The following is a 72089-nucleotide window of genomic DNA, read 5'->3' as shown; positions in this document are numbered from 1 at the left end:
CCAAATCAATATCTTTCTGTATCACTTTGTTTTCCGACCAGATTCAGGAGGTGGTCGAGTTAAGAAAATCAGTCCGTCGTCAGAATTCGGGAAGAGGTTCTACACAGAAGAAGTCAAAGATGCTAGCATTCTATTACTGGCGGAGTACAACAATGACTAAAGAGCCAGAGGAGGATGAAAACGTCCCAGAGGGCTCTTCCAGCAGTTCATAAAGTGCTGCCCTGGGTCTATCAGGTGACTGAGACCTTGCTGTCTCTGTTGTCTCTCCAGAGAAAGCACTGGAGACATGGTCACCTGTGTAGAGACCAAATAAAAAAGCCCTCAGCTATTGATGTACAAGCTGTTGTAGAAAGATGTGTGTGTATCTCTGTCTGTTCTTCGGTGATGGGGACTGAAAGAAGGCAGGAAGGGGCAGGCGTGTGAGAAGGGAGGGAGGTAGTATCCTGCCAGTTTGGGGCCCAGACCAGCCAGTCCATAGTTAGCCAGACACCGGGAATAAGGACTGGGTGAGGACTGAGCTCTGAAGACAGATTTCTTCCTGAACACTTTATCCTGCTGGTGAGGAGGAAATGGACTTGGTGTTTCCGTGTGTGTTTGGGAGGTCCCAGATGGGGAGAGGGGTGCTGTATGGGTGGTGGCAGTGTGTGTCATCATCTGATTCCACTTTTGATGTTTGACAATGGACAGTTTTGAAGCCTCATTAATTCCCCTTCCCCTTCTGGCCCACATCTGGCCACACTTTATGTTCATCCACTCCCAGCCAGGGAGTAGGTGAACATAAAATAGAAACAGATATGCCTAACCTGAACCATCCAAATTATTTCCGTGCCTAACTTTTCCATAGCCAAGACATCCATTACCCTAAAATATCCTCTAGTGCACGTGGAGAACCTGACCCAATAAGTAATCAAGTTAAGTCTCTGGCCCTTATAATCAGCTTGAAAACTATGGGACCCTATGGACCTTTCCCCCTAGTTAAAATAATACCTTTCACTTCAGTGTTTAAGAAAAGGTTCAATCTAAATGAAAGCACGGTTTTCACAGATTGAAACCCATTATATAAGACCTATTTAGAGAAAGTGTGGTTATCCCCACTTCTGCTGCATTTAACAGCCAAGTTTTACTTGTTCTTAAACCCGGCAAAACAGGACCGGTGCCTCAGTGTGAATTCGTACCCTTGGCGTCATGGCCCCACCTATTGAAATGACTGATTCCACCCAATAATAAATAAGTAACTGGTAAATACTTTGCAGTTAGAGCAAAGTATTTGGCTAGCATGTTCTATTCAGTGCCTAGTTCAACAACCTCTCAGCTGCAGTTAACCTTCACCTTTAAAGGGACACAATACACCTTCACCTGGGTACTCAATGGGCTCAGTCTCCACGCCTGCCATCTCACATAGTCTTCACAGGCAATATTTTAACCAGCTCTAACTTTTTTCAGGTACACAGTTATGACATCACACTAATGACATCCTCCTTTGAGGAGATTCACATGAGACCCATAGTACAGGGCCCCACCACTTCAGTTAAGCTCCTGAAAATTATTTAGTAAGTTGAGGGCTGCTCCAGTCCTGACAGTGTCAAGAAACAGCTTTTAGTCTTCTTAGGACCCACATTGTTAAAACAAGCCCAACATGTTTTCGAAATGTTTAGATTCTGGAGGCAACACTCCTCATTTACAAAGCTTTTTTTTTGTTCTGTAACTTGCAAATAGGCCCAACTTGAATGAGACCCCCTGTAAATAGATACTAGAATCTGCCTGAATGTCCATAGAACAGGCATTCCTGTTACGGCCCCCCGGGATTCCTTCACTGTGGGAGCTTTAGCAACCTTCTCTCATATATCTTGGAGTCCCTCTACCATCAGTGATGGCCGTTAGTTGCATGGGCTTCTGATACAAGGAACTACCTTCCTTGGCCCAATGCTGTATGCCATTAGTGTAGCAATTGGTGGGTGCATACTGGACTTTCCTGGAAATATAGACTATCTCAGGTCCTGAACCTGTGACCCTCAGTATACAGCTGCCCGTTAGGCCTTTGATCATGGAAACAGCACCCTGCAAGCCCAGCACAGCTAGTGAGGCCTCCTTGCTACAGGATGGAGCTGAACCTGGGCTCTCTGCATACCCTACTTTCAGGAGAGGGTAACGTCCCCTGTGCTGGGTCCATTGCCGGATGCCTCAGTGCTAGAGGAGGTCATCTCTTAGAACACTTGCATACCTGGGGAGCCCCTTAGGCTCAACACAGTGAATACCAAAGGGGGTTCATTCACTTAACCAATGGCATTGCCACTGTCACACTTAATGGAGCTTGCTTGACTCTTGCTGCTTTTCATCTCTTCATCAGAATGTTCCTGATAAAGGACAGGACACAGGATCAGCTCAGTTGGCCAAACTTTAGCCAGTTATCTTAGCACTTGGCCATGTCTTAGCCAACAATTGGCCTCATCTTCACATTTTTATAGATCTTTGGGCCACTGCCAGCGGTCTGACCATCTGTTCTGGCCAATGAAAACAATTCCTTCTCCAAGGTTGCCTCATTTGGGGTAAAGAACTCATAGAATCTCTTGCCTCACGGATACCCAAAATATAAATCAAGGTCACACATCTCCTGCACATATTAAAGCCACAATACAGTGTCTCACCATAGCACTCTTTACCTTCTTTGAAGTTCTGCACATTGATAGAGAGACTAAGGCACTCATTTCACTTCTCAGAATATATAGTACTAGCTCTTGATAGTACTAGATATTCAATGGAACGTTCATCTTTCTTATTGGTCTCATGCTGCAGGTGCCATAATGGCTTACATAAACAAGTCCAAATTAAATTAAATAAACCATGCAATGTTTTAGTTATCAGACAAACACCATGGGTAAGTTGTCATTGACACTGAACCCATTTTTTTCAGTTTTATTGAGGTATAATGGATAAATAAAACTTGTATATTCTTAAGGTGAAGAACTTGATGTTTCGATTATTTCTATATCTATACCTATATCTATAGAATGAAAGAATCACAACCATCTAATTACCCATCACTTCACAGTTACCAGTTTTTTCTTTTTTCTTTTTTTGGTCTAACTGCATTTTTGATGCATAACTCATTATGTGAGTAATAATCCTTTTCATACCTTCTTGGTATATGTGTGGCATCATTAGTCTTGACATTCAAACCAAATTTTGGGTGAGGGATGTACATTCCACTTCTGTGAGGTGACAACAAGCTCACATATCCATAAATATATATATATATGTAGATATACTCATAGGCATATGAGTATGACACTTTAAAAAATATACCAGTATTTCAGGAAAGAAATATGTCCTGAGTGCCCAGTAGGTGTCAGATATTACTCTCGGTTCTGGAATTAGAGTGAAGAACATGAAATCAATAGTTCCTGTCCTCAAGTAACTTCTGTTTTCATGGGCAAAGGGGTCGTTCTTGTTGTTGGTGTGGGGAACCTTCTCTAAGAAGCTGATATTTGAATCAAGTATCTTCTGTTTTCATGGGCAAAGGGGTCGTTCTTGTTGTTGGTGTGGGGAACCTTCTCTAAGAAGCTGATATTTGAATCAAGATCTGAATAATGAGGTCGAGACAGCTGTGTGAAGACTTTGAAGAAGAGCATTTTAGGTAGACTAGCAAGTAGCAATGCCGTGAGGCCAGAACGAGAACAGTGTGTTGAGGAAGAGCAGAAGGGTGAGTGACTGGAGTGCAGTCAGAGAGGGGCAGAGCGGAGATTGATGACCGAGACTGGAGAGGCTGGCAGAGAAGTGGTCACATAGGGACCTGCAGGGTAAGAACTTGGATTTTATCTTACGTGCAGTGGAGGGCCACTGGATGGTTTGATAAAGGAAAGTGATGTCTTCTGATGTATGTTTTAGAAAGTTCACTGGATGTTGTGAACTGTGTAGGACCAGAGGGGTGACAGGCTGTTGGGACAATACAGGTGTGATATGATGATGGCTGGGACTAGGGTTTAGCAGGGGAAATATAACTTAGTGTCTAGTTGAGCAGTTGGGAGCATAGGATTTAAAGTCCGATCTCAATGTACAGCTTCACCACCTAAAAGCTATTTGACCTTGAGTACGTTTTTTAACTCCTGTAAGACTTAGTTTCCTCATCTGTAAAAAGGGAATGATAGGAACATGTATCTAGATCTTAGAGCCATGCTGGGATTAAATGAGGTAATTTATGTAAAACACCTGACATTATATTAGGCCAATAATAAGCATTTGATTAAATGGCTTCTGTTGTTATCATCTATGATATAAATACATACATGCATAATCCTTGCTTCTTTCTCCCCCACTCCCCAAAAGCTAGTGTGTCTTATGTTAACTGCTGCTAACCCATGAGTACTGAACCCTTGTGTTTTCCTTGAAGACACAGTATTTTGGGGCACCTTACCTCAATGGTCAAGCATTCTGGTACCTTGAGATACTTTATAATGTGTCTGTATATGGCTTATTATGAATTTATTCAGTAAGTGGCAGTAGTGTCTGATTTCTAACATTCTCTTCTTTCTACCTAATGAATCATTGCTTGAGTACCTATCCCGTTTTCTCCAACCTCTTCCACAGGTCCTAAATGAACAGCAACCCATATTTCTTCCCCAACTGCAAACCTAATGTACTGAACTTAGTCAGATTGCTTTGACAGTTGCTTCCTTTCATTAAATGCAGCTTAGAGTTCTTCTTCCCTCAGAAAAACCTGCTTGCATGTTTCAAAGCAGGCTCTCATTTTATTAGTTCCTGATCAGGACTCTTCCAAAGTCTCTTGTTCCATTTGCCCATCTTCCACACATTACCATCATTTGAGACTATAAATAATAAACTGTTTACTTCCTCCTCCACATTCTTGATGAATGAAATAGGACTAGATGTTGATTCCTTCCTCTTTGAAGGGATTGCTTTCCCTTCCCCACCTAAGGCTGGTGAGTGATGAAAGCATCCTCAGTCTTTAAGGCTAAGCTCAAATGGTTCTTTCCCTCTGAAGCCTCTCTACCACCAATGCCTGCAGAGTTCATTGCCCCTATGGTCCTACAAATTCTTATATTAAAGCAATAGCCATATTGTATTAGAATGGTTCATTTATATGTTTGTCTTGTTGTAATATACAACAAGAAGGAGCATATTTCATTCATCTCTGTAATCCCAACCACTTTAACACACCTGACACAATGTCACGGTTGCTGCTCAATGTAGTTTGATGAACTGCTGGAGGACTGAACAAACAAATCATTCTGTAGATACTGGGTCATTTCCTTAACCTGCTCTATAATGTTTGCTATAGAAAATGTTAAACTTAAAATCATGTAAAATTTTTATTTTGAAAAACTCAAAGTACAAGAAAGAAAGTTAAAAGAAAAGAACCCTAAACACAAAAAACTCAAAACACTCTCTATGATATGCACACTTTCAGCAACTATCTCTTTGTACATGGCTTTACACATATGTAATTTACATGTGCATTTACATAAAGCAATTATATATAAATGTTGAGAATTATATATATATATATTCATACATATACATAAATATTGAGAAAGCCTGTACATCAATAGGATTTTTACACTTCATTAGCCACTCCTCCACTGGATAAGCAGTGTTAAAAGCCTGGTGTGAATCTTTGCATATCTTTGTCTATGTTCATAAATAAGGTAACATACATATGTATGCATAAAAACATATAGGGGCACTATTTTACTCTTTACTGCACGTAGTTTTTCTCACTTAGAAACATTTCAGAGAAATGTTTTCCACATCGTCTGGTATAGACTTAACACACTTTTTAAACTAGTTATGTAAAATGCAATGGTTTGAGTGAAAGACAACTTATTAAACCATTCCTCTATTGAGGACATTCAAGTTGATTCCAGTTTTTTGGCTACTAGAAAAAACGTTGCAATTAATCTCAATATATACGTAAAATTTATCTTGTTCATATTCACTGTTATATACCCGTGCTTTTATCTTCTATGGAAGGGGGCCCTGGAAATGGAATTGCTAAGTTAAAGTTTATGTAAATTCTTAATTTTAATAGGGGTTGCCAGATTGACTTCCAAATGGCTTTAATATACTGCACATTTCCCTCGGCAAATGTATGAGATAACATATTAACCTCCACAAAACTCCAGCAATGTGTGATAACATGTTTAATGGTCTTAAAGTGATATTTCCTTGTTAATTTAATTTCAATACGCCTGATTGCTAGTAAAGTTGAGTAATTTCACTTGTTTATTGGCAAGGGGGTTTTCTGCCTCCTTGAACAGCCCTTTTTACCCTTTTTAACCACTTTCAATTAGGGTGTTTGTCTTTTCTTATTAATGTGTGGGAAATTTTTTATATGTTGGATATTGAACCCTTTATCTGTCATGTGTCTTACAAATATATGTTCCTGTATTATTTGTCTTCTGGTTTTATTTGCCTTTACGTTTGCCATATGATTACATTTTAAGTTTTAAGCACTCAAATATGTCACTCATTTCTCTAGAATGTCTAGGTTTTCCAGCTTGCACAGAAATTTTTCTTGACTCCTAGATTATGCATACGTTTTCCATAATATATATATTTTACTTCAACATTTTTATCTTTAGATCATACAGAACTTCATGTTGTGTGAGAGAGGAGTCCAAACTTATTTTATCCTTTTTAATACATATAAATAATAAATGTATGCAGTACTACTAAAAAGAAAATAGAGTCAAAAAACCAAACAAAGCCCACTTTATTTTGGATACAAATCCAGCCCTGAAACTTACTAGCTGTTGCCCTGAGAAAGTCATTTAATTTATGTGAACCTCTTTCCCCATTTGTAAAAGGGAGATAATAATGTCAACATGACAGAAGTTTTATGAGAATTAATATATGTCAAACACAGTGACTGGCATATAGATTCAGAGGTCAACAAAGATAGCTATAATGACTGTTGTTTAACTCCCTCTGAAATGCTTTCGCCTTGAACACGCTTAGGAATGCTGATAGGCCCCATCGTGTCTTGCTTCATGGCTCACTTTGGTTTTGCATCTTTAATGGAGTTTTTATTATGCAGTGCTCCTAAGGTAAAAAAAAGAAAAGAAAAAGAAAAACATTACAGGAAGTTGGCCTCAAAGATATTATCAACCAGGTAAAGTGCCACTGAGGTGAACATTAGAGGACAGACTAAGGCGGCCTTGATCCACCTCACACAGAAATACATCCTTTCACAAAGGGAAAAGATCTGCTAGAAGCTCCTGCTTCTAGAAAAATAAGACAAGGATGTTAATAAATATGATGACTTGGGGGAAGGTGGCAAACATATTTGAGGCTCCGAATTTCCAGAGAGTATTTGAGAGAACACTTTGCTCTATATGGCCCAGGGAAATTAACCAAAAGCTCCCTAACTTGGGTGCCCCTCATGCGCCAGATACCATCACTGACAGAACTGGAATTTATAGTCAATACTAAGTGCCCTTATACATCATTTTTCATTTCATAGGAAGGAGAAATAACTTTCCTAAGCAGTTAGGAAAGTTATTTATTTATTTATTTTGAACAAACACACTTTTTTTTTAACATCTTTACTGGAGTATGATTGCTTTACAATGGTGTAATAGTTTCTGCTCTATAACAAAGTGAATCAGCTATACATATATGTATATACCCATATCCCCTCCCTCTTGCATCTCCCTCCCTCCCACCCTCCCTATCCCACCCCTCTAGGTGGTCAAAAAGCACTGAGCTGATTTCCCTGTGCTATGTGGCTGCTTCCCACTAGCTATCTGTTTTACATTTGGTAGTGTATATATGTCCATGCCACTCTCTCACTTTGTCCCAGCTTACCCTTCCCCCTCCCCGTGTCCTCAAGTCCATTCTCTAGTAGGTCTGCGACATTTTTTTTTTTTTTCGGTACGCGGGCCACTCACTGTTGTGACCTCTCCAGTTGTGGAGCACAGGTTCCGGAAGCGCAGGCTCACTGGCCATGGCTCACGGGCCCAGCCTCTCCGTGGCATGTGGGATCCTCCCAGACCGGGGCACGAACCCGTGTCCCCTGCATCGGCAGGCGGATTCTCAACCAGTACACCACCAGGGAAGCCCAGGTCTGCGTCTTTTTTCCCGTCTTGCCCCTAGGTTCCTCATGACCATATTTTTTTAAAGATTCCATATATATGTGTTAGGATACGGTATTTGTTTTTCTCTTTCTGACTTACTTCACTCTGTATGACAGACTCTGTGTCCATCCACCTCACTACAAATAACTCAGTTTCGTTCCTTTTTATGGCTGAGTAATATTCCATTGTATACATGTGTCACATCTTCTTTATCCATTCATCTGTTGATGGACACTTAGGTTCCTTCCAAGTCCAGGCTATTGTAAATAGAGCTGCAATGAACATTGTGGTACATGACTCTTTTTGAATTATGGTTTTCTCAGGATATATGCCCCATAGTGGGATTGCTGGGTCGTATGATAGTTCTATTTTTAGTTTTTTAGGGAACCTCCATACTGTTCTCCTTAGTGACTGTATCAATTTACATTCCCATCAACAGTGTATGAGGGTTCCCTTTTCTCCACACCTTCTCTAAGAATTTGTCCATTTCTTCCAGGTTGTCCATTTATTGTTTGTAGATTTTTTGATGATGGCCATTCTGACCGGTGTGAGATGATACCGCATTGTAGTTTTGATTTGCATTTCTCTAATGATTAACGACGTTGAGCATTCTTTCATGTGTTTGTTGGCAATCTGTGTATCTTCTTTGGAAAAATGTCTATTTAGGTCTTCTGCCCATTTTTGGATTGGGTGGTTTGTGTTTTTGATATTGAGCTGCATGAGCTGCTTGTAAATTTTGGAGACTAATCCTTTGTCAGTTGCTTCGTTTGCAAATATTTTCTCCCATTCTGAGGGTTGTCTTTTCATCTTGTTTATGGTTTCCTTTGCTGTGCAAAAGCTTTTAAGTTTCACTCGGTCCCATTTGTTTATTTTTAGTTTTGTTTCCATTTCTTTAGGAGGTGGGTCAAACAAGATCTTACTGTGATTTATCTCAAAAGAGTGTTCTTCTTTTATTTCCTCTAAGAGTTTTAGTGTGTCTGGCCTTACATTAAGGTCTTTAATCCATTTTGAGTTTATTTTTGTGTATGGCATTAGGGAGTGTTCTAATTTCATTCTTTTCCATGTAGCTGTCCAGTTTTCCCAGCACCACTTATTGAAGAGGCTGTCTTTCCTCCATTGTATACTCTAGCCTCCTTTATCAAGATAAGGTGACCATGTGTACATGGGTTTATCTCTGGACGTTTTTGGATGGAATGTCCTATAAATATCAATTAAGTCCATATTGTTTAATGTATCATTTAAAGTTGTGTTTCCTTATTTTTTTTTTCATTTTGGATGATCTGTCCATTGTTGAAAGTGGGGTGTTAAAGTCGCCTACTATGATTGTGTTACTGTCGATTTCCCCTTTTATGGCTGTTAGCATTTGTCTTATGTATTGAGGTGCTCCTATGTTGGGTGCATAAATATTTACAAGTGTTATATCTTCTTCTTGGTTCGATCCCTTGATCATTATGTAGTGTCCTGCTTTGTCCCTTGTAAGTCATTATTTTAAAGTCTATTTTGTCTGATATGAGAATTGCTACTCCAGCTTTCTTTTGATTTTCATTTGCATGGAATATCTTTTTCCATCCTCTCACTTTCAGTCTGTATGTTTCCCTAGGTCTGCAGTGGGTCTCTTGTTGACAGCATATATACGGGTCTTGTTTTTGTATCCATTCAGCCAGTCTGTGTCTTTTGGTGGGAGCATTTAATCCATTTACATTTAAGGTAATTATCGATATGTATGCTCCTATTACCATTTTCTTAATTGTTTTGCATTTGTTATTGTAAGTCTTTTCCTTCTCTTGTGTTTCCTGCCTGGAGAAGTTGGTTTAACATTTGCTGTAAAGCTGGTTTGGTTCTGCTGAATTCTCTTAGCTTTTGCTTGTCTGTAAAGGTTTTAATTTCTCTGTCAAATCTGAATGAGATCCTTGCTGGGTAGAGTAATCTTGGTTGTAGGTCTTTCCCTTTCATCACGTTAAATATGTCCTGCCCCTCCTTTCTGGTTTGCAGAATTTCTGCTCAAAGATCAGCTGTTAACCTTATGGGGATTCCCTTCTACGTTATTTGTTGTTTTTCCCTTGCTGCTTTTAATATTTTTTCTTTGTATTTACTTTTTGATAGTTTGACTACTATGTGTCTTGGCGTGTTTCTCCTTGGATTTATCCTGTATGGGACTCTCTGTGCTTCCTGGACTTGATTAACTATTCCCTTTCCCATATTAGGGAAGTTTTCAACTATAATCTCTTCAAATATTTTCTCAGTCCCTTTCTTTTTCTCTTTTTCTTTGGGAACCCCTATAATTTGAATGTTGGTACGTTTAATCGTGTCCCAGAGGTCTCTGAGACTGTCCTCAATTCTTTTCATTCTTTTTTCTTTATTCTGCTCTCCAGTAGTTATTCCCACTATTTTATCTTCCAGGTCACTTATCCGTTCTTCTGCCTCATTTATTCTGCTATTGATCACTTCTAGAGGATATGTAATTTCATTTATTGTGTTGTTCATGATTGTTTGTTTGCTCTTTAGTTCTTCTAGGTCCTTGTGAAATTTTTCTTGTATTTTCTCCATTCTATTTCCAAGATTTTGGATCATCTTTACTATCATTATTCTGAATACTTTTTCAGGTAGACTGCCTATTTCCTCTTCATTTGTTAGGTCTGGTGCGTTTTTACCTTGCTCCTTCATCTGCTATGTGTTTTTCTGTCTTTTCATTTTGCTTATATTACTGTGTTTGGGGTCTCCTTTTCACAGGCTGCAGGTTCGTAGTTCCCGTTGTTTTTGGTGTCTGTCCCCAGTGGCTAAGGTTGGTTCAGTGGGTTGTGTAGGCTTCCTAGTGGAGGGGACTAGTGCCTGTGTTCTGGTCACTGAGGCTGGATCTTTTCTTTTTGGTAGGCAGGTCCAAGTCTGGTGGTGTGTTTTGGGGTGTCTGTGACCTTACTATGATTTTAGGCAGCCTCTCTTCTATTGGGTGGAGTTGTGTTCCTTTCTTGGTAGTTGTTTGGCATAAGGTATCCAGCACCGTAGCTTGCTGGTCATTTAGTGGAGCTGGGTCTTGGTGTTGAGATGGAGATCTCTGGGAGATTTTCACCGTTTGATATTACGTGGAGCTGGGAGGTCTGTGGTGGACCAATATCCTGAACTTGCCTCTGCCACGTCAGAGGAACAGCCCTGATGCTTGGCTGGAGCACCAAGAGTCTGTCACACACACGGCTCAGAATAAAAGGGAGAAATAAATAAATAAATAAATAAATAAAAATGTAGAATTAAATTAAATTAAATTATTAAAGAGTTATTAAAATAAAGAACAAAAATTTTTTATTAAAATTTTTTAAGTAATTAAAAAAACGAAAAAGAAGAGAAAAACCAGACGAATAAACCAATTCACCAATGATATCAAGCGCTGAAAAGTATACTAAAAAAAAACAAAAAACGGACAGACAGAACCCTAGGACAAACGGTAAGTGCCAAAATATACAGACAAAATCACACACAGAAGCATACGCATACACACTCACAAAAAGAGAAAAAGGGAAAAAATGTATAAATAGCGTTGCTCCCAAAGTCCACCTCCTCCATTTGGGATGATTCGTTGTCTATTCAGGTGTTCCACCGATGCCGGGTACATCAAGTTGATTGTGGAGATTTAATCCGCTGCTCCTGAGGCTGCTGGGCGAGATTTCCCTTTCTCTTCTTTGTTCGCACAGCTCCCGGGGTTCAGCTTTGGATTTGACCCCGCCTCTGCGTGTAGGTCTCCTGAGAGCGTCTGTTCTTCGCTCAGACAGGATGGGGTTATAGGAGCCGCTGCTTTGGGGGCTCTGGCTCGCTCAGGCCTGGAGGAGGGAGGGGTACGGAGGCAGGGTGAGCCTGCAGTGACAGAGGCCGGCGTGACGTTGCACCAGCCCGAGGCACGCCGTGCGTTCTCCCGGGGAAGTCGTCCCTGGATCACGGGACACTGGCAGTGGCGGGCTGCACAGGCTCCCTGAAGGGAGGTGTGGATAGTGACCTGTGCTCGCACACAGGGTTCTTGGTGGCGGCAGCAGCAGCCTTAGCATCTCATGCCCATCTCTGGTGTCTGCGCTCCTAGCTGCGCCTCGCGTCCATCGCTGGAGCTCCTTTAGGCGGCGCTCTGAATCCCCTCTGCTCGTGCACCAGGAATCACAGAGGGAAGAAAAAGTCTCTTGCCTTTGCGGCAGCTCCAGACTTTTCCTGGACTCCCTCCTGGCTAGACGTGGCGTACTAACCCCTTCAGGCTGTGTTCACACTGCCAGTCCTCTGCCTGCGCTCAGACCGAAGCCCAAGCCTCAGCTCCCAGCCCCCACCCGTCCCAGCAGGTGAGCAGACAAGCCTCGCGGGCTGGTGAGTACTGGTCGGCACCGATGCTCCGTGCTTGAACCTCTCCGCTTTGCCCTCCGCACCCCTGTTGCTGCGCTCTCCTCCGTGGCTCCGAAGCTGCCCCCGTCCGCCACCTGTAGTCTCCGCCAGTGAAGGGGCTTCTAGTGTGTGGAAACCTTTCCTCCTTCAGGCTCCCTCCCACTGGTGCAGGTCCCGTTCCTATTCCTTTGTCTCTACATTTTCTTTATTTCTTTTGCCCTACCCAGCTACCTGGGGAGTTTCTTGCCTTTTGGGAGGTCTGAAGTCTTCTGCCAGCGTTCAGTGGGTGTTCTATAGGAGCAGTTCCATGTGTAGATGTATTTCTGATGCTTCTGTGGGGAGGAAGGTGATCTCCACGTCTTAATCTTCCGACGTCTTGAAGTTCCCTCCAGTCTATTTTAGAACGTTTTCAACACCTCAAAAAGAAACCCTCGTATCTTGTAGCTGTGAATCCCCTATGCTCCCAACAACTTCTGCCTCAGCCTTAAGCAATTATTGATCTATTTTGTAGCTATAGATTTGCCTGTTCTGAGCATTTCATATGAATAGAATCACATAATATGTGGTCTTTTGTGACTGACTTCTTTCACTTAGCATAATGTTTTTAAGGTTCAGCCATATTGTAGCATATATTAGTTCTTCATTTTTTTGATGTCTGAATAGTATTCTGTTGTATGGATTTGCCACATTTTGTTTGTCCACTGGTCAGTTGATGGGCATTTGGGTTGTTTCCATCTTTGGGTATTATGAATATTGCTGCTATGAATATTTATGTACAAGTTTTTGTATGGACATATATTTGCATTTATCTTGGGAATATACCTACAAGTGGGTCATACAGTAACACTGTTTCACCCTCTGAGAAACTACCAAACTTTTCCAAAGCAGGTATACCATTTTACATTCTCACTAACAGTGTAAGATGGTTCTGATTTCTCTAAATCCCCACCAACAGTTATGATTATCTGACTTTTGGATTCTAGCCATCCGCATGGGTATGAAATGGTATCTTTCTGTGGTTTTCATTTGTGTTTTCCTGATGAATAATGATGTCAAGCGTCTCTAATGTGCTTGCTGGCCATTTGTATATCTTCCTTGCAGAAATGTCTATTTAGATCTTCTGCCCATTTTAAAAGTTGGGTTATTTACCTTCTTATCACAGGCATGTAAGAGTTCTTTATATATTCTGAATAAAAATCCCTTATCAGATACACGATTTACAAATATTTTCTCCCATTCTGTAGGTTGTTGTGCTATATTCTGTACATGAATTATTTGAGTTGATCTTTGCAACAGCTGTATGAGATATTATCCTTCTATTTTTTTTTTAGAGATCAGAAAACAGGCTCAGAGTGGTTAAGTACCTATCCTAACTCACAATGCTAGCATGGGATGGTTCCAGGATTTGCACTTAGATATCTATTGGAATTTCAGTTAAAGTCCTCCATCCTCTTGCCTTGATGCTCATATACACAGTTTGTATTTGATGAAAGAAATTGAATCTTAGGATTGTATTGCCCTGTCTATTCTTCACTCGTAGACATTCCAGTGGATAAACACTGAAAATGAAAACACTTTGGTAATACTCCTGAAATTGATTGTCTGGGGACCATGCTGATTCCCAGCAGGAAGGTGTAGCCACAGGGCTCCTGAGGTTGGTTGAATTGATGTTCTGAGTCTGGATTTATAAGCATGGGGAATTGTTCTTTTAAAAGACAATGACAAAGAGAACCCTTCTAATGTGAGCCAGATGCAGCCATGATTTTGAATAAATGTTTGCTGGTAACCATACTTAGGTGGGAACATCTGCCCACTGATGAGCTCCCTGGAGTTTTAGCAGTGGAATTTATGTAGGAAATACAACTCCAAGTACTTCCTCCTGAGGAGAGATGTTAGGCAAAAAGAAGCTTAATTTCCTTTCTTCCATTTTTTGTCCACCTGCCATTTAGGAAGCCTAAGTAAATAGATTCCTGTCTTGGGAAAATACCACTTCCACTTGGCCTTCCATCTTCCCCAGCTTTGGCTTTGCAGGTGCCCAGTAAGTGTTGGTGCTTGCATCTGGGCCACATCTGTGCAGGCACCTTGGGTTGTCCAAGAATAGTGCATGGCTCCATAAGCCTATAGTAGCAACCCTCTGACATTAGAATTTGCTGTTGATATTTTTCATACACACTCACACTCTTGAGCAAACACACTAGTTTCCTTTCAAGCCTACCCTCTTAGATGTCCTTACTAGTCTATCTTTGAAATGCTGGATCATCATACAGGATACATGATATTTAGAGGAAACAGGTTTCAGTGGGATTTCTGGATTCTTCTTAGTTCTAGGTCAGCCTAGATTAAGCAATCTGTAGTCTGGAGGGCTTTACTCACCTCCCAATCTGCCGTGCAGTCACAAGGTCCATCTTGTCTTATCACTTTTACTTAAGTCACCACCCTGCAGATTATCCATCATTAACTAGACCCTTATTCACGTATTGCACTGCACTTGACGGAATTGGACCCAACCCTCTCCCCAACTTCATGAGCGCTTCTTTCCTGCCCTCTGTAACTCATAGTCTATCATTAAGAAACTCCCCAGTAGCTTCAAGTTGTTGTCTCCGTGTTCCCTTAATCTCTGTTTTATGACTGGAATATGGCTGTGCCTTGAGGAAATCACTTCCCCTGCAGTCCTCTTGAGCAAACGTTAGTTTTCCTCACATACCCCAAGGAGTCGACTCACTGTCACTTTCAAACCATTTCTGCTCCTTTCCCTTTCAAAATTCAGAGCTCATTTGTAGTTCTTGCTATTAGATAATATCATGTGCTACGCCATCTATTTCTTTACCTTCATTCATTAGACACTTTCCTGAGTCTTCTTCTCCACTTTTAGTACTGCCACCATCTTGGCAACTTCAACATCTGTCATCTATGTGGATATTCATCCAGCATTTTTGGCTTTGCAGAACTTTCATGCCCTCAATTCCAATGGTATTTTTCTTCCATCATACTTAAGCCACTCACTCTAATGCTCATGCCCTAGACATTGACATTCTCAAAAATTACAGCAACTCTGAAATCCTGATTTTATAACACACATCTCTTGGGCTACAACTGATTATCTTTCCTAGCAAACTACCTCCCTCACGTGCAGGTATACACACCTTCACACACCCAACTCTAAAAATTCTTCAATTTTGAACTCCAATCTGTGAATTCTACTACTTTTCAGCATCAGCCACATTTCTCTTTTCGCATTTCCTCATTGCTTACCAATTTATCATGAGTATCACTTACTTTCATCAACCTTCATCTCCCTACTCACTTTCCCACCCTAGTACTTCCCTGGCAAAACCACAACCCTTGTTAAATTTAGCTATCTACCTGCTTTGTTCCTATATACCAGTGATGGATGTTGCTGTAGAAATTTACAAGACAAAGCTAACTGATCTCACCTTAAATTCTTGACCACATATCTTAAATGATCAATCCTTCCATATTATACACCCATTTCCATTACACAAAATGAATATCCAATACTTTATCTTCCCCTCAATTTCTCAAAACCCTACCCTCACTCTTGTTATTTTATGCCCTTAGCTCATCCTTCACTGAGAAAACTGAAGAGTCAAGAGAAAATTCTTTTATATTTCCCCACCAAATCTACCATCTTACCTGCATTTGTAATCATACCATAATCGTTTCCTTCTCCACTGTAGAATCTATAAATATTACTCATTCTCATGGAAAGCCAAGATTTCCACATTTGCTACCGATCCCATCTACTAGTGCTCTGAATACCCCTCTTGCTTTCTCAATATTTTTTCTTCTGCAATTATCCCTTTGGATTTTTATGTCGTCTGTTTCATTCAGTCATTTATATTGGCTAGATGCATTCTAGAATCTACCCTCTTAAAAATACACTCTCTTAATACCAAATCCCCCTCCAGCTATAGTCCCATATTTCTCCTCCCCTTAGCACCAAAACTCGCAAAAGAAATTGTCTATCCGCCCCTCACTTTCTGATCTCACATTTTCTCCTTAATACACATCCAGGTTTATATTAAAATATTTTCCACTCTTTCAATTTCCTTCTTATCAAATGTACCAATGACCTCTCTACTAACAAGTTCAATCGTCATTTGTCTGTCCCTATATTACCTGTAAAAGTATTTAATAAAGTTGACCATTTTTTACTTCTTGAAACATTATCTGCCCTTTGCTTTTGTGTTGCTCAATTCACCTGTTTTTTTTTTTGTTGTTGTTGTTGCTGTTGTTCCCTCCTTTTCAACTCTTTTCATTATATACCTAGGAGTAGAGTTACTGGGTAATATGGCAAGTCTATGTTTAACTTGTTGAGTAACTGCCAAAATGTTTTCCACAGAGGCTGTATCATTTTATGTTCCCACCAGACGTGTATGAGTGTTTCACTTTCTCTACACCCTTGTCAAAACTTGTTATTTTCTTTTTAAAAAAGTTATAGCCTTCCTAGTGGGTTTGAAGTGGCATCTCATCGTGGTTTTGATTTGCATTTCCCTCACGACTAATGGTATTGAGCATATTTTCATATGTTTGTTGGCTATTTGTATATCTTCATTAGCACAATGTCTATTTAAGTCCTTTACCTGATTTTCAGTTGGGTTGTTTGTATTTTTGTTGTTGAGTTGTAAGAGTTCTTTCTGTATTCTGGATACTACACTTTTATTAAATATATGATTTGCCAGGATCTCTCTTTGGTGTGCCTTTTTGCTTTCTTCGTGGTATTTTTTTGCAGAAGAAAACATTTTAAAATTTTGATATAGTCCAATTTACTCTTTCTTTGTTGCTTGTGCTTTTTGTGTCATATCTAGGAAACCATTGCTTAACCAAGTTCTATATGCTGTTGATCCCCACAACTGACCAAAAATGTTGAAACCCATTCATTCAACAGAAATATTCATGGCCACCTACTATGTGCCAGGCTCTACTGTAAATACTGGGGAGAGTGAAGAACAAGATGGTGGAGACAGAGATTGCTAGCTTATCTCCAACATTTAAGTTCTCCTCTTCTACCAGGTAGACTACATTTCTCATTTTCTCTTGTAGTTAGATGTGGCTATGTGAGTTTTTCCCAAGGAAATGTGAGCAGGAGTAATGCATACCCCTTTTGAGCCTGGCCCATAAATATTCCCATGTGCCCTCCTATATGCTCTTTTCTGCTTCTGCAATTGGAATGGAGATGTCCTGGCAGAAATGACAGAAACCACTCTTTTGCCACTTATCTCAATAGGGTTGTGATGAGGATTAAATATGTATATGGGTATTTAGCATAATTCCTACATAGAGTTAGTAGTCAATAAATGTTAGTTTCGGTAATTATTATTACAGTCTTTGGGTGCTACAGTAGTCACCCAGGATGGGAAACATGTTAGAAACCCCTCATAATTCAGCAGATAGTACAATGAAGTCTGCTCTTTTGTGACCAGTGTGTCAGACCTCCTGAGGCTAGCAGTCTTTTCTCTTTCTACACAGTTTCTCTGTGATGAACCAAGATTATTCTAAGCCACCTTAAATAATATTTAAAGGACCATAATTTGGGAAATACTAATCTAGTGAAACGTAGTTTAACTGAAAACAATATAAGTGTGGTTATAATGGTTATGAGAATTCTAAACTGTGCTAAACACCTTGCATTTACACAACATTATTCTATAAAAGAGCCCTACCACTGCCTCTTCCCCTGCTTCCCTAGATCGGATAAGAAAGCTCAGGTACTCTCTCTTCTGTGGGCCAGGAGGAAGTTCAGGCTGTGCAAAACCTGACCTGTGTGTGGGAACACTCCAGCGTCATCCCCTCACCACCATAAAAGCCAAGCCAGTCTCCTTCTTCTGCTCTCTCAAGCCATTCTTGAACCTGCTTGAGAGCCTGCCCTGCTCTCCCCAGAAAGCCTCCTTATGTAGTAAGGTTTTTCATACTCTCTAGGTGTATGTGTTATCAGTCTCGACATCCAAACCGAATTTGGGTTGAAGGGTCCATCCTGTCTCTGTGGTGTGATTCCAACAACTTGTCCTGTGAGCAGGACATCAAGGTGCTATCCCTTACCACCGGGGGTCTTTCTTCTCTTGCTTTGGCTTTCTAACTGGCTCTGCTCTATGCTGGTGAACAGGCACTTGGGCTACTGCCTGCTGGCTAGCTTGTGCTTTGAACTTGCTTCTTTGTGCTGCATTTGTTAGTCCTACTGAGTGTCTGCTAAAGCTTTGACCAACATAAGTCAGTTTAGCCACTTGGCATATAGTGAAAGGATTATTGGATTGGGACCTTCCTTAAAGCAGTCCTGAATCCTGTGTCTCAACCTGGACCTATTTGTGATTCTCAGGTTGAATCACGTGTTTCAATTCCAAACTAAGGTGCGACTGATACTAACCTCAAAGAAATGACTCTTACCATGTGAACACTGGTTGTGTCTCAACCACATGTTGGCCCCCTTTCTATATAGAGCTCAGGAGAAAGACTGACAGTCTGTTCAATATACAGGTCCATTGGATGGTCACTCGTGTGGAGGAAGAGCCGTTAACTATGTGGGATGCTGAGGTCATACTTCTAAAAGTAAATGACTCACTAGTACCTTACAAAATGCTTCTGCTGCTGCCCCTGTGCCTCTGTCATAAATAAAAATGATCCTGATCCTCAGACCTCTAGAGAAAAACATTTGTGTCACCTCTGTGACAAAGCCAAGAGATTAGTTCAACCATTGCCACGGGGAAGTCCATAACACTGATGGTACTGACTTGATTTGAGGTTCTCTGGAAGAAGAAACTTATAAAAACTTTTACCTATAAGAGCAATAACATCTGCAGACCTAATGTAAAAGACAAAACACAAGACCCCAAACTGTCAAAGTCTTCAAAAACAAGAAGTCTAAAAAACTGTCACAGCCAAGAGGAGCCTAAGAAGTTATAACATGGAATGACTAAATTGAATGTAGAATCTTGGTTGGGATCCTGGGACAGAAGAAGAATATTAGGTAAAAAATAAGGCAATCTGGGGCTTCCACGGTGGCACAGAGGTTGAGAATCTGCCTGATGATGCAGGGGACACGGGTTCGAGCCCTGATGTGGGAAGATCCCACATGCCGCACAGCAACTAGGCCCGTGAGCCACAGCCGCTGAGCCTGCGCATCTGGAGCCTGTGCTCCGCAACAAGAGAGGCCGCGACAGTGAGAGGCCCGCCCATCACGATGACGAGTGGCCCCTGCTTGCCACAACTAGGGAAAGCCCACACACAGAAACGAAGACCCAACACAGCCTAAAAATAAAAATAAATTAATTAAAAGAAGGCTCAACATTTAAAAAAAAAGGAATTCTGATGAAGTACAGACTTTAGTTAATAATACTGTTTCAGTGTTGGTTCACTAAGTTGAACAATTGTACCATACTAATGTACAATGTTAAGAAGGGAAATTTGTTGTGGAGTGTATGAATATGATCTTCACAATTACTCTGTAAACCTAAAACTGTTCTAAAATAAAAAGTTTTTAAAAACCACACAATACCAGGTGATGAGATCTGGGAGACAACAGAATTAAACACTGAATGGGGGAGGCCATGTGGAATGGTTTGGAGGGAACACCTTCTCCCTAACATGTGCACCACAAGGATTGAACCAGAGAAGATGAGGAAGAGTGGAAAGTCAATTTGGGAAGGCTCTTTACTGGGTGTTGAGGAAGCACTCCCTTTCTCTAACCAGAGCACCTAGACTCCTCTGCACCCCTCCCCTCCCCCCACGTATCTTCAAGGGTAGTGCTTTGTGATGTCACAGCCACCCCAGCGCTACCATTGGCTGACCAATCAAAGCTGATGGGTGTGGCTCTTCATTGTCCTGGCAGGGTATATATAGAGAGGCCAGGAGCCTTGGAGTAGAGCACACTGTTGCTACTGACATGGCAGAGGAAACTACAGTCCCCCAGGAGCCTAACCGTGATGCACGGAGAAACACCGAGAGGTCAGAGCAACAAACACCGGGGGGCCAACGCAGAAGGGAGAGGGTGAATTCTCCACTCCAGGGCTATAAGATGGAAGAGGTCAGATTACCCGACTCACGTGCCTCCTCTTCATCCCCCACCCAAGACTTACCCAGCCCTTCCCTGGCACAAACCCCTTCTCAATCCACACCCATTCTCTCAAAGTTCTCCTTCCCATCCTCTTTCCCCAAATCAATATCTTTCTGTATCACTTTGTTTTCCGACCAGATTCAGGAGGTGGTCGACTTAAGAAAATCAGTCCGTCGTCAGAATTCGGGAAGAGGTTCTACACAGAAGAAGCCAAACATGCTAGCATTCTATTACTGGCGGAGTACAACAATGACTAAAGAGCCAGAGGAGGATGAAAACGTCCCAGAGGGCTCTTCCAGCAGTTCATAAAGTGCTGCCCTGGGTCTATCAGGTGACTGAGACCTTGCTGTCTCTGTTGTCTCTCCAGAGAAAGCACTGGAGACATGGTCACCTGTGTAGAGACCAAATAAAAAAGCCCTCAGCTATTGATGTACAAGCTGTTGTAGAAAGATGTGTGTGTATCTCTGTCTGTTCTTCGGTGATGGGGACTGAAGGAAGGCAGGAAGGGGCAGCCGTGTGAGAAGGGAGGGAGGTAGTATCCTGCCAGTTTGGGGCCCAGACCAGACAGTCCATATTTAGCCAGACACCGGGAATAAGGACTGGTTGAGGACTGAGCTCTGAAGACAGATTTCTTCCTGAACACTTTATCCTGCTGGTGAGGAGGAAATGGACTTGGTGTTTCCGTGTGTGTTTGGGAGGTCCCAGATGGGGAGAGGGGTGCTGTATGTGTGGTGGCAGTGTGTGTCATAATCTGATTCCACTTTTGATGTTTGACAATGGACAGTTTTGAAGCCTCATTAATTCCCCTTCCCCTTCTGGCCCACATCTGGCCACACTTTATGTTCATCCACTCCCAGCCAGGGAGTAGGTGAACATAAAATAGAAACAGATATGCCTAACCTGAACCATCCAAATTATTTCCGTGCCTAACTTTTCCATAGCCAAGAAATCCATTACCCTAAAATATCCTCTAGTGCACGTGGAGAACCTGACCCAATAAGTAATCAAGTTAAGTCTCTGGCCCTTATAATCAGCTTGAAAACTATGGGACCCTATGGACCTTTCCCCCTAGTTAAAATAATACCTTTCACCTCAGTGTTTAAGAAAAGGTTCAATCTAAATGAAAGCACGGTTTTCACAGATTGAAACCCATTATATAAGACCTAGTTAGAGAAGGTGTGGTTATCCCCACTTCTGCTGCATTTAACAGCCAAGTTTTACTTGTTCTTAAACCAGGCAAAACAGGACCGGTGCCTCAGTGTGAATTCGTACCCTTGGCGTCATGGCCCCACCTATAGAAATGACTGATTCCACCCAATAATAAATAAGTAACTGGTAAATACTTTGCAGTTAGAGCAAAGTATTTGGCTAGCATGTTCTATTCAGTGCCTAGTTCAACAACCTCTCAGCTGCAGTTAACCTTCACCTTTAAAGGGACACAATACACCTTCACCTGGGTACTCAATGTGCTCAGTCTCCACGCCTGCCATCTCACATAGTCTTCACAGGCAATATTTTAACCAGCTCTAACTTTTTTCGGGTACACAGTTATGACATCACACTAATGACATCCTCCTTTGAGGAGATTCACATGAGACCCATAGTACAGGGCCCCACCACTTCAGTTAAGCTCCTGAAAATTATTTAGTAAGTTGAGGGCTGCTCCAGTCCTGACAGTGTCAAGAAACAGCTTTTAGTCTTCTTAGGACCCACATTGTTAAAACAAGCCCAACATGTTTTCGACATGTTTAGATTCTGGGGGCAACACTCCTCATTTACAAAGCTTTTTTTTTGTTCTGTAACTTGCAAATAGGCCCAACTTGAATGAGACCCCCTGTAAAAAGATACTAGAATCTGCCTGAATGGCCATAGAACAGGCATTCCTGTTACGGACCCCCGGGGTTCCTTCACTGTGGGAGCTTTAGCAACCTTCTCTCATATATCTTGGAGTCCCTCTACCATCAGTGATGGCCGTTAGTTGCATGGGCTTCTGATACAAGGAACTACCTTCCTTGGCCCAATGCTGTATGCCATTAGTGTAGCAATTGGTGGGTACATACTGGACTTTCCTGGAAATATAGACTATCTCAGGTCCTGAACCTGTGACACTCAGTATACAGCTGCCCGTTAGGCCTTTGATCATGGAAACAGCACCCTGCAAGCCCAGCACAGCTAGTGAAGCCTCCTTGCTACAGGATGGAGCTGAACCTGGGCTCTCTGCATACCCTACTTTCAGGAGAGGGTAACGTCCCCTGTGCTGGGTCCCTTGCCGGATGCCACAGTGCTAGAGGAGGTCATCTCTTAGAACACTTGGATACCTGGGGAGCCCCTTTGGCTCAACACAGTGAATACCAAAGGGGGTTCATTCACTTAACCAATGGCATTGCCACTGTCACACTTAATGGAGCTTGCTTGACTCTTGCTGCTTTTCATCTCTTCATCAGAATGTTCCTGATAAAGGACAGGACACAGGATCAGCTCAGTTGGCCAAACTTTAGCCAGTTATCTGAGCACTTGGCCATGTCTTAGCCAACAATTGGCCTCATCTTCACATTTTTATAGATCTTTGGGCCACTGCCAGCGGTCTGACCATCTGTTCTGGCCAATGCAAACAATTCCTTCTCCAAGGTTGCCTCATTTGGGGTAAAGAACTCATAGAATCTCTTGCCTCACGGATACCCAAAATATAAATCAAGGGCACACATCTTCTGCACATATTAAAGCCACAATACAATGTCTCACCATAGCACTCTTTACCTTCTTTGAAGTTCTGCACATTGATAGAGAGACTAAGGCACTCATTTCACTTCTCAGAATATATAGTACTAGCTCTTGATAGTACTAGATATTCAATGGAACGTTCACCTTTCTTATTGGTCTCATGCTGCAGGTGCCATAATGGCTTACATAAACAAGTCCAAATTAAATTAAATAAACCACGCAATGTTTTAGTTATCAGACAAACACCATGGGTAAGTTGTCATTGAGACTGATCCCATTTTTTCAGTTTTATTGGGGTATAATGGATAAATAAAAATTGTATATACTTAAGGTGTAGAACTTGAAGTTTAGATTATTTCTATATCTATTCCTATATCTATAGAATGAAAGAATCACAACCATCTAATTACCCAACACTTCACAGTTACCAGTTTTTTCTTTTTTCTTTTTTTGGTCTAACTGCATTTTTGATGCATAACTCATTATGTGAGTAATAATCCTTTTCATACCTTCTTGGTATATGTGTGGCATCATTAGTCTTGACATTCAAACCAAATTTTGGGTGAGGGATGTACATTCCACTTCTGTGAGGTGACAACAAGCTCACATATCCATAAATATATATATATATATACATATATATATATATATATGTAGATATACTCATAGGCATATGAGTATGACACTTTAAAAAAGATACCAGTATTTCAGGAAAGAAATATGTCCTGAGTGCCTAGTAGGTGTCAGATATTACTCTTGGTTCTGGAATTAGAGTGAAGAACATGAAATCAATAGTTCCTGTCCTCAAGTAACTTCTGTTTTCATGGGCAAAGGGGTCGTTCTTGTTGTTGGTGTGGGGAACCTTCTCTAAGGAGCTGATATTTGAATCAAGATCTGAATAATGAGGTCGAGTCAGCTGTGTGAAGACTTTGAAGAAGAGCATTTTAGGTAGACTAGCAAGTAGCAATGCCGTGAGGCCAGAACGAGAAGAGTGTGTTGAGGAAGAGCAGAAGGGTGAGTGACTGGAGTGCAGTCAGAGAGGGGCAGAGCGGAGATTGATGACCGAGACTGGAGAGGCTGGCAGAGAAGTGGTCACATAGGGACCTGCAGGGTAAGAACTTGGATTTTATCTTACGTGCAGTGGAGGGCCACTGGATGGTTTGATAAAGGAAAGTGATGTCGTCTGATGTATGTTTTAGAAAGTTCACTGGATGTTGTGAACTGTGTAGGACCAGAGGGGTGACAGGCTGTTGGGACAATACAGGTGTGATATGATGATGGCTGGGACTAGGGTTTAGCAGGGGGAATATAACTTAGTGTCTAGTTGAGCAGTTGGGAGCATAGGATTTAAAGTCCGATCTCAATGTACAGCTTCACCACCTAAAAGCTATTTGACCTTGAGTACGTTTTTTAACTCCTGTAAGACTTAGTTTCCTCATCTGTAAAAAGGGAATGATAGGAACATGTATCTAGATCTTAGAGCCATGCTGGGATTAAATGAGGTAATTTATGTAAAACACCTGACATTATATTAGGCCAATAATAAGCATTTGATTAAATGGCTTCTGTTGTTATCATCTATGATATAAATACATACATGCATAATCCTTGCTTCTTTCTCCCCCACTCCCCAAAAGCTAGTGTGTCTTATGTTAACTGCTGCTAACCCATGAGTACTGAACCCTTGTATTTTCCTTGAAGACACAGTATTTTGGGGCACCTTACCTCAATGGTCAAGCATTCTGGTACCTTTAGATACTTTATAATGTGTCTGTATATGGCTTATGATGAATTTATTCAGTAAGTGGCAGTAGTGTCTGATTTCTAACATTCTCTTCTTTCTACCTAATGAATCATTGCTTGAATACCTATCCCCTTTTCTCCAACCTCTTCCACAGGTCCTAAATGAACAGCAACCCATATTTCTTCCCCAACTGCAAACGTAATGTACTGAACTTAGTCAGATTGCTTTGACAGTTGCTTCCTTTCATTAAACGCAGCTTAGAGTTCTTCTTCCCTCAGAAAAACCTGCTTGCATGTTTCAAAGCAGGTTCTCATTTTATTAGTTCCTGATCAGGACTCTTCCAAAGTCTCTTGTTCCATTTGCCCATCTTCCACACATTACCATCATTTGAGACTATAAATAATAAACTGTTTACTTCCTCCTCCACATTCTTGATGAATGAAATAGGACTAGATGTTGATTCCTTCCTCTTTGAAGGGATTGCTTTCCCTTCCCCACCTAAGGCTGGTGAGTGATGAAAGCATCCTCAGTCTTTAAGGCTAAGCTCAAATGGTTCTTTCCCTCTGAAGCCTCTCTACCACCAATGCCTGCAGAGTTCATTGCCCCTATGGTCCTACAAATTCTTATATTAAAGCAATAGCCATATTGTATTAGAATGGTTCATTTATATGTTTGTCTTGTTGTAATATACAACAAGAAGGAGCATATTTCATTCATCTCTGTAATCCCAACCACTTTAACACTCCTGACACAATGTCACGGTTGCTGCTCAATGTAGTTTGATGAACTGCTGGAGGACTGAACAATCAAATCATTCTGTAGATACTGGGTCATTTCCTTAACCTGCTCTATAATGTTGGCTTTAGAAAATGTTAAACTTAAAATCATGTAAAATTTTTATTTTGAAAAACTCAAAGTACAAGAAAGAAAGTTAAAAAAAAAGAACCCTAAACACTAAAAACTCAAAACACTCTCTATGATATGCACACTTTCAGCAACTATCTCTTTGTACATGGCTTTACACATATGTAATTTACATGTGCATTTACATAAAGCAATTATATATAAATGTTGAGAATTATATATATATATATTCATACATATACATAAATATTGAGAAAGCCTGTACATCTATAGGATTTTTACACTTCATTAGCCACTCCTCCACTGGATAAGCAGTGTTAAAAGCCTGGTGTGAATCTTTGCATATCTTTGTCTATGTTCATAAATAAGGTAACATACATATGTATGCATAAAAACATATAGGGGCACTATTTTACTCTTTACTGCACGTAGTTTTTCTCACGTAGAAACATTTCAGAGAAATGTTTTCCACATCGAATGGTATAGACTTAACACACTTTTTAAACTAGTTATGTAAAATGCAATGGTTTGAGTGAAAGACAACTTATTAAACCATTCCTCTATTGAGGACATTCAAGTTGATTCCAGTTTTTTGGCTACTAGAAAAAACGTTGCAATTAATCTCAATATATACGTAAAATTTATCTTGTTCATATTCACTGTTATATACCCGTGCTTTTATCTTCTATGGAAGAAGGCCCCGGAAATGGAATTGCTTAGTTAAAGTTTATGTAAATTCTTAATTTTAATAGGGGTTGCCAGATTGACTTCCAAATGGCTTTAATATACTGCACATTTCCCTCGGCAAATGTATGAGATAACATATTAACCTCCACAAAACTCCAGCAATGTGTGATAACATGTTTAATGGTCTTAAAGTGATATTTCCTTGTTAATTTAATTTCAATACGCCTGATTGCTAGTAAAGTTGAGTAATTTCACTTGTTTATTGGCAAGGGGGTTTTCTGCCTCCTTGAACAGCCCTTTTTACCCTTTTTAACCACTTTCAATTAGGGTGTTTGTCTTTTCTTATTAATGTGTGGGAAATTTTTTATATGTTGGATATTGAACCCTTTATCTGTCATGTGTCTTACAAATATATGTTCCTCTATTATTTGTCTTCTGGTTTTATTTACCTTTACGTTTGCCATATGATTACATTTTAAGTTTTAAGCACTCAAATATGTCAGTCATTTCTCTAGAGTGTCTAGGTTTTCCAGCTTGCACAGAAATTTTTCTTGACTCCTAGATTATGCATACGTTTTCCATAATATATATATTTTACTTCAACATTTTTATCTTTAGATCATACAGAACTTCATGTTGTGTGAGAGAGGAGTCCAAACTTATTTTATCCCTTTTAATACATATAAATAATAAATGTATGCAGTACTACTAAGAAGAAAAGAGAGTCAAAAAACCAAACAAAGCCCACTTTATTTTGGATACAAATCCAGCCCTGAAACTTACTAGCTGTTGCCCTGAGAAAGTCATTTAATTTATGTGATCCTCTTTCCCCATTTGTAAAAGGGAGATAATAATGTCAACATGACAGAAGTTTTATGAGAATTAATGTATGTCAAACACAGTGACTGGCATATAGATTCAGAGGTCAACAAAGATAGCTATAATGACTGTTGTTTAACTCCCTCTGAAATGCTTTCGCCTTGAACACGCTTAGGAATGCTGATAGGCCCCATCGTGTCTTGCTTCATGGCTCACTTTGGTTTTGCATCTTTAATGGAGTTTTTATTATACAGTGCTCCTAAGGTAAAAAAAAGAAAAGAAAAAGAAAAACATTACAGGAAGTTGGCCTCAAAGATATTATCAACCAGGTAAAGTGCCTGTGAGGTGAACATTAGAGGACAGACTAAGGCGGCCTAGATCCACCTCACAGAGAAATACATCCTTTCACAAAGGGAAAAGATCTGCTAGAAACTCCTGCTTCTAGAAAAATAAGACAAGGATGTTAATAAATATGATGACTTGTGGGAAGGTGGCAAACATATTTGAGGCTCCGAATTTCCAGAGAGTATTTGAGAGAACACTTTGCTCTATATGGCCCAGGGAAATTAACCAAAAGCTCCCTAACTTGGGTGCCCCTCATGCGCCAGATACCATCACTGACAGAACTGGAATTTATAGTCAATACTAAGTGCCCTTATACATCATTTTTCATTTCATAGGAAGGAGAAATAACTTTCCTAAGCAGTTAGGAAAGTTATTTATTTATTTATTTTGAACAAACACACTTTTTTTTTAACATCTTTACTGGAGTATGATTGCTTTACAATGGTGTATTAGTTTCTGCTCTATAACAAAGTGAATCAGCTATACATATACGTATATACCCATATCCCCTCCCTCTTGCATCTCCCTCCCTCCCACCCTCCCTATCCCACCCCTCTAGGTGGTCAAAAAGCACTGAGCTGATCTCCCTGTGATATGTGGCTGCTTCCCACTAGCTATCTGTTTTACATTTGGTAGTGTATATATGTCCATGCCACTCTCTCACTTTGTCCCAGCTTACCCTTCCCCCTCCCCGTGTCCTCAAGTCCATTCTCTAGTAGGTCTGCGACCTTTCTTTTTTTTTTTTCGGTACGCGGGCCTCTCACTGTTGTGGCCTCTCCAGTTGTGGAGCACAGGTTCCGGACGCGCAGGCTCAGTGGCCATGGCTCACGGGCCCAGCCTCTCCGTGGCATGTGGGATCCTCCCAGACCGGGGCACGAACCCGTGTCCCCTGCATCGGCAGGCGGATTCTCAACCAGTACACCACCAGGGAAGCCCAGGTCTGCGTCTTTTTTCCCGTCTTGCCCCTAGGTTCCTCATGACCATATTTTTTTAAAGATTCCATATATATGTGTTAGGATACGGTATTTGTTTTTCTCTTTCTGACTTACTTCACTCTGTATGACAGACTCTGGGTCCATCCACCTCACTACAAATAACTCAGTTTCGTTCCTTTTTATGGCTGAGTAATATTCCATTGTATACATGTGCCACATCTTCTTTATCCATTCATCTGTTGATGGACACTTAGGTTCCTTCCAAGCCCTGGCTACTGTAAATAGAGCTGCAATGAACATTGTGGTACATGACTCTTTTTGAATTATGGTTTTCTCAGGATATATGCCCCATAGTGGGATTGCTGGGTCGTATGGTAGTTCTATTTTTAGTTTTTTAGTGAACCTCCATACTATTCACCTTAGTGACTGTATCAATTTACATTCCCATCAACAGTGTATGAGGGTTCCCTTTTCTCCACACCTTCTCTAAGAATTTGTCCATTTCTTCCAGGTTGTCCATTTATTGTTTGTAGATTTTTTGATGATGGCCATTCTGACCGGTGTGAGATGATACCGCATTGTAGTTTTGATTTGCATTTCTCTAATGATTAACGACGTTGAGCATTCTTTCATGTGTTTCTTGGCAATCTGTGTATCTTCTTTGGAAAAATGTCTATTTAGGTCTTCTGCCCATTTTTGGATTGGGTGGTTTGTGTTTTTGATATTGAGCTGCATGAGCTGCTTGTAAATTTTGGAGACTAATCCTTTGTCATTTGCTTCGTTTGCAAATATTTTCTCCCATTCTGAGGGTTGTCTTTTCATCTTGTTTATGGTTTCCTTTGCTGTGCAAAAGCTTTTAAGTTTCACTCGGTCCCATTTGTGTATTTTTAGTTTTGTTTCCATTTCTTTAGGAGGTGGGTCAAACAAGATCTTACTGTGATTTATCTCAAAAGAGTGTTCTTCTTTTATTTCCTCTAAGAGTTTTAGTGTGTCTGGCCTTACATTAAGGTCTTTAATCCATTTTGAGTTTATTTTTGTGTATGGCATTAGGGAGTGTTCTAATTTCATTCTTTTCCATGTAGCTGTCCAGTTTTCCCAGCACCACTTATTGAAGAGGCTGTCTTTCCTCCATTGTATACTCTAGCCTCCTTTATCAAGATAAGGTGACCATGTGTACATGGGTTTATCTCTGGACGTTTTTGGATGGAATGTCCTATAAATATCAATTAAGTCCATCTTGTTTAATGTATCATTTAAAGTTGTGTTTCCTTATTTTTTTTTCATTTTGGATGATCTGTCCATTGTTGAAAGTGGGGTGTTAAAGTCGCCTACTATGATTGTGTTACTGTCGATTTCCCCTTTTATGGCTGTTAGTATTTGTCTTATGTATTGAGGTGCTCCTATGTTGGGTGCATAAATATTTACAAGTGTTATATCTTCTTCTTGGATCGATCCCTTGATCATTATGTAGTGTCCTGCTTTGTCCCTTGTAAGTCATTATTTTAAAGTCTATTTTGTCTGATATGAGAATTGCTACTCCAGCTTTCTTTTGATTTTCATTTGCATGGAATATCTTTTTCCATCCCCTCACTTTCAGTCTGTATGTTTCCCTAGGTCTGAAGTGGGTCTCTTGTTGACAGCATATATACGGGTCTTGTTTTTGTATCCATTCAGCCAATCTGTGTCTTTTGGTGGGAGCATTTAATCCATTTCCATTTAAGGTAATTATCGATATGTATGCTCCTATTACCATATTCTTAATTGTTTTGCATTTGTTATTGTAAGTCTTTTCCTTCTCTTGTGTTTCCTGCCTGGAGAAGTTGGTTTAGCATTTGCTGTAAAGCTGGTTTGGTTCTGCTGAATTCTCTTAGCTTTTGCTTGTCTGTAAAGGTTTTAATTTCTCTGTCAAATCTGAATGAGATCCTTGCTGGGTAGAGTAATCTTGGTTGTAGGTTTTTCCCTTTCATCACGTTAAATATGTCCTGCCCCTCCCTTCTGGTTTGCAGAATTTCTGCTCAAAGATCAGTTGTTAACCTTATGGGGATTCCCTTCTATGTTATTTGTTGTTTTTCCATTGCTGCTTTTAATATTTTTTCTTTGTATTTACTTTTTGATAGTTTGACTACTATGTGTCTTGGCGTGTTTCTCCTTGGATTTATCCTGTATGGGACTCTCTGTGCTTCCTGGACTTGATTAACTATTCCCTTTCCCATATTAGGGAAGTTTTCAACTATAATCTCTTCAAATATTTTCTCAGTCCCTTTCTTTTTCTCTTTTTCTTTGGGAACCCCTATAATTTGAATGTTGGTACGTTTAATCGTGTCCCAGAGGTCTCTGAGACTGTCCTCAATTCTTTTCATTCTTTTTTCTTTATTCTGCTCTCCAGTAGTTATTCCCACTATTTTATCTTCCAGGTCACTTATCCGTTCTTCTGCCTCATTTATTCTGCTATTGATCCCTTCTAGAGGATATGTAATTTCATTTATTGTGTTGTTCATGATTGTTTGTTTGCTCTTTAGTTCTTCTAGGTCCTTGTTAAACTTTTCTTGTATTTTCTCCATTCTATTTCCAAGATTTTGGATCATCTTTACTATCATTATTCTGAATACTTTTTCAGGTAGACTGCCTATTTCCTCTTCATTTGTTAGGTCTGGTGCGTTTTTACCTTGCTCCTTCATCTGCTGTGTGATTTTCTGTCTTTTCATTTTGCTTATCTTACTGTGTTTGGTGTCTCCTTTTCACAGGCTGCAGGTTCGTAGTTCCCGTTGTTTTTGGTGTCTGTCCCCAGTGGCTAAGGTTGGTTCAGTGGGTTGTGTAGGCTTCCTGGTGGAGGGCACTAGTGCCTGTGTTCTGGTCAATGAGGCTGGATCTTTTCTTTTTGGTAGGCAGGTCCATGTCTGGTGGTGTGTTTTTGGGTGTCTGTGACCTTACTATGATTTTAGGCAGCCTCTCTGCTATTGGGTGGAGTTGTGTTCCTTTCTTGGTAGTTGTTTGGCATAAGGTATCCAGCACCGTAGCTTGCTGGTCATTTAGTGGAGCTGGGTCTTGGTGTTGAGATGGAGATCTCTGGGAGATTTTCACCGTTTGATATTACATGGAGCTGGGAGGTCTGTGGTGGACCAATATCCTGAACTTGCCACTGCCACGTCAGAGGAACAGCCCTGATGCTTGGCTGGAGCACCAAGAGTCTGTCACGCACACGGCTCAGAATAAAAGGGAGAAATAAATAAATAAATAAATAAATAAAGAAAGAAAGAAAGAAAAAGAAAGAAAAATGTAAAATTAAATTAAATTAAATTATTAAAGTTATTAAAATAAAGAACAAATATTTATTATTAAATTTTTTAAGTAATTAAAAAAACGAGAAAGAAGAGAAAAATGAGAAGAAGAAACAAATTCACCAATGATAACAAGCGCTGAAAACTATACTAAAAAAAAAACAAAAAAAGGACAGACAGAACCCTAGGACAAACGGTAAGTGCCAAACTATACAGACAAAATCACACACAGAAGCATACGCATGCACACTCACAAAAAGAGAAAAAGGGAAAAAATGTATAAATAGCGTTGCTCCCAAAGTCCACCTCCGCCATTTGGGATGATTCGTTGTCTATTCAGGTGTTCCACCGATGCAGGGTACATCAAGTTGATTGTGGAGATTTAATCCGCTGCTCCTGAGGCTGCTGGGCGAGATTTCCCATTCTCTTCTTTGTTCTCACAGCTCCCGGGGTTCAGCTTTGGATTTGACCCCGCCTCTGCGTGTAGGCCTCCTGAGAGCGTCTGTTCTTCGCTCTGACAGGACGGGGTTATAGGAGCCGGTGCTTTGTGGGCTCTGGCTCACTCAGGCAGGGGGGAGGGAGGGGTACGGAGGCAGGGTGAGCCTGCAGTGACAGAGGCTGGCGTGACGTTGCACCAGCCGAGGCACACCGTGCGTTCTCCCGGGGAAGTCGTCCCTGGATCACGGGACACTGGCAGTGGCGGGCTGCACAGGCTCCCTGAAGGGAGGTGTGGATAGTGACCTGTGCTCACACACAGGCTTCTTGGTGGCGGCAGCAGCAGTCTTAGCATCTCATGCCCATCTCTGGGGTCTGCGCTCCTAGCCGCGCCTTGCGCCCGTCTCTGGAGCTCCTTTAGGCGGCGCTCTGAATCCCCTCTGCTCGTGCACCAGGAAACACAGAGGGAAGAAAAAGTCTCTTGCCTTTGCGGCAGCTCCAGACTTTTCCTGGACTCCCTCCTGGCTAGACGTGGCGTACTAACCCCTTCAGGCTGTGTTCACACTGCCAGTCCTCTCCCTGCGCTCAGACCGAAGCCCAAGCCTCAGCTCCCAGCCCCCACCCGTCCCGACAGGTGAGCAGACAAGCCTCGAGGGCTGGTGAGTACTGGTCGGCACCGATCCTCTGTGCGGGAATCTCTCCACTTTGCCCTCCGCACCCCTGTTGCTGCACTCTCCTCCGTGGCTCCGAAGCTGCCCCCGTCCACCACCTGTAGTCTCCGCCAGTGAAGGGGCTTCTAGTGTGTGGAAAGCTTTCCTCCTTCAGGCTCCCTCCCACTGGAGCAGGTCCCGTTCCTATTCTTTTGTCTCTGCTTTTTCTTTTTTTCTTTTGCCCTACCCAGCTACGTGGGGAGTTTCTTGCCTTTTGGGAGGTCTGAGGTCTTCTGCCAGCGTTCAGTGGGTGTTCTATAGGAGCAGTTCCACGTGTAGATGTATTTCTGATGCTTCTGTGGGGAGGAAGGTGATCTCCACGTCTTACTCTTCCGACGTCTTGAAGTTCCCTCCAGTCTATTTTAGAACGTTTTCAACACCTCAAAAAGAAACCCTCGTATCTTGTAGCTGTTAATCCCCTATGCTCCCAACAACTTCTGCCTCAGCCTTAAGCAATTATTGATCTATTTTGTATCTATAGATTTGCCTGTTCTGAGCATTTCATATGAATAGAATCACATAATATGTGGTCTTTTGTGACTGACTTCTTTCACTTAGCATAATGTTTTTAAGGTTCAGCCATATTGTAGCATATATTATTTCTTCATTCCTTTTGATGTCTGAATAGTATTCTGTTGTATGGATTTGCCTCATTTTGTTTGTCCACTGGTCATTTGATGGGCCTTTGGGTTGTTTCCATCTTTGGGTATTATGAATATTGCTGCTATGAATATTTATGTACAAGTTTTTGTATGGACATATATTTGCATTTATCTTGGGAATATACCTACAAGTGGGTCATACAGTAACACTGTTTCACCCTCTGTGAAACTACCAAACTTTTCCAAAGCAGGTATACCATTTTACATTCTCACTAACAGTGTATGATGGTTCTGATTTCTCTAAATCCCCACCAACAGTTATGATTATCTGACTTTGGGATTCTAGCCATCCGCATGGGTATGAAATGGTATCTTTCTGTGGTTTTCATTTGTGTTTTCCTGATGAATAATGATGTCAAGCGTCTCTAATGTGCTTGCTGGCCATTTGTATATCTTCCTTGCAGAAATGTCTATTTAGATCTTCTGCCCATTTTAAAAGTTGGGTTATTTACCTTCTTATCACAGGCATGTAAGAGTTCTTTATATATTCTGAATAAAAATCCCTTATCTGATACACGATTTACAAATATTTTCTCCCATTCTGTAGGTTGTTGTGCTATATTCTGTACATGAATTATTTGAGTTGATCTTTGCAACAGCTGTATGAGATATTATCCTTCTATTTTTTTTTTAGAGATCAGAAAACAGGCTCAGAGTGGTTAAGTACCTATCCTAACTCACAATGCTAGCATGGGATGGTTCCAGGATTTGCACTTAGATATCTATTGGAATTTCAGTTAAAGTCCTCCATCCTCTTGCCTTGATGATCATATACACAGTTTGTATTTGATGAAAGAAATTGAATCTTAGGATTGTATTGCCCTGTCTATTCTTCACTCGTAGACATTCCAGTGGATAAACACTGAAAATGAAAACACTTTGGTAATACTCCTGAAATTGATTGTCTGGGGACCATGCTGATTCCCAGCAGGAAGGTGTAGCCACAGGGCTCCTGAGGTTGGTTGAATTGATGTTCTGAGTCTGGATTTATAAGCATGGGGAATTGTTCTTTTAAAAGACAATGACAAAGAGAACCCTTCTAATGTGAGCCAGATGCAGCCATGATTTTGAATAAATGTTTGCTGGTAACCATACTTAGGTGGGAACATCTGCCCACTGATGAGCTCCCTGGAGTTTTAGCAGGGGAATTTACATAGGAAATACAACTCCAAGTACTTCCTCCTGAGGAGAGATGTTAGGCAAAAAGAAGCTTAATTTCCTTTCTTCCATTTTTTGTCCACCTGCCATTTAGGAAGCCTAAGTAAATACATTCCTGTCTTGGGAAAATACCACTTCCACTTGGCCTTCCATCTTCCCCAGCTTTGGCTTTGCAGGTGCCCAGTAAGTGTTGGTGCTTGCATCTGGGCCACATCTGTGCAGGCACCTTGGGTTGTCCAAGAATAGTGCATGGCTCCATAAGCCTATAGTAGCAACCCTCTGACATTAGAATTTGCTGTTCATATTTTTCATACACACTCACACTCTTGAGCAAACACACTAGTTTCCTTTCAAGCCTACCCTCTTAGATGTCCTTACTAGTCTATCTTTGAAATGCTGGATCATCATACAGGATACATGATATTTAGAGGAAACAGGTTTCAGTGGTGTTTCTGGATTCTTCTTAGTTCTAGGTCAGCCTAGATTAAGCAATCTGTAGTCTGGAGGGCTTTACTCACCTCCCAATCTGCCGTGCAGTCACAAGGTCCATCTTGTCTTATCACTTTTACTTAAGTCACCACCCTGCAGATTATCCATCATTAACTAGACCCTTATTCACGTATTGCTCTGCACTTGACGGAATTGGACCCAGCCCTCTCCCCAACTTCATGAGCGCTTCTTTCCTGCCCTCTGTAACTCATAGTCTATCATTAAGAAACTCCCCAGTAGCTTCAAGTTGTTCTCTCCGTGTTCCCTTAATCTCTGTTTTATGACTGGAATATGGCTGTGCCTTGAGGAAATCACTTCCCCTGCAGTCCTCTTGAGCAAACGTTAGTTTTCCTCACATACCCCAAGGAGTCGACTCACTGTCACTTTCAAACCATTTCTGCTCCTTTCTCTTTCAAAATTCAGAGCTCATTTGTAGTTCTTGCTATTAGATGATATCATGTGCTACGCCATCTATTTCTTTACCTTCATTCATTAGACACTTTCCTGAGTCTTCTTCTCCACTTTTAGTACTGCCACCATCTTGGCAACTTCAACATCTGTCATCTATGTGGATATTCATCCAGCATTTTTGGCTTTGCAAACCTTTCATGCCCTCAATTCCAATGGTATTTTTCTTCCATCATACTTAAGCCACTCACTCTAATGCTCATGCACTAGACATTGACATTCTCAAAAATTACAGCAACTCTGAAATCCTGATTTTATAACATACATCTCTTGGGCTACAACTGATTATCCTTCCTAGCAAAATACCTCCCTCACGTGCAGGTATACACACCTTCACACACCCAACTCTAAAAATTCTTCAATTTTGAACTCCAATCTGTGAATTCTACTACTTTTCAGCATCAGCCACATTTCTCTTTTCGCATTTCCTCATTGCTTACCAATTTATCATCAGTATCACTTACTTTCATCAACCTTCATCTCCCTACTCACTTTCCCACCCTAGTACTTCCCTGGCAAAACCACAACCCCTGTTAAATTTAGCTATCTACCTGCTTTGTTCCTATATACAAGTGATGGATGTTGCTGTAGAACTTTACAAGACAAAGCTAACTGATCTCACCTTAAATTCTTGACCACATATCTTAAATGATCAATCCTTCCATATTATACACCCATTTCCATTATACAAAATGAATATCCAATACTTTATCTTCCCCTCAATTTCTCAAAACCCTACCCTCACTCTTGTTATTTTATGCCCCTAGCTCATCCTTCACTGAGAAACCTGAAGAGTCAAGAGAAAATTCTTTTATATCTTCCCCACCAAGTCTACCATCTTACCTGCATTTGTAATCATACCATAATCATTTCCTTCTCCACTGTAGAATCTGTAAATATTACTCATTCTCATGGAAAGCCAAGATTTCCACATTTGCTACCGATCCCATCTACTAGTGCTCTGAATACCCCTCTTGATTTCTCAATATTTTTTCTTCTGCAATTATCCCTTTGGATTTTTATGTCGTCAGTTTCATTCAGTCATTTATATTGGCTAGATGCATTCTAGAATCTACCCTCTTAAAAATACACTCTCTTAATACCAAAACCCCCTCCAGCTATAGTCCCATATTTCTCCTCCCCTTAGCACCAAAACTCGCAAAAGAAATTGTCTATCCGCCCCTCACTTTCTGATCTCACATTTTCTCCTTAATACACATCCAGGTTTATATTAAAATATTTTCCACTCTTTCAATTTCCTTCTTATCAAATGTACCAATGACCTCTCTACTAACAAGTTCAATCGTCATTTGTCTGTCCCTATATTACCTGTAAAAGTATTTAATAAAGTTGACCATTTTTTACTTCTTGAAACATTATCTGCCCTTTGCTTTTGTGTTGCTCAATTCACCTGTTTTTTTTTGTTGTTGTTGTTGTTGCTGTTGTTCCCTCCTTTTCAACTCTTTTCATTATATACCTAGGAGTAGAGTTACTGGGTAATATGGCAAGTCTATGTTTAACTTGTTGAGTAACTGCCAAAATGTTTTCCACAGAACCTGTATCATTTTATGTTCCCACCAGACGTGTATGAGTGTTTCACTTTCTCTACATCCTTGTCAATACTTGTTATTTTCTTTTTAAAAAAGTTATAGCCTTCCTAGTGGGTTTGAAGTGGCATCTCATCGTGGTTTAGATTTGCATTTCCCTCACGACTAATGGTATTGAGCATATTTTCATATGTTTGTTGGCTATTTGTATATCTTCATTAGCACAATGTCTATTTAAGTCCTTTACCTGATTTTCAGTTGGGTTGTTTGTATTTTTGTTGTTGAGTTGTAAGAGTTCTTTCTGTATTCTGGATACTACACATTTATTAAATATATGATTTGCCAGGATCTCTCTTTGGTGTGCCTTTTTGCTTTCTTCATGGTATTTTTTTGCAGAAGAAAACATTTTAAAATTTTGATATAGTCCAATTTACTCTTTCTTTGTTGCTTGTGCTTTTTGTGTCATATCTAGGACACCATTGCTTAACCAAGTTCTATATGCTTTTGATCCCCATAACTGACCAAAAATGTTGAAACCCATTCATTCAACAGAAATATTCATGGCCACCTACTATGTGCCAGGCTCTACTGTAAATACTGGGGAGAGTGAAGAACAAGATGGTGGAGACAGAGATTGCTAGCTTATCTCCAACATTTAAGTTCTCCTCTTCTACCAGGTAGACTACATTTCTCATTTTCTCTTGTAGTTAGATGTGGCTATGTGAGTTTTTCCCAAGGAAATGTGAGCAGGAGTAATGCATACCCCTTTTGAGCCTGGCCCATAAATATTCCCATGTGCCCTCCTATATGCTCTTTTCTGCTTCTGCAATTGGAATGGAGATGTCCTGGCAGAAATGACAGAAACCACTCTTTTGCCACTTATCTCAATAGGGTTGTGATGAGGATTAAATATGTATATGGGTATTTACCATAATTCCTACATAGAGTTAGTAGTCAATAAATGTTAGTTTCTGTAATTATTATTACAGTCTTTGGGTGCTACAGTAGTCACCCAGGATGGGAAACATGTTAGAAACCCCTCATAATTCAGCAGATAGTACAATGAAGTCTGCTCTTTTGTGACCAGTGTGTCAGACCTCCTGAGGCTAGCAGTCTTTTCTCTTTCTACACAGTTTCTCTGTGATGAACCAAGATAATTCTAAGCCACCTTAAATAATATTTAAAGGACCATAATTTGGGAAATACTAATCTAGTGAAACGTAGTTTAACTGAAAACAATATAAGTGTGGTTATAATGGTTATGAGAATTCTAAACTGTGCTAAACACCTTGCATTTACACAACATTATTCTATAAAAGAGCCCTACCACTGCCTCTTCCCCTGCTTCCCTAGATCGGATAAGAAAGCTCAGGTACTCTCTCTTCTGTGGGCCAGGAGGAAGTTCAGGCTGTGCAAAACCTGACCTGTGTGTGGGAACACTCCAGCGTCATCCCCTCACCACCATAAAAGCCAAGCCAGTCTCCTTCTTCTGCTCTCTCAAGCCATTCTTGAACCTGCTTGAGAGCCTGCCCTGCTCTCCCCAGAAAGCCTCCTTATGTAGTAAGGTTTTTCATACTCTCTAGGTGTATGTGTTATCAGTCTCGACATCCAAACCGAATTTGGGTTGAAGGGTCCATCCTGTCTCTGTGGTGTGATTCCAACAACTGGTCCTGTGAGCAGGACATCAAGGTGCTATCCCTTACCACCAGGGGTCTTTCTTCTCTTGCTTTGGCTTTCTAACTGGCTCTGCTCTATGCTGGTGAACAGGCACTTGGGCTACGGCCTGCTGGCTAGCTTGTGCTTTGAACATGCTTCTTTGTGCTGCATTTGTTAGTCCTACTGAGTGTCTGCTAAAGCTTTGACCAACATAAGTCAGTTTAGCCACTTGGCATATAGTGAACGGATTCTTGGATTGGGACCTTCCTTAAAGCAGTCCTGAATCCTGTGTCTCAACCTGGACCTATTTGTGATTCTCAGGTTGGATCACGTGTTTCAATTCCAAACTAAGGTGCGACTGATACTAACCTCAAAGAAATGACTGTTACCTTGTGAACACTGGTTGTGTCTCAACCACATGTTGGCCCCCTTTCTATATAGAGCTCAGGAGAAAGACTGACAGTCTGTTCAATATACAGGTCCATTGGATGGTCACTCGTGTGGAGGAAGAGCCGTTAACTCTGTGGGATGCTGAGGTCATACTTCTAAAAGTAAATGACTCACTAGTACCTTACAAAATGCTTCTGCTGCTGCCCCTGTGCCTCTGTCATAAATAAAAATGATCCTGATCCTCAGACCTCAAGAGAAAAACATTTGTGTCACCTCTGTGACAAAGCCAAGAGATTAGTTCAACCATTGCCACGGGGAAGTCCATAACACTGATGGTACTGAGTTGATTTGAGGTTCTCTGGAAGAGGAAATTTATAAAAACTTTTACCTATAAGAGCAATAACATCTGCAGACCTAATGTAAAAGACAAAACACAAGACCCCAAACTGTCAAAGTCTTCAAAAACAAGAAGTCTAAAAAACTGTCACAGCCAAGAGGAGCCTAAGAAGTTATAACAAGGAATGACTAAATTGAATGTAGAATCTTGGTTGGGATCCTGGGCCAGAAGAAGAATATTAGGTAAAAAATAAGGCAATCTGGGGCTTCCACGGTGGCACAGAGGTTGAGAATCTGCCTGATGATGCAGGGGACACGGGTTCGAGCCCAGATCTGGGAAGATCCCATATGCCGCAGAGCAACTAGGCCCGTGAGCCACAGCCGCTGAGCCTGCGCATCTGGAGCCTGTGCTCCGCAACAAGAGAGGCCGCGACAGTGAGAGGCCCGCCCATCACGATGAAGAGTGGCCCCTGCTTGCCACAACTAGGGAAAGCCCACACACAGAAACGAAGACCCAACACAGCCAAAAATAAAAATAAATTAATTAAAAGAAGGCTCAACATTTAAAAAAAAGGAATTCTGATGAAGTACAGACTTTAGTTAATAATACTGTTTCAGTGTTGGTTCACTAAGTTGAACAATTGTACCATACTAATGTACAATGTTAAGAAGGGAAATTTGTTGTGGAGTGTATGAATATGATCTTCACAATTACTCTGTAAACCTAAAACTGTTCTAAAATAAAAAGTTTTTAAAAACCACACAATACCAGGTGATGAGATCTGGGAGACAACAGAATTAAACACTGAATGGGGGTGGCCATGTGGAATGGTTTGGAGGGAACACCTTCTCCCTAACATGTGCACCACAAGGATTGAACCAGAGAAGATGAGGAAGAGTGGAAGGTCAATTTGGGAAGGCTCTTTACTGGGTGTTGAGGAAGCACTCCCTTTCTCTAACCAGAGCACGTAGACTCCTCTGCACCCCTCCCCTCCCCCCACTTATCTTCAAGGGTAGTGCTTTGTGATGTCACAGCCACCCCAGCGCTACCATTGGCTGACCAATCAAAGCTGATGGGTGTGGCTCTTCATTGTCCTGGCAGGGTATATATAGAGAGGCCAGGAGCCTTGGAGTAGAGCACACTGTTGCTACTGACATGGCAGAGGAAACTACAGTCCCCCAGGAGCCTAACCGTGATGCACGGACAAACACCGAGAGGTCAGAGCAACAAACACCGGGGGGCCAACGCAGAAGGGAGAGGGTGAATTCTCCACTCCAGGGCTATAAGATGGAAGAGGTCAGATTACCCGACTCACGTGCCTCCTCTTCATCCCCCACCCAAGACTTACCCAGCCCTTCCCTGGCACAAACCCCTTCTCAATCCACACCCATTCTCTCAAAGTTCTCCTTCCCATCCTCTTTCCCCAAATCAATATCTTTCTGTATCACTTTGTTTTCCGACCAGATTCAGGAGGTGGTCGAGTTAAGAAAATCTGTCCGTCGTCAGAATTCGGGAAGAGGTTCTACACAGAAGAAGTCAAAGATGCTAGCATTCTATTACTGGCGGAGTACAACAATGACTAAAGAGCCAGAGGAGGATGAAAACGTCCCAGAGGGCTCTTCCAGCAGTTCATAAAGTGCTGCCCTGGGTCTATCAGGTGACTGAGACCTTGCTGTCTCTGTTGTCTCTCCAGAGAAAGCACTGGAGACATGGTCACCTGTGTAGAGCCAAATAAAAAAGCCCTCAGCTATTGATGTGCAAGCTGTTGTAGAAAGATGTGTGTGTATCTCTGTCTGTTCTTCGGTGATGGGGACTGAAGGAAGGCAGGAAGGGGCAGCCGTGTGAGAAGGGAGGGAGGTAGTATCCTGCCAGTTTGGGGCCCAGACCAGACAGTCCATAGTTAGCCAGACACCGGGAATAAGGACTGGGTGAGGACTGAGCTCTGAAGACAGATTTCTTCCTGAACACTTTATCCTGCTGGTGAGGAGGAAATGGACTTGGTGTTTCCGTGTGTGTTTGGGAGGTCCCAGATGGGGAGAGGGGTGCTGTATGGGTGGTGGCAGTGTGTGTCATAATCTGATTCCACTTTTGATGTTTGACAATAGACAGTTTTGAAGCCTCATTAATTCCCCTTCCCCTTCTGGCCCACATCTGGCCACACTTTATGTTCATCCACTCCCAGCCAGGGAGTAGGTGAACATAAAATAGAAACAGATATGCCTAACCTGAACCATCCAAATTATTTCCGTGCCTAACTTTTCCATAGCCAAGACATCCATTACCCTAAAATATCCTCTAGTGCACGTGGAGAACCTGACCCAATAAGTAATCAAGTTAAGTCTCTGGCCCTTATAATCAGCTTGAAAACTATGGGACCCTATGGACCTTTCCCCCTAGGTAAAATAAAACCTTTCACCTCAGTGTTTAAGAAAAGGTTCAATCTAAATGAAAGCACGGTTTTCACAGATTGAAACCCATTATATAAGACCTATTTAGAGAAGGTGTGGTTATCCCCACTTCTGCTGCATTTAACAGCCAAGTTTTACTTGTTCTTAAACCCGGCAAAACAGGACCGGTGCCTCAGTGTGAATTCGTACCCTTGGCGTCATGGCCCCACCTATTGAAATGACTGATTCCACCCAATAATAAATAAGTAACTGGTAAATACTTTGCAGTTAGAGCAAAGTATTTGGCTAGCATGTTCTATTCAGTGCCTAGTTCAACAACCTCTCAGCTGCAGTTAACCTTCACCTTTAAAGGGACACAATACACCTTCACCTGGGTACTCAATGGGCTCAGTCTCCACGCCTGCCATCTCACATAGTCTTCACAGGCAATATTTTAACCAGCTCTAACTTTTTTCGGGTACACAGTTATGACATCACACTAATGACATCCTCCTTTGAGGAGATTCACATGAGACACATAGTACAGGGCCCCACCACTTCAGTTAAGCTCCTGAAAATTATTTAGTAAGTTGAGGGCTGCTCCAGTCCTGACAGTGTCAAGAAACAGATTTTAGTCTTCTTAGGACCCACATTGTTAAAACAAGCCCAACATGTTTTTGACATGTTTAGATTCTGGAGGCAACACTCCTCATTTACAAAGCTTTTTTTTTGTTCTGTAACTTGCAAATAGGCCCCACTTGAATGAGACCCCCTGTAAAAAGATACTAGAATCTGCCTGAATGGCCATAGAACAGGCATTCCTGTTACGGCCACCCGGGATTCCTTCACTGTGGGAGCTTTAGCAACCTTCTCTCATATATCTTGGAGTCCCTCTACCATCAGTGATGGCCGTTAGTTGCATGGGCTTCTGATACAAGGAACTACCTTCCTTGGCCCAATGCTGTATGCCATTAGTGTAGCAATTGGTGGGTGCATACTGGACTTTCCTGGAAATATAGACTATCTCAGGTCCTGAACCTGTGACCCTCAGTATACAGCTGCCCGTTAGGCCTTTGATCATGGAAACAGCACCCTGCAAGCCCAGCACAGCTAGTGAGGCCTCCTTGCTACAGGATGGAGCTGAACCTGGGCTCTCTGCATACCCTACTTTCAGGAGAGGGTAACGTCCCCTGTGCTGGGTCCCTTGCCGGATGCCACAGTGCTAGAGGAGGTCATCTCTTAGAACACTTGGATACCTGGGGAGCCCCTTAGGCTCAACACAGTGAATACCAAAGGGGGTTCATTCACTTAACCAATGGCATTGCCACTGTCACACTTAATGGAGCTTGCTTGACTCTTGCTGCTTTTCATCTCTTAATCAGAATGTTCCTGATAAAGGACAGGACACAGGATCAGCTCAGTTGGCCAAACTTTAGCCAGTTATCTGAGCACTTGGCCATGTCTTAGCCAACAATTGGCCTCATCTTCACATTTTTATAGATCTTTGGGCCACTGCCAGCGGTCTGACCATCTGTTCTGGCCAATGCAAACAATTCCTTCTCCAAGGTTGCCTCATTTGGGGTAAAGAACTCATAGAATCTCTTGCCTCACGGATACCCAAAATATAAATCAAGGTCACACATCTTCTGCACATATTAAAGCCACAATACAATGTCTCACCATAGCACTCTTTACCTTCTTTGAAGTTCTGCACATTGATAGAGAGACTAAGGCACTCATTTCACTTCTCAGAATATATAGTACTAGCTCTTGATAGTACTAGATATTCAATGGAACGTTCACCTTTCTTATTGGTCTCATGCTGCAGGTGCCATAATGGCTTACATAAACAAGTCCAAATTAAATTAAATAAACCACGCAATGTTTTAGTTATCAGACAAACACCATGGGTAAGTTGTCATTGAGACTGATCCAATTTTTTCAGTTTTATTGAGGTATAATGGATAAATAAAAATTGTATATACTTAAGGTGTAGAACTTGATGTTTCGATTATTTCTATATCTATTCCTATATCTATAGAATGAAAGAATCACAACCATCTAATTACCGAACACTTCACAGTTACCAGTTTTTTCTTTTTTCTTTTTTTGGTCTAACTGCATTTTTGATGCATAACTCATTATGTGAGTAATAATCCTTTTCATACCTTCTTGGTATATGTGTGGCATCATTAGTCTTGACATTCAAACCAAATTTTGGGTGAGGGATGTACATTCCACTTCTGTGAGGTGACAACAAGTTCACATATCCATAAATATATATATATATATATATATATATATATATATATATATATATATATATATATATATATATGTATATATACTCATAGGCATATGAGTATGACACTTTAAAAAAGATACCAGTATTTCAGGAAAGAAATATGTCCTGAGTGCCTAGTAGGTGTCAGATATTACTCTTGGTTCTGGAATTAGAGTGAAGAACATGAAATCAATAGTTCCTGTCCTCAAGTAACTTCTGTTTTCATGGGCAAAGGGGTCGTTCTTGTTGTTGGTGTGGGGAACCTTCTCTAAGGAGCTGATATTTGAATCAAGATCTGAATAATGAGGTCGAGTCAGCTGTGTGAAGACTTTGAAGAAGAGCATTTTAGGTAGACTAGCAAGTAGCAATGCCGTGAGGCCAGAACGAGAAGAGTGTGTTGAGGAAGAGCAGAAGGGTGAGTGACTGGAGTGCAGTCAGAGAGGGGCAGAGCGGAGATTGATGACCGAGACTGGAGAGGCTGGCAGAGAAGTGGTCACATAGGGACCTGCAGGGTAAGAACTTGGATTTTATCTTACGTGCAGTGGAGGGCCACTGGATGGTTTGATAAAGGAAAGTGATGTCGTCTGATGTATGTTTTAGAAAGTTCACTGGATGTTGTGAACTGTGTAGGACCAGAGGGCTGACAGGCTGTTGGGACAATACAGGTGTGATATGATGATGGCTGGGACTAGGGTTTAGCAGGGGGAATATAACTTAGTGTCTAGTTGAGCAGTTGGGAGCATAGGATTTAAAGTCCGATCTCAATGTACAGCTTCACCACCTAAAAGCTATTTGACCTTGAGTACGTTTTTTAACTCCTGTAAGACTTAGTTTCCTCATCTGTAAAAAGGGAATGATAGGAACATGTATCTAGATCTTAGAGGCATGCTGGGATTAAATGAGGTAATTTATGTAAAACACCTGACATTTTATTAGGCCAATAATAAGCATTTGATTAAATGGCTTCTGTTGTTATCATCTATGATATAAATACATACATGCATAATCCTTGCTTCTTTCTCCCCCACTCCCCAAAAGCTAGTGTGTCTTATGTTAACTGCTGCTAACCCATGAGTACTGAACCCTTGTGTTTTCCTTGAAGACACAGTATTTTGGGGCACCTTACCTCAATTGTCAAGCATTCTGGTACCTTTAGATACTTTATAATGTGTCTGTATATGGCTTATGATGAATTTATTCAGTAAGTGGCAGTAGTGTCTGATTTCTAACATTCTCTTCTTTCTACCTAATGAATCATTGCTTGAATACCTATCCCCTTTTCTCCAACCTCTTCCACAGGTCCTAAATGAACAGCAACCCATATTTCTTCCCCAACTGCAAACCTAATGTACTGAACTTAGTCAGATTGCTTTGACAGTTGCTTCCTTTCATTAAACGCAGCTTAGAGTTCTTCTTCCCTCAGAAAAACCTGCTTGCATGTTTCAAAGCAGGTTCTCATTTTATTAGTTCCTGATCAGGACTCTTCCAAAGTCTCTTGTTCCATTTGCCCATCTTCCACACATTACCATCATTTGAGACTATAAATAATAAACTGTTTACTTCCTCCTCCACATTCTTGATGAATGAAATAGGACTAGATGTTGATTCCTTCCTCTTTGAAGGGATTGCTTTCCCTTCCCCACCTAAGGCTGGTGAGTGATGAAAGCATCCTCAGTCTTTAAGGCTAAGCTCAAATGGTTCTTTCCCTCTGAAGCCTCTCTACCACCAATGCCTGCAGAGTTCATTGCCCCTATGGTCCTACAAATTCTTATATTAAAGCAATAGCCATATTGTATTAGAATGGTTCATTTATATGTTTGTCTTGTTGTAATATACAACAAGAAGGAGCATATTTCATTCACCTCTGTAATCCCAACCACTTTAACACACCTGACACAATGTCACGGTTGCTGCTCAATGTAGTTTGATGAACTGCTGGAGGACTGAACAATCAAATCATTCTGTAGATACTGGGTCATTTCCTTAACCTGCTCTATAATGTTGGCTTTAGAAAATGTTAAACTTAAAATCATGTAAAATTTTTATTTTGAAAAACTCAAAGTACAAGAAAGAAAGTTAAAAAAAAAGAACCCTAAACACTAAAAACTCAAAACACTCTCTATGATATGCACACTTTCAGCAACTATCTCTTTGTACATGGCTTTACACATATGTAATTTACATGTGCATTTACATAAAGCAATTATATATAAATGTTGAGAATTATATATGTATATATATATTCATACAGATACATAAATATTGAGAAAGCCTGTACATCTATAGGATTTTTACACTTCATTAGCCACTCCTCCACTGGATAAGCAGTGTTAAAAGCCTGGTGTGAATATTTGCATATCTTTGTCTATGTTCATAAATAAGGTAACATACATATGTATGCATAAAAACATATAGGGGCACTATTTTACTCTTTACTGCACGTAGTTTTTCAAACTTAGAAACATTTCAGAAAAATGTTTTCCACATCGTCTGGTATAGACTTAACACACTTTTTAAACTAGTTATGTAAAATGCAATGGTTTGAGTGAAAGACAACTTATTAAACCATTCCTCTATTGAGGACATTCAAGTTGATTCCAGTTTTTTGGCTACTAGAAAAAACGTTGCAATTAATCTGAATATATACGTATAATTTATTTTGTTCATATTCACTGTTATATACCCGTGCTTTTATCTTCTATGGAAGAAGGCCCCGGAAATGGAATTGCTAAGTTAAAGTTTTTGTAAATTCTTAATTTTAATAGGGGTTGCCGGATTGACTTCCAAATGGCTTTAATATACTGCACATTTCCCTCGGCAAATGTATGAGATAACATATTAACCTCCACAACACTCCAGCAATGTGTGATAACATGTTTAATGGTCTTAAAGTGATATTTCTTTGTTAATTTAATTTCAATATGCCTGATTGCTAGTAAAGTTGAGTAATTTCACTTGTTTATTGGCAAGGGGGTTTTCTGCCTCCTTGAACAGCCCTTTTTACCCTTTTTAACCACTTTCAATTAGTGTGTTTGTCTTTTCTTATTAATGTGTAGGAAATTTTTTATATGTTGGATATTGAACCCTTTATCTGTCGTGTGTCTTACAAATATATGTTCCTCTATTATTTGTCTTCTGGTTTTATTTACCTTTACGTTTGCCATATGATTACATTTTAAGTTTTAAGCACTCAAATATGTCAGTCATTTCTCCAGAGTGTCTAGGTTTTCCAGCTTGCACAGAAATTTTTCTTGACTCCTAGATTCTACATACGTTTTCCATAATATATATATTTTACTTCAACATTTTTATCTTTAGATCATACAGAACTTCATGTTGTGTGAGAGAGGAGTCCAAACTTATTTTATCCTTTTTAATACATATAAATAATAAATGTATGCAGTACTACTAAGAAGAAAATAGAGTCAAAAAACCAAAAAAATCCCACTTTATTTTGGATACAAATCCAGCCCTGAAACTTACTAGCTGTTGCCCTGAGAAAGTCATTTAATTTATGTGAACCTCTTTCCCCATTTGTAAAAGGGAGATAGTAAAGTCAACATGACAGAAGTTTTATGAGAATTAATGTATGTCAAACACAGTGACTGGCATATAGAGTCAGAGGTCAACAAAGATAGCTATAATGACTGTTGTTTAACTCCCTCTGAAATGCTTTCACCTTGAACACGCTTAGGAATGCTGATAGGCCCCATCGTGTCTTGCTTCATGGCTCACTTTGGTTTTGCATCTTTAATGGAGTTTTTATTATACAGTGCTCCTAAGGTAAAAAAAAAGAAAAGAAAAAGAAAAACATTGCAGGAAGTTGGCCTCAAACATATTATCAACCAGGTAGAGTGCTACTGAGTGAACATTAGAGGACAGACTAAGGTGGCCTAGATCCACCTCACACAGAAATACATCCTTTCACAAAGGGAAAAGATCTGCTAGAAGCTCCTGCTTCTAGAAAAATAAGACAAGGATGTTAATAAATGTGATGACTTGGGGGAAGGTGGCAAACATATTTGAGGCTCCGAATTTCCAGAGAGTATTTGAGAGAACACTTTGCTCAATATGGCCCAGGGAAATTAACCAAAAGCTCCCTAACTTGGGTGCCCCTCATGCGCCAGATACCATCACTGACAGAACTGGAATTTATAGTCAATACTAAGTGCCCTTATAGATCATTTTTCATTTCATAGGAAGGCGAAATAACTTTCCTAAGGAGTTAGGAAAGTTATTTATTTATTTATTTTGAACAAACACACATTTTTTTTAACATCTTTACTGGAGTATGATTGCTTTACAATGGTGTATTAGTTTCTGCTCTATAACAAAGTGAATCAGTTATACATATACGTATATACCCATATCCCCACCCTCTTGCGTCTCCCTCCCTCCCACCCTCCCTATCCCACCCCTCTAGGTGGTCAAAAAGCACTGAGCTGATCTCCCTGTGCTATGGGGCTGCTTCCCACTAGCTATCTGTTTTACATTTGGTAGTGTATATATGTCCATGCCACTCTCTCACTTTGTCCCAGCTTACCCTTCCCCCTCCCCATGTCCTCAAGTCCATTCTCTAGTAGGTCTGCGACATTTTTTATTTTTTTTCGGTACACGGGCTTCTGACTGTTGTGGCCTCTCCCGTTGTGGAGCACAGGTTCGAGACGCGCAGGCTCAGTGGCCATGGCTCACGGGCACAGCCTCTCCGTGGCATCTGGGATCCTCCCAGACCGGGGCACGAACCCGTGTCCCCTGCATCGACAGTCGGATTCTCAAGCAGTACACCACCAGGGAAGCCCAGGTCTGCGTCTTTTTTCCCGTCTTGCCCCTAGGTTCCTCATGACCATTTTTTTTAAAGATTCCATATATATGTGTTAGCATACGGTATTAGTTTTTCTCTTTCTGACTTACTTCACTCTGTATGACAGACTCTGGGTCCATCCACCTCACTACAAATAACTCAGTTTCGTTCCTTTTTATGGCTGAGTAATAGTCCATTGTATACATGTGCCACATCTTCTTTATCCATTCATCTGTTGATGGACACTTAGGTTCCTTCCAAGTCCTGGCTATTGTAAATAGAGCTGCAATGAACATTGTGGTACATGACTCTTTTTGAATTATGGTTTTCTCAGGATATATGCCCCATAGTGGGATTGCTGGGTCATATGGTAGTTCTATTTTTAGTTTTTTAGGGAACCTCCATACTGTTCTCCTTAGTGACTGTATCAATTTACATTCCCACCAACAGTGTATGAGGGTACCCTTTTCTCCACACCTTCTCTAAGAATTTGTCCATTTCTTCCAGGTTGTCCATTTATTGTTTGTAGATTTTTTGATGATGGCCATTCTGACCGGTGTGAGATGATACCGCATTGTAGTTTTGATTTGCATTTCTCTAATGATTAACGACGTTGAGCATTCTTTCATGTGTTTGTTGGCAGTTTGTGTATCTCTTTGGAAAAATGTCTATTTAGGTCTTCTGCCCATTTTTGGATTGGGTGGTTTGTTTTTTTGATATTGAGCTGCATGAGCTCCTTGTAAATTTTGGAGACTAATCCTTTGTCAGTTGCTTCGTTTGCAAATATTTTCTCCCATTCTGAGGGGTGTCTTTTCATCTTGTGTATGGTTTCCTTTGCTGTGCAAAAGCTTTTAAGTTTCACTCGGTCCCATTTGTTTATTTTTAGTTTTGTTTCCATTTCTTTAGGAGGTGGGTCAAACAAGATCTTACTGTGATTTATCTCAAAAGAGTGTTCTTCTTTTATTTCCTCTAAGAGTTTTGTGTGTCTGGCCTTACATTAAGGTCTTTAATCCATTTTGAGTTTATTTTTGTGTATGGCATTAGGGAGTGTTCTAATTTCATTCTTTTCCATGTAGCTGTCCAGTTTTCCCAGCACCACTTATTGAAGAGGCTGTCTTTCCTCCATTGTATACTCTAGCCTACTTTATCAAGATAAGGTGACCATGTGTACATGGGTTTATCTCTGGACGTTTTTGGATGGAACGTCCTATAAATATCAATTAAGTCCATCTTGTTTAATGTATCATTTAAAGCTTGTGTTTCCTTATTTTTTTTTCATTTTGGATGATCTGTCCATTGTTGAAAGTGGGGTGTTAAAGTCGCCTACTATGATTGTGTTACTGTCGATTTCCCCTTTTATGGCTGTTAGTATTTGTCTTATGTATTGAGGTGCTCCTATGTTGGGTGCATAAATATTTACAAGTGTTATATCTTCTTCTTGGATCGATCCCTTGATCATTATGTAGTGTCCTGCTTTGTCCCTTGTAAGTCATTATTTTAAAGTCTATTTTGTCTGATATGAGAATTGCTACTCCAGCTTTCTTTTGATTTTCATTTGCATGGAATATCTTTTTCCATCCCCTCACTTTCAGTCTGTATGTTTCCCTAGGTCTGAAGTGGGTCTCTTGTTGACAGCATATATACGGGTCTTGTTTTTGTATCCATTCAGCCAGTCTGTGTCTTTTGGTGGGAGCATTTAATCCATTTCCATTTAAGGTAATTATCGATATGTATGCTCCTATTAACATTTTCTTAATTGTTTTGCATTTGTTATTGTAAGTCTTTTCCTTCTCTTGTGTTTCCTGCCTGGAGAAGTTGGTTTAGCATTTGCTGTAAAGCTGGTTTGGTTCTGCTGAATTCTCTTAGCTTTTGCTTGTCTGTAAAGGTTTTAATTTCTCTGTCAAATCTGAATGAGATCCTTGCTGGGTAGAGTAATCTTGGTTGTAGGTTTTTCCCTTTCATCACGTTAAATATGTCCTGCCCCTCCCTTCTGGTTTGCAGAATTTCTGCTCAAAGATCAGTTGTTAACCTTATGGGGATTCCCTTCTATGTTATTTGTTGTTTTTCCATTGCTGCTTTTAATATTTTTTCTTTGTATTTACTTTTTGATAGTTTGACTACTATGTGTCTTGGCGTGTTTCTCCTTGGATTTATCCTGTATGGGACTCTCTGTGCTTCCTGGACTTGATTAACTATTCCCTTTCCCATATTAGGGAAGTTTTCAACTATAATCTCTTCAAATATTTTCTCAGTCCCTTTCTTTTTCTCTTTTTCTTTGGGAACCCCTATAATTTGAATGTTGGTACGTTTAATCGTGTCCCAGAGGTCTCTGAGACTGTCCTCAATTCTTTTCATTCTTTTTTCTTTATTCTGCTCTCCAGTAGTTATTCCCACTATTTTATCTTCCAGGTCACTTATCCGTTCTTCTGCCTCATTTATTCTGCTATTGATCCCTTCTAGAGGATATGTAATTTCATTTATTGTGTTGTTCATGATTGTTTGTTTGCTCTTTAGTTCTTCTAGGTCCTTGTTAAACTTTTCTTGTATTTTCTCCATTCTATTTCCAAGATTTTGGATCATCTTTACTATCATTATTCTGAATACTTTTTCAGGTAGACTGCCTATTTCCTCTTCATTTGTTAGGTCTGGTGCGTTTTTACCTTGCTCCTTCATCTGCTGTGTGTTTTTCTGTCTTTTCATTTTGCTTATATTACTGTGTTTGGTGTCTCCTTTTCACAGGCTGCAGGTTCGTAGTTCCCGTTGTTTTTGGTGTCTGTCCCCAGTGGCTAAGGTTGGTTCAGTGGGTTGTGTAGGCTTCCTGGTGGAGGGGACCAGTGCCTGTGTTCTGGTCAATGAGGCTGGATCTTATCTTTTTGGTAGGCAGGTCCAAGTCTGGTGGTGTGTTTTGGTGTGTCTGTGACCTTACTATGATTTTAGGCAGCCTCTCTGCTAATGGGTGGAGTTGTGTTCCTTTCTTGGTAGTTGTTTGGCATAAGGTATCCAGCACCGTAGCTTGCTGGTCATTTAGTGGAGCTGGGTCTTGGTGTTGAGATGGAGATCTCTGGGAGATTTTCACTGTTTGATATTACGTGGAGCTGGGAGGTCTGTGTTGGACCAATATCCTGAACTTGCCTCTGCCACATCAGAGGAACAGCCCTGACGCTTGGCTGGAACACCAAGAGTCTGTCACGCACACGGCTCAGAATAAAAGGGAGAAAGAAAGAAAGAAAGAAAGAAAGAAAGAAAGAAAGAAAGAAAGAAAGAAAGAAATGTAAAATTAAATTAAATTAAATTATTAAAGAGTTATTAAAATAAAGAACAAAAATTTATTATTAAAATTTTTTAAGTAATTAAAAAAACGAGAAAGAAGAGAAAAACCAGACGAAGAAACAAATTCACCAATGATAACAAGCGCTGAAAACTATACTAAAAAAAGACAAAAAATGGACAGACAGAACCCTAGGACAAACGGTAAGTGCCAAACTAACTATACAGACAAAATCACACACCGAAGCATACGCATACACACTCACAAAAAGAGAAAATGGGAAAAAATGTATAAATAGCGTTGCTCCCAAAGTCCACCTCCTCCATTTGGGATGATTCGTTGTCTATTCTGGTGTTCCACCAATGCAGGGTACATCAAGTTGATTGTGGAGATTTAATCCTCTGCTCCTGATGCTGCTGGGCGAGATTTCCCTTTCTCTTCTTTGTTTGCACAGCTCCCGGGGTTCAGCTTTGGATTTGAACCCGCCTCAGCGTGTAGGTCTCCTGAGAGCGTCTGTTCTTCGCTCAGACAGGATGGGGTTATAGGAGCCGCTGCTTTGGGGGCTCTGGCTCGCTCAGGCCGTGGGGAGGGTGGGGTACGGAGGCAGGGTGAGCCTGCAGTGACAGAGGCCGTCGTGACGTTGCACCAGCCCGAGGCACGCCGTGCGTTCTCCCGGGGAAGTCGTCCCTGGATCACGGGACACTGGCAGTGGCGGGCTGCACAGGCTCCCTGAAGGGAGGTGTGGATAGTGACCTGTTCTCGCACACAGGCTTCTTGGTGGCGGCAGCAGCAGCCTTAGCATCTCATGCCCATCTCTGGGGTCTGCGCTCCTAGCCGCGCCTCGCGCCCGTCTCTGGAGCTCCTTTAGGCGGCGCTCTGAATCCCCTCTGCTCGTGCACCAGGAAACACAGAGGGAAGAAAAAGTCTCTTGCCTTTGCGGCAGCTCCAGACTTTTCCTGGACTCCCTCCTGGCTAGACGTGGCGTACTAACCCCTTCAGGCTGTGTTCACACTGCCAGTCCTCTCCCTGTGCTCAGACCGAAGCCCAAGCCTCAGCTCGTAGCCCCCACCCATCCCGGCAGGTGAGCAGACAAGCCTCTCGGGCTGGTGAGTACTGGTCGGCACCGATCCTCCGTGCGGGAATCTCTCCGCTTTGCCCTCCGCACCCCTGTTGCTGCGCTCTCCTCCATCGCTCCGAAGCTGCCCCCGTCCGCCACCTGTTGTCTCCGCCAGTGAAGGGGCTTCTAGTGTGTGGAAACCTTTCCTCCTTTAGGCTCCCTCCCACTGGTGCAGGTCCCGTTCCTATTCTTTTGTCTCTGCTTTTTCTTTTTTTCTTTTGCCCTACCCAGCTACGTGGGGAGTTTCTTGCCTTTTGGGAGGTCTGAGGTCTTCTGCCAGCGTTCAGTGGGTGTTCTATAGGAGCAGTTCCACGTGTAGATGTATTTCTGATGCTTCTGTGGGGAGGAAGGTGATCTCCACGTCTTACTCTTCCGACGTCTTGAAGTTCCCTCCAGTCTATTTTAGAACGTTTTCAACACCTCAAAAAGAAACCCTCGTATCTTGTAGCTGTGAATCCCGTATGCTCCCAACAACTTCTGCCTCAGCCTTAAGCAATTATTGATCTATTTTGTATCTATAGATTTGCCTGTTCTGAGCATTTCATATGAATAGAATCACATAATATGTGGTCTTTTGTGACTGACTTCTTTCACTTAGCATAATGTTTTTAAGGTTCAGCCATATTGTAGCATATATTAGTTCTTCATTCCTTTTGATGTCTGAATAGTATTCTGTTGTATGGATTTGCCACATTTTGTTTGTCCACTGGTCAGTTGTTGGGCATTTGGGTTGTTTCCATCTTTGGGTATTATGAATATTGCTGCTATGAATATTTATGTACAAGTTTTTGTATGGACATATATTTGCATTTATCTTGGGAATATACCTACAAGTGGGTCATACAGTAACACTGTTTCACCCTCTGAGAAACTACCAAACTTTTCCAAAGCAGGTATACCATTTTACATTCTCACTAACAGTGTATGATGGTTCTGATTTCTCTAAATCCCCACCAACAGTTATGATTATCTGACTTTTGGATTCTAGCCATCCGCATGGGTATGAAATGGTATCTTTCTGTGGTATTCATTTGTGTTGTCCTGATGAATAATGATGTCAAGCGTCTCTAATGTGCTTGCTGGCCATTTGTATATCTTCCTTGCAGAAATGTCTATTTAGATCTTCTGCCCATTTTAAAAGTTGGGTTATTTACCTTCTTATCACAGGCATGTAAGAGTTCTTTATATATTCTGAATAAAAATCCCTTATCAGATACACGATTTACAAATATTTTCTCCCATTCTGTAGGTTGTTGTGCTATATTCTGTACATGAATTATTTGAGTTGATCTTTGCAACAGCTGTATGAGATATTATCCTTCTATTTTTTTTTTAGAGATCAGAAAACAGGCTCAGAGTGGTTAAGTACCTATCCTAACTCACAATGCTAGCATGGGATGGTTCCAGGATTTGCACTTAGATATCTATTGGAATTTCAGTTAAAGTCCTCCATCCTCTTGCCTTGATGCTCATATACACAGTTTGTATTTGATGAAAGAAATTGAATCTTAGGATTGTATTGCCCTGTCTATTCTTCACTCGTAGACATTCCAGTGGATAAACACTGAAAATGAAAACACTTTGGTAATACTCCTGAAATTGATTGTCTGGGGACCATGCTGATTCCCAGCAGGAAGGTGTAGCCACAGGGCTCCTGAGGTTGGTTGAATTGATGTTCTGAGTCTGGATTTATAAGCATGGGGAATTGTTCTTTTAAAAGACAATGACAAAGAGAACCCTTCTAATGTGAGCCAGATGCAGCCATGATTTTGAATAAATGTTTGCTGGTAACAATACTTAGGTGGGAACATCTGCCCACTGATGAGCTCCCTGGAGTTTTAGCAGGTGAATTTACGTAGGAAATACAACTCCAAGTACTTCCTCCTGAGGAGAGATGTTAGGCAAAAAGAAGCTTAATTTCCTTTCTTCCATTTTTTGTCCACCTGCCATTTAGGAAGCCTAAGTAAATACATTCCTGGCTTGGGAAAATACCACTTCCACTTGGCCTTCCATCTTCCCCAGCTTTGGCTTTGCAGGTGCCCAGTAAGTGTTGGTGCTTGCATCTGGGCCACATCTGTGCAGGCACCTTGGGTTGTCCAAGAATAGTGCATGGCTCCATAAGCCTATAGTAGCAACCCTCTGACATTAGAATTTGCTGTTGATATTTTTCATACACACTCACACTCTTGAGCAAACACACTAGTTTCCTTTCAAGCCTACCCTCTTAGATGTCCTTACTAGTCTATCTTTGAAATGCTGGATCATCATACAGGATACATGATATTTAGAGGAAACAGGTTTCAGTGGTGTTTCTGGATTCTTCTTAGTTCTAGGTCAGCCTAGATTAAGCAATCTGTAGTCTGGAGGGCTTTACTCACCTCCCAATCTGCCGTGCAGTCACAAGGTCCATCTTGTCTTATCACTTTTACTTAAGTCACCACCCTGCAGATTATCCATCATTAACTAGACCCTTATTCACGTATTGCTCTGCACTTGACGGAATTGGACCCAACCCTCTCCCCAACTTCATGAGCGCTTCTTTCCTGCCCTCTGTAACTCATAGTCTATCATTAAGAAACTCCCCAGTAGCTTCAAGTTGTTCTCTCCGTGTTCCCTTAATCTCTGTTTTATGACTGGAATATGGCTGTGCCTTGAGGAAATCACTTCCCCTGCAGTCCTCTTGAGCAAACGTTAGTTTTCCTCACATACCCCAAGGAGTCGACTCACTGTCACTTTCAAACCATTTCTGCTCCTTTCTCTTTCAAAATTCAGAGCTCATTTGTAGTTCTTGCTATTAGATAATATCATGTGCTACGCCATCTATTTCTTTACCTTCATTCATTAGACACTTTCCTGAGTCTTCTTCTCCACTTTTAGTACTGCCACCATCTTGGCAACTTCAACATCTGTCATCTATGTGGATATTCATCCAGCATTTTTGGCTTTGCAAACCTTTCATGCCCTCAATTCCAATGGTATTTTTCTTCCATCATACTTAAGCCACTCACTCTAATGCTCATGCACTAGAAATTGACATTCTCAAAAATTACAGCAACTCTGAAATCCTGATTTTATAACATACATCTCTTGGGCTACAACTGATTATCCTTCCTAGCAAAATACCTCCCTCACGTGCAGGTATACACACCTTCACACACCCAACTCTAAATATTCTTCAATTTTGAACTCCAATCTGTGAATTCTACTACTTTTCAGCATCAGCCACATTTCTCTTTTCGCATTTCCTCATTGCTTACCAATTTATCATGAGTATCACTTACTTTCATCAACCTTCATCTCCCTACTCACTTTCCCACCCTAGTACTTCCCTGGCAAAACCACAACCCTTGTTAAATTTAGCTATCTACCTGCTTTGTTCCTATATACAAGTGATGGTGTTGCTGTAGAAATTTACAAGACAAAGCTAACTGATCACACCTTAAATTCTTGACCACATATCTTAAATGATCAATCCTTCCATATTATACACCCATTTCCATTACACAAAATGAATATCCAATACTTTATCTTCCCCTCAATTTCTCAAAACCCTACCCTCACTCTTCTTATTTTATGCCCTTATCTCATCCTTCACTGAGAAAACTGAAGAGTCAAGAGAAAATTCTTTTATATTTCCCCACCAAATCTACCATCTTACCAGCATTTGTAATCATACCATAATCGTTTCCTTCTCCACTGTAGAATCTATAAATATTACTCATTCTCATGGAGAGCCAAGATTTCCACATTTGCTACCGATCCCATCTACTAGTGCTCTGAATACCCCTCTTGCTTTCTCAATATTTTTTCTTCTGCAATTATCCCTTTGGATTTTTATGTCGTCAGGTTCATTCAGTCATTTATATTGGCTAGATGCATTCTAGAATCTACCCTCTTAAAAATACACTCTCTTAATACCAAATCCCACTCCAGCTATAGTCCCATATTTCTCCTCCCCTTAGCACCAAAACTCGCAAAAGAAATTGTCTATCCGCCCCTCACTTTCTGATCTCAAATTTTCTCCTTAATACACATCCAGGTTTATATTAAAATATTTTCCACTCTTTCAATTTCCTTCTTATCAAATGTACCAATGACCTCTCTACTAACAAGTTCAACCGTTATTTGTCTGTCCCTATATTACCTGTAAAAGTATTTAATACAGTTGTCCATTTTTTACTTCTTGAAACATTATCTGCCCTTTGCTTTTGTGTTGCTCAATTCACCTGATTTTTTTTGTTGTTGTTGTTGCTGTTGTTCCCTCCTTTTCAACTCTTTTCATTATATACCTAGGAGTAGAGTTACTGGGTAATATGGCAAGTGTATGTTTAACTTGTTGAGTAACTGCCAAAATGTTTTCCACAGAACCTGTATCATTTTATGTTCCCACCAGACGTGTATGAGTGTTTCACTTTCTCTACATCCTTTTCAATACTTGTTATTTTCTTTTTAAAAAAGTTATAGCCTTCCTAGTTGGTTTGAAGTGGCATCTCATCGTGGTTTTGATTTGCATTTCCCTAACGACTAATGGTATTGAGCATATTTTCATATGTTTGTTGGCTATTTGTATATCTTCATTAGCACAATGTCTATTTAAGTCCTTTACCTGATTTTCAGTTGGGTTGTTTGTATTTTTGTTGTTGAGTTGTAAGAGTTCTTTCTGTATTCTGGATACTACACTTTTATTAAATATATGATTTGCCAGGATCTCTCTTTGGTGTGCCTTTTTGCTTTCTTCATGGTATTTTTTTGCAGAAGAAAACATTTTAAAATTTTGATATAGTCCAATTTACTCTTTCTTTGTTGCTTGTGCTTTTTGTGTCATATCTCGGAAACCATTGCTTAACCAAGTTCTATATGCTTTTGATCCCCATAACTGACCAAAAATGTTGAAACCCATTCATTCAACAGAAATATTCATGGCCACCTACTATGTGCCAGGCTCTACTGTAAATACTGGGGAGAGTGAAGAACAAGATGGTGGAGACAGAGATTGCTAGCTTATCTCCAACATTTAAGTTCTCCTCTTCTACCAGGTAGACTACATTTCTCATTTTCTCTTGTAGTTAGATGTGGCTATGTGAGTTTTTCCCAAGGAAATGTGAGCAGGAGTAATGCATACCCCTTTTGAGCCTGGCCCATAAATATTCCCATGTGCCCTCCTATATGCTCTTTTCTGCTTCTGCAATTGGAATGGAGATGTCCTGGCAGAAATGACAGAAACCACTCTTTTGCCACTTATCTCAATAGGGTTGTGATGAGGATTAAATATGTATATGGGTATTTAGCATAATTCCTACAGAGAGTTAGTAGTCAATAAATGTTAGTTTCGGTAATTATTATTACAGTCTTTGGGTGCTACAGTAGTCACCCAGGATGGGAAACATGTTAGAAACCCCTCATAATTCAGCAGATAGTACAATGAAGTCTGCTCTTTTGTGACCAGTGTGTCAGAACTCCTGATGCTAGCAGTCTTTTCTCTTTCTACACAGTTTCTCTGTGATGAACCAAGATAATTCTAAGCCACCTTAAATAATATTTAAAGGACCATAATTTGGGAAATACTAATCTAGTGAAACGTAGTTTAACTGAAAACAATATAAGTGTGGTTATAATGGTTATGAGAATTCTAAACTGTGCTAAACACTTTGCATTTACACAACATTATTCTATAAAAGAGCCCTACCACTGCCTCTTCCCCTGCTTCCCTAGATCGGATAAGAAAGCTCAGGTACTCTCTCTTCTGTGGGCCAGGAGGAAGTTCAGGCTTTGCAAAACCTGACCTGTGTGTGGGAACACTCCAGCGTCATCCCCTCACCACCATAAAAGCCAAGCCAGTCTCCTTCTTCTGCTCTCTCAAGCCATTCTTGAACCTGCTTGAGAGCCTGCCCTTCTCTCCCCAGAAAGCCTCCTTATGTAGTAAGGTTTTTCATACTCTCTAGGTGTATGTGTTATCAGTCTCGACATCCAAACCGAATTTGCGTTGAAGGGTCCATCCTGTCTCTGTGGTGTGATTACAACAACTGGTCCTGTGAGCAAGACATCAAGTGCTATCCCTTACCACCGGGGGTCTTTCTTCTCTTGCTTTGGCTTTCTAACTGGCTCTGCTCTATGCTGGTGAACAGGCACTTGGGCTACTGCCTGCTGGCTAGCTTGTGCTTTGAACATGCTTCTTTGTGCTGTATTTGTTAGTCCTACTGAGTTTCTGCTAAAGCTTTGACCAACATAAGTCAGTTTAGCCACTTGGCATATAGTGAAAGGATTCTTGGATTGGGACCTTCCTTAAAGCAGTCCTGAATCCTGTGTCTCAACCTGGACCTATTTGTGATTCTCAGGTTGAATCACGTGTTTCAATTTCAAATTAAGTTGCGACTGATACTAACCTCAAAGAAAGGACTGTTACCTTGTGAACACTGGTTGTGTCTCAACCACATGTTGGCCCCCTTTCTATATAGAGCTCAGGAGAAAGACTGACAGTCTGTTCAATATACAGGTCCATTGGATGGTCACTCGTGTGGAGGAAGAGCCGTTAACTATGTGGGATGCTGAGGTCATACTTCTAAAAGTAAATGACTCACTAGTACCTTACAAAATGCTTCTGCTGCTGCCCCTGTGCCTCTGTCATAAATAAAAATGATCCTGATCCTCAGACCTCTAGAGAAAAACATTTGTGTCACCTCTGTGACAAAGCCAAGAGATTAGTTCAACCATTGCCACGGGGAAGTCCATAACACTGATGGTACTGACTTGATTTGAGGTTCTCTGGAAGAAGAAACTTATAAAAACTTTTACCTATAAGAGCAATAACATCTGCAGACCTAATGTAAAAGACAAAACACAAGACCCCAAACTGTCAAAGTCTTCAAAAACAAGAAGTCTAAAAAACTGTCACAGCCAAGAGGAGACTAAGAAGTTATAACAAGGAATGACTAAATTGAATGTAGAATCTTGGTTGGGATCCTGGGACAGAAGAAGAATATTAGGTAAAAAATAAGGCAATCTGGGGCTTCCACGGTGGCACAGAGGTTGAGAATCTGCCTGATGATGCAGGGGACACGGGTTCGAGCCCTGATCTGGGAAGATCCCATATGCCGCAGAGCAACTAGGCCCGAGAGCCACAGCCGCTAAGCCTGCGCATCTGGAGCCTGTGCTCCGCAACAAGAGAGGCCGCGACAGTGAGAGGCCCGCCCATCACGATGAAGAGTGGCCCCTGATTGCCACATCTAGGGAAAGCCCACACACAGAAACGAAGACCCAACACAGCCAAAAATAAAAATAAATTAATTAAAAGAAGGCTCAACATTTAAAAAAAAAGGAATTCTGATGAAGTACAGACTTTAGTTAATAATACTGTTTCAGTGTTGGTTCACTAAGTTGAACAATTGTACCATACTAATGTACAATGTTAAGAAGGGAAATTTGTTTTGGAGTGTATGAATATGATCTTCACAATTACTCTGTAAACATAAAACTGTTCTAAAATAAAAAGTTTTTAAAAACCACACAATACCAGGTGATGAGATCTGGGAGACAACAGAATTTAACACTGAATGGGGTTGGCCATGTGGAATGGTTTGGAGGGAACACCTTCTCCCTAACATGTGCACCACAAGGATTGAACCAGAGAAGATGAGGAAGAGTGGAAGGTCAATTTGGGAAGGCTCTTTACTGGGTGTTGAGGAAGCACTCCCTTTCTCTAACCAGAGCACGTAGACTCCTCTGCACCCCTCCCCTCCCCCCACGTATCTTCAAGGGTAGTGCTTTGTGATGTCACAGCCACCCCAGCGCTAACATTGGCTGACCAATCAAAGCTGATGGGTGTGGCTCTTCATTGTCCTGGCAGGGTATATATAGGGAGGCCAGGAGCCTTGGAGTAGAGCACACTGTTGCTACTGACATGGCAGAGGAAAGTACAGTCCCCCAGGAGCCTAACCGTGATGCACGGACAAACACCGAGAGGTCAGAGCAACAAACACCGGGGGGCCAACGCAGAAGGGAGAGGGTGAATTCTCCACTCCAGGGCTATAAGATGGAAGAGGTCAGATTACCCGACTCACGTGCCTCCTCTTCAGCCCCCACCCAAGACTTACCCAGCCCTTCCCTGGCACAAACCCCTTCTCAATCCACACCCATTCTCTCAAAGTTCTCCTTCCCATCCTCTTTCCCCAAATCAATATCTTTCTGTATCAATTTGTTTTCCGACCAGATTCAGGAGGTGGTCGACTTAAGAAAATCAGTCCGTCGTCAGAATTCGGGAAGAGGTTCTACACAGAAGAAGTCAAAGATGCTAGCATTCTATTACTGGCGGAGTACAACAATGACTAAAGAGCCAGAGGAGGATGAAAACGTCCCAGAGGGCTCTTCCAGCAGTTCATAAAGTGCTGCCCTGGGTCTATCAGGTGACTGAGACCTTGCTGTCTCTGTTGTCTCTCCAGAGAAAGCACTGGAGACATGGTCACCTGTGTAGAGACCAAATAAAAAAGCCCTCAGCTATTGATGTACAAGCTGTTGTAGAAAGATGTGTGTGTATCTCTGTCTGTTCTTCGGTGATGGGGACTGAAGGAAGGCAGGAAGGGGCAGGCGTGTGAGAAGGGAGGGAGGTAGTATCCTGCCAGTTTGGGGCCCAGACCAGCCAGTCCATAGTTAGCCAGACACCGGGAATAAGGACTGGGTGAGGACTGAGCTCTGAAGACAGATTTCTTCCTGAACACTTTATCCTGCTGGTGAGGAGGAAATGGACTTGGTGTTTCCGTGTGTGTTTGGGAGGTCCCAGATGGGGAGAGGGGTGCTGTATGGGTGGTGGCAGTGTGTGTCATAATCTGATTCCACTTTTGATGTTTGACAATGGACAGTTTTGAAGCCTCATTAATTCCCCTTCCCCTTCTGGCCCACATTTGGCCACACTTTATGTTCATCCACTCCCAGCCAGGGAGTAGGTGAACATAAAATAGAAACAGATATGCCTAACCTGAACCATCCGAATTCTTTCCGTGCCTAACTTTTCCATAGCCAAGACATCCATTACCCTAAAATATCCTCTAGTGCACGTGGAGAACCTGACCCAATAAGTAATCAAGTTAAGTCTCTGGCCCTTATAATCAGCTTGAAAACTATGGGACCCTATGGACCTTTCCCCCTAGTTAAAATAATACCTTTCACTTCAGTGTTTAAGAAAAGGTTCAATCTAAATGAAAGCACGGTTTTCACAGATTGAAACCCATTATATAAGACCTAGTTAGAGAAGGTGTGGTTATCCCCACTTCTGCTGCATTTAACAGCCAAGTTTTACTTGTTCTTAAACCCGGCAAAACAGGACCGGTGCCTCAGTGTGAATTCGTACCCTTGGCGTCATGGCCCCACCTATTGAAATGACTGATTCCACCCAATAATAAATAAGTAACTGGTAAATACTTTGCAGTTAGAGCAAAGTATTTGGCTAGCATGTTCTATTCAGTGCCTAGTTCAACAACCTCTCAGCTGCAGTTAACCTTCACCTTTAAAGGGACACAATACACCTTCACCTGGGTACTCAATGGGCTCAGTCTCCACGCCTGCCATCTCACATAGTCTTCACAGGCAATATTTTAACCAGCTCTAACTTTTTTCGGGTACACAGTTATGACATCACACTAATGACATCCTCCTTTGAGGAGATTCACATGAGACACATAGTACAGGGCCCCACCACTTCAGTTAAGCTCCTGAAAATTATTTAGTAAGTTGAGGGCTGCTCCAGTCCTGACAGTGTCAAGAAACAGCTTTTAGTCTTCTTAGGACCCACATTGTTAAAACAAGCCCAACATGTTTTCGACATGGTTAGATTCTGGAGGCAACACTCCTCATTTACAAAGCTTTTTTTTTTGTTCTGTAACTTGCAAATAGGCCCAACTTGAATGAGACCCCCTGTAAAAAGATACTAGAATCTGCCTGAATGGCCATAGAACAGGCATTCCTGTTACGGCCCCCCGGGATTCCTTCACTGTGGGAGCTTTAGCAACCTTCTCTCATATATCTTGGAGTCCCTCTACCATCAGTGATGGCCGTTAGTTGCATGGGCTTCTGATACAAGGAACTATCTTCCTTGGCCCATTGCTGTATGCCATTAGTGTAGCAATTGGTGGGTACATACTGGACTTTCCTGGAAATATAGACTGTCTCAGGTCCTGAACCTGGGACCCTCAGTATACAGCTGCCCGTTAGGACTTTGATCATGGAAACAGCACCCTGCAAGCCCAGCACAGCTAGTGAGGCCTCCTTGCTACAGGATGGAGCTGAACCTGGGCTCTCTGCATACCCTACTTTCAGGAGAGGGTAACGTCCCCTGTGCTGGGTCCCTTGCCGGATGCCACAGTGCTAGAGGAGGTCATCTCTTAGAACACTTGGATACCTGGGGAGCCCCTTAGGCTCAACACAGTGAATACCAAAGGGGGTTCATTCACTTAACCAATGGCATTGCCACTGTCACACTTAATGGAGCTTGCTTGACTCTTGCTGCTTTTCATCTCTTAATCAGAATGTTCCTGATAAAGGACAGGACACAGGATCAGCTCAGTTGGCCAAACTTTAGCCAGTTATCTGAGCACTTGGCCATGTCTTAGCCAACAATTGCCCTCATCTTCACATTTTTATAGATCTTTGGGCCACTGCCAGCGGTCTGACCATCTGTTCTGGCCAATGCAAACAATTCCTTCTCCAAGATTGCCTCATTTGGGGTAAAGAACTCATAGAATCTCTTGCCTCACGGATACCCAAAATATAAATCAAGGTCACACATCTTCTGCACATATTAAAGCCACAATACAATGTCTCACCATAGCACTCTTTACCTTCTTTGAAGTTCTGCACATTGATAGAGAGACTAAGGCACTCATTTCACTTCTCAGAATATATAGTACTAGCTCTTGATAGTACTAGATATTCAATGGAACGTTCACCTTTCTTATTGGTCTCATGCTGCAGGTGCCATAATGGCTTACATAAACAAGTCCAAATTAAATTAAATAAACCACGCAATGTTTTAGTTCTCAGACAAACACCATGGGTAAGTTGTCATTGAGACTGATCCCATTTTTTCAGTTTTATTGAGGTATAATGGATAAATAAAAATTGTATATACTTAAGGTGTAGAACTTGAAGTTTAGATTATTTCTATATCTGTTCCTATATCTATAGAATGAAAGAATCACAACCATCTAATTACCCAACTCTTCACAGTTAGCAGTTTTTTCTTTTTTCTTTTTTTGGTCTAACTGCATTTTTGATGCATAACTCATTATGTGAGTAATAATCCTTTTCATACCTTCTTGGTATATGTGTGGCATCATTAGTCTTGACATTCAAACCAAATTTTGGGTGAGGGATGAACATTCCACTTCTGTGAGGTGACAACAAGCTCACATATCCATAAATATATATATATATATATATATATATATATATATATATATATAGATATACTCATAGGCATATGAGTATGACACTTTAAAAAAGATACCAGTATTTCAGGAAAGAAATATGTCCTGAGTGCCTAGTAGGTGTCAGATATTACTCTTGGTTCTGGAATTAGCGTGAAGAACATGAAATCAATAGTTCCTGTCCTCAAGTAACTTCTGTTTTCATGGGCAAAGGGGTCGTTCTTGTTGTTGGTGTGGGGAACCTTCTCTAAGGAGCTGATATTTGAATCAAGATCTGAATAATGAGGTCGAGTCAGCTGTGTGAAGACTTTGAAGAAGAGCATTTTAGGTAGACTAGCAAGTAGCAATGCCGTGAGGCCAGAACGAGAAGAGTGTGTTGAGGAAGAGCAGAAGGGTGAGTGACTGGAGTGCAGTCAGAGAGGGGCAGAGCGGAGATTGATGACCGAGACTGGAGAGGCTGGCAGAGAAGTGGTCACATAGGGACCTGCAGGGTAAGAACTTGGATTTTATCTTACGTGCAGTGGAGGGCCACTGGATGGTTTGATAAAGGAAAGTGATGTCGTCTGATGTATGTTTTAGAAAGTTCACTGGATGTTGTGAACTGTGTAGGACCAGAGGGGTGACAGGCTGTTGGGACAATACAGGTGTGATATGATGATGGCTGGGACTAGGGTTTAGCAGGGGGAATATAACTTAGTGTCTAGTTGAGCAGTTGGGAGCATAGGATTTAAAGTCCGATCTCAATTTACAGCTTCACCACCTAAAAGCTATTTGACCTTGAGTACGTTTTTTAACTCCTGTAAGACTTAGTTTCCTCATCTGTAAAAAGGGAATGATAGTAACATGTATCTAGATCTTAGAGCCATGCTGGGATTAAATGAGGTAATTTATGTAAAACACCTGACATTATATTAGGCCAATAATAAGCATTTGATTAAATGGCTTCTGTTGTTATCATCTATGATATAAATACATACATGCATAATCCTTGCTTCTTTCTCCCCCACTCCCCAAAAGCTAGTGTGTCTTATGTTAACTGCTGCTAACCCATGAGTACTGAACCCTTGTGTTTTCCTTGAAGACACAGTATTTTGGGGCACCTTACCTCAATGGTCAAGCATTCTGGTACCTTGAGATACTTTAAAATGTGTCTGTATATGGCTTATGATGAATTTATTCAGTAAGTGGCAGTAGTGTCTGATTTCTAACATTCTCTTCTTTCTACCTAATGAATCATTGCTTGAATACCTATCCCCTTTTCTCCAACCTCTTCCACAGGTCCTAAATGAACAGCAACCCATATTTCTTCCCCAACTGCAAACCTAATGTACTGAACTTAGTCAGATTGCTTTGACAGTTGCTTCCTTTCATTAAACGCAGCTTAGAGTTCTTCTTCCCTCAGAAAAACCTGCTTGCATGTTTCAAAGCAGGTTCTCATTTTATTAGTTCCTGATCAGGACTCTTCCAAAGTCTCTTGTTCCATTTGCCCATCTTCCACACATTACCATCATTTGAGACTATAAATAATAAACTGTTTACTTCCTCCTCCACATTCTTGATGAATGAAATAGGACTAGATGTTGATTCCTTCCTCTTTGAAGGGCTTGCTTTCCCTTCCCCACCTAAGGCTGGTGAGTGATGAAAGCATCCTCATTCTTTAAGGCTAAGCTCAAATGGTTCTTTCCCTCTGAAGCCTCTCTACCACCAATGCCTGCAGAGTTCATTGCCCCTATGGTCCTACAAATTCTTATATTAAAGCAATAGCCATATTGTATTAGAATGGTTCATTTATATGTTTGTCTTGTTGTAATATACAACAAGAAGGTGCATATTTCATTCATCTCTGTAATCCCAACCACTTTAACACACCTGACACAATGTCACGGTTGCTGCTCAATGTAGTTTGATGAACTGCTGGAGGACTGAACAGTCAAATCATTCTGTAGATACTGGATCATTTCCTTAACCTGCTCTATAATGTTGGCTTTAGAAAATGTTAAACTTAAAATCATGTAAAATTTTTATTTTGAAAAACTCAAAGTACAAGAAAGAAAGTTAAAAAAAAGAACCCTAAACACTAAAAACTCAAAACACTCTCTATGATATGCACACTTTCAGCAACTATCTCTTTGTACATGGCTTTACACATATGTAATTTACATGTGCATTTACATAAAGCAATTATATATAAATGTTGAGAATTATATATATATATATTCATACATATACATAAATATTGAGAAAGCCTGTACATCTATAGGATTTTTACACTTCATTAGCCACTCCTCCACTGGATAAGCAGTGTTAAAAGCCTGGTGTGAATCTTTGCATATCTTTGTCTATGTTCATAAATAAGGTAACATACATATGTATGCATAAAAACATATAGGGGCACTATTTTACTCTTTACTGCACGTAGTTTTTCTCACTTAGAAACATTTCAGAGAAATGTTTTCCTCATCGTCTGGTATAGACTTAACACACTTTTTAAACTAGTTATGTAAAATGCAATGGTTTGAGTGAAAGACAACTTATTAAACCATTCCTCTATTGAGGACATTCAAGTTGATTCCAGTTTTTTGGCTACTAGAAAAAACGTTGCAATTAATCTGAATATATACGTAAAATTTATTTTGTTCATATTCACTGTTATATACCCGTGCTTTTATCTTCTATGGAAGAAGGCCCCGGAAATGGAATTGCTAAGTTAAAGTTTATGTAAATTCTTAATTTTAATAGGGGTTGCCAGATTGACTTCCAAATGGCTTTAATATACTGCACATTACCCTCGGCAAATGTATGAGATAACATATTAACCTCCACAAAACTCCAGCAATGTGTGATAACATGTTTAATGGTTTTAAAGTGATATTTCCTTGTTAATTTAATTTCAATACGCCTGATTGCTGGTAAAGTTGAGTAATTTCACTTGTTTATTGGCAAGGGGGTTTTCTGCCTCCTTGAACAGCCCTTTTTACCCTTTTTAACCACTTTCAATTAGGGTGTTTGTCTTTTCTTATTAATGTGTGGGAAATTTTTTATATGTTGGATATTGAACCCTTTATCTGTCATGTGTCTTACAAATATATGTTCCTGTATTATTTGTCTTCTGGTTTTATTTACCTTTACGTTTGCCATATGATTACATTTTAAGTTTTAAGCACTCAAATATGTCAGTCATTTCTCTAGAGTGTCTAGGTTTTCCAGCTTGCACAGAAATTTTTCTTGACTCCTAGATTATGCATACGTTTTCCATAATATATATATTTTACTTCAACATTTTTATCTTTAGATCATACAGAACTTCATGTTGTGTGAGAGAAGAGTCCAAACTTATTTTATCCTTTTTAATACATATAAATAATAAATGTATGCAGTACTACTAAGGAGAAAATAGAGTCAAAAAACCAAACAAAGCCCACTTTATTTTGGATACAAATCCAGCCCTGAAACTTACTAGCTGTTGCCCTGAGAAAGTCATTTAATTTATGTGAACCTCTTTCCCCATTTGTAAAAGGGAGATAATAATGTCAACATGACAGAAGTTTTATGAGAATTAATGTATGTCAAACACAGTGACTGGCATATAGATTCAGAGGTCAACAAAGATAGCTATAATGACTGTTGTTTAACTCCCTCTGAAATGCTTTCGCCTTGAACACGCTTAGGAATGCTGATAGGCCCCATCGTGTCTTGCTTCATGGCTCACTTTGGTTTTGCATCTTTAATGGAGTTTTTATTATACAGTGCTCCTAAGGTAAAAAAAAGAAAAGAAAAAGAAAAACATTACAGGAAGTTGGCCTCAAAGATATTATCAACCAGGTAAAGTGCTACTGAGGTGAACATTAGAGGACAGATTAAGGCGGCCTAGATCCACCTCACACAGAAATACATCCTTTCACAAAGGGAAAAGATCTTTTAGAAACTCCTGCTTCTAGAAAAATAAGACAAGGATGTTAATAAATATGATGACTTGGGGGAAGGTGGCAAACATATTTGAGGCTCCGAATTTCCAGAGAGTATTTGAGAGAACACTTTGCTCTATATGGCCCAGGGAAATTAACCAAAAGCTCCCTAACATGGGTGCCCCTCATGCGCCAGATACCAACACTGACAGAACTGGAATTTATAGTCAGTACTAAGTGCCCTTATACATCATTTTTCATTTCATAGGAAGGAGAAATAACTTTCCTAAGCGGTTAGGAAAGTTATTTATTTATTTATTTTGAACAAACACACTTTTTTTTTAACATCTTTACTGGAGTATGATTGCTTTACAATGGTGTAATAGTTTCTGCTCTATAACAAAGTGAATCAGCTATACATATACGTATATACCCATATCCCCTCCCTCTTGCATCTCCCTCCCTCCCACCCTCCCTATCCCACCCCTCTTGGTGGTCAAAAAGCACTGAGCTGATCTCCCTGTGCTATGTGGCTGCTTCCCACTAGCTATCTGTTTTACATTTGGTAGTGTATATATGTCCATGCCACTCTCTCACTTTGTCCCAGCTTACCCTTCCCCCTCCCCGTGTCCTCAAGTCCATTCTCTACTAGGTCTGCGACATTTCTTTTTTTTTTTTCGGTACGCGGGCCTCTCGCTGTTGTGGCCTCTCCAGTTGTGGAGCACAGGTTCCGGACGCGCAGGCTCAGTGGCCATGGCTCACGGTCCCAGCCTCTCTGTGGCATGTGGGATCCTCCGAGACCGGGGCACGAACCCGTGTCCCCTGCATCGGCAGGCGGATTCTCAACCAGTACACCACCAGGGAAGCCCAGGTCTGCGTCTTTTTTCCCGTCTTGCCCCTAGGTTCCTCATGACCATATTTTTTTAAAGATTCCATATATATGTGTTAGGATACGGTATTTGTTTTTCTCTTTCTGACTTACTTCACTCTGTATGACAGACTCTGTGTCCATCCACCTCACTACAAGTAACTCAGTTTCGTTCCTTTTTATGGCTGAGTAATATTCCATTGTATACATGTGCCACATCTTCTTTATCCATTCATCTGTTGATGGACACTTAGGTTCCTTCCAAGCCCTGGATATTGTAAATAGAGCTGCAATGAACATTGTGGTACATGACTCTTTTTGAATTATGGTTTTCTCAGGATATATGCCCCATAGTGGGATTGCTGGGTCGTATGGTAGTTCTATGTTTAGTTTTTTAGTGAACCTCCATACTGTTCTCCTTAGTGACTGTATCAATTTACATTCCCATCAACAGTGTATGAGGGTTCCCTTTTCTCCACACCTTCTCTAAGAATTTGTCCATTTCTTCCAGGTTGTCCATTTATTGTTTGTAGAGTTTTTGATGATGGCCATTCTGACCGGTGTGAGATGATACCGCATTGTAGTTTTGATTTGCATTTCTCTAATGATTAACGACGTTGAGCATTCTTTCATGTGTTTCTTGGCAATCTGTGTATCTTCTTTGGAAAAATGTCTATTTAGGTCTTCTGCCCATTTTTGGATTGGGTGGTTTGTGTTTTTGATATTGAGCTGCATGAGCTGCTTGTAATTTTTGGAGACTAATCCTTTGTCAGTTGCTTCGTTTGCAAATATTTTCTCCCATTCTGAGGGTTGTCTTTTCATCTTGTTTATGGTTTCCTTTGCTGTGCAAAAGCTTTTAAGTTTCACTCGGTCCCATTTGTTTATTTTTAGTTTTGTTTCCATTTCTTTAGGAGGTGGGTCAAACAAGATCTTACTGTGATTTATCTCAAAAGAGTGTTCTTCTTTTATTTCCTCTAAGAGTTTTAGTGTGTCTGGCCTTACATTAAGGTCTTTAATCCATTTTGAGTTTATTTTTGTGTATGGCATTAGGGAGTGTTCTAATTTCATTCTTTTCCATGTAGCTGTCCAGTTTTCCCAGCACCACTTATTGAAGAGGCTGTCTTTCCTCCATTGTATACTCTAGCCTCCTTTATCAAGATAAGGTGACCATGTGTACATGGGTTTATCTCTGGACGTTTTTGGATGGAATGTCCTATAAATATCAATTAAGTCCATCTTGTTTAATGTATCATTTAAAGCTTGTGTTTCCTTATTATTTTTCATTTTGGATGATCTGTCCATTGTTGAAAGTGGGGTGTTAAAGTCGCCTAATATGATTGTGTTACTGTCGATTTCCCCTTTTATGGCTGTTAGTATTTGTCTTATGTATTGAGGTGCTCCTATGTTGGGTGCATAAATATTTACAAGTGTTATATCTTCTTCTTGGATCGATCCCTTGATCATTATGTAGTGTCCTGCTTTGTCCCTTGTAAGTCATTATTTTAAAGTCTATTTTGTCTGATATGAGAATTGCTACTCCAGCTTTCTTTTGATTTTCATTTGCATGGAATATCTTTTTCCATCCCCTCACTTTCAGTCTGTATGTTTCCCTAGGTCTGAAGTGGGTCTCTTGTTGACAGCATATATACGGGTCTTGTTTTTGTATCCATTCAGCCAGTCTGTGTCTTTTGGTGGGAGCATTTAATCCATTTACATTTAAGGTAATTATCGATATGTATGCTCCTATTACCATTTTCTTAATTGTTTTGCATTTGTTATTGTAAGTCTTTTCCTTCTCTTGTGTTTCCTGCCTGGAGAAGTTGGTTTAGCATTTGCTGTAAAGCTGGTTTGGTTCTGCTGAATTCTCTTAGCTTTTGCTTGTCTGTAAAGGTTTTAATTTCTCTGTCAAATCTGAATGAGATCCTTGCTGGGTAGAGTAATCTTGGTTGTAGGTTTTTCCCTTTCATCACGTTAAATATGTCCTGCCCCTCCCTTCTGGTTTGCAGAATTTCTGCTCAAAGATCAGTTGTTAACCTTATGGGGATTCCCTTCTATGTTATTTGTTGTTTTTCCATTGCTGCTTTTAATATTTTTTCTTTGTATTTACTTTTTGATAGTTTGACTATTATGTGTCTTGGCGTGTTTCTCCTTGGATTTATCCTGTATGGGACTCTCTGTGCTTCCTGGACTTGATTAACTATTCCCTTTCCCATATTAGGGAAGTTTTCAACTATAATCTCTTCAAATATTTTCTCAGTCCCTTTCTTTTTCTCTTTTTCTTTGGGAACC

This window comes from Mesoplodon bidens (genome assembly GCF_964165515.1).
Source record: "Mesoplodon bidens genome assembly, chromosome: X".
In the NCBI taxonomy this organism is placed as follows: Eukaryota; Metazoa; Chordata; class Mammalia; order Artiodactyla; family Ziphiidae; genus Mesoplodon; species Mesoplodon bidens.
This window is presented reverse-complemented; position numbering follows the sequence as displayed.